Source organism: Oncorhynchus clarkii, chromosome 27, assembly GCF_045791955.1.
Source record: "Oncorhynchus clarkii lewisi isolate Uvic-CL-2024 chromosome 27, UVic_Ocla_1.0, whole genome shotgun sequence".
Classification (NCBI taxonomy): Eukaryota; Metazoa; Chordata; class Actinopteri; order Salmoniformes; family Salmonidae; genus Oncorhynchus; species Oncorhynchus clarkii.
In genome coordinates this window covers 32043567-32098138 of record NC_092173.1, presented here as the reverse complement: position 1 = coordinate 32098138, position 54572 = coordinate 32043567, and the positions used below count along the sequence as shown (strand labels likewise).

Below are 54572 nucleotides of genomic sequence, written 5' to 3'. Positions count from 1 at the left end.
CAAGCACAAGAAAATGGTAGAAGTGATTGGGATTTGGTTGATAGCCTAATTTTGGTGTTTGATTACAACTAACAACAATAATAGTGTTTCCTGGGTGTGTCCGTGTCAGGTGTTTCTCCTTTGGGGTCGGGGAGGGGGCCAGCACTGCTCTCATCTCTGAGTGGGCCAAGCAGGCCAGAGGGCACGCACAGTTTATCACAGGACAGGATGCAGCCCAAAGTAAGATCTCATTAGTGCGTGTGTGTTGTGTGCATGTGCATACGTAAAGAGAGTGCTGTAATGGTTTTATACCTTTCCCACCTCCGTCACTCTCAGCAGTATGGGAGAGTTCTGTAGATTAGGGTGTTTCACCCCTGTGAGAAAACAAAAGCATTTCTGGGGTGGCCAAGCAGGCCAGAGGGCACCCACAGTTTATCACAGGACAGGACAGGATGCAGCCCAAAGTAAGGGAGCTTATCAGTGTGTGTACATGTGTATATTGAGGGCTGTATTAGTTACAAACATTTTCATCACCTTCCTTATTCTCTCTTGTTTTATCTCTTTCCTTTTTTAATGACATTTTTTACCACTCTCCCACCTCCTTAACACTCCTCCCTCAGGCGATGCAGTCTCTCCGGTTTGCCCTGCAGCCAGCTGTGGTGGACATCTCAGTCAAGTGGAATGTCCCAAAGGAGGTGTCTGTCACCCTTCTGTCTCCACCAATCAGAGTGCTCTTCCAGGGTCAAAGGGTTCTTCTGTATGCCCAGCTCACTGGGGAGGTAAGGGCTCTGCCTTCTACTGTTATGTGTGTTAATATTATTTAACATACAATTTGTATTGTATGCTTTGCTTGTAAATTATGTCTTAGTGTTGGAGCGTGCCCTGGCTTTCCATTTTGTTTAAATTGTGCCGTCTCATTTGTTTAATATAAGGAATTTGAAATTACTTTTACTTTGGATACTTAAGTATATTTTAGCCATTACATTTGCTTTTGATACCTGAGTATACCATATACTTTTAGACTTTTTCACAAGTAGTATTTTACTGGGTGACTTTTACTTGAGTAATTTTCTATTAATGAATCTTCACTCAAGTATGACAATTGGGTACTTTTTTCTCCACTGTTGAACACACCTGATTAATAGGATCCATGAGGAGTGTTTCGGTACCTCCTTATGAGGATGAGTAGGCTAGAATACCGCCCACACAGACACTCTAGGATGGTTGTTTTCGGGAACACACTCTGGACGCTTCGGAATCTAACCTCCCCTGGAGTTGCAGGGATACTCCCAATATATCGGCATATTTCACACCGTCAGATCAACCCTACAACCCACTATTCTTAGCTGCTTCAACAGTGCCCAGACCCATTTTCAACTCACTTAATCTCTAAAAGCCTTTTCGTTTTTTCTGCTTTAGTGAAAGAAAACCATAACGTTTTATTAAACCTACTATGGGCAGCAGAATGTCGTAACACCGTACTTCAATCTGACAGGAGATATCCAATGTATTGACTGTCTACAAGCACAATGACCAGACAGCTATGTTTAGTGTTCAGTCCATTGACGAATTGCTATAGCCTATTGAAATATGTGCCTAATAATACGTTTAAAGCATAAGGTAGAAAAAAACTGCACTACAGACGCAAAAACAACGATTGGTTGAATAGGCCCAATGTGTCTTTTCACCAATGGTAAGGAAGATAGCAGGCGTGACTATGAACACTGGCCAATGAGTTGATTGCGCAATGTTTTCTATTGACGTTAATCTTTATAAACCAGGAAGAAGTAGCCTACTCGGATATTAATGCTACACGAACGTTGAAACGGTGTGATTTTATCTCCAGGACCAGTAAAAGGAAATAATTGAAAACTAGCCTATCACATATGTCAAGGTAATACGTTACATGAATGCGTCGTTTGGGGATGATTCGCCAATTTATCTCAAAATATTCAACATATGTTGAAATGGCATGAACCTACTTTGCTTATTAATGTTGGTGGCCAATAAATGTTAGCCAGAAATAGCCATTCATTTCGATTACATCCACATATCATACCATACTTATTTTATGGATGAATTTTATGGAGGTTTAGGTTGCTAGAATTAACGCAATGACAGCGGAGCAACAAGCAAAGTGACCACGCCTCAGTGTCTGTTCTAGAGTGCGCAACGTTACAGAACGTTCAGAAATTAATCATTTTGGGGAGACCAGAGGCAATTGTGATTTTGTGTGTGTTACTCTATTGCCCGGAGCCCACTTGAATTAGGCCAGTAATTTTCTTATGTAAGACACTTCCATCCATAGCTTCTTGAAGTAGGGGTGTTGAGGGTGCTGCAGCACCCCCTGATAAACTGAAAAAATAAACTCAATTTATGCTGTTGAAGTCAGAAGTTCACATACACCTTAGCCAAATACATTTAAACTCAGTTTCACAATTCCTGACATTTAATCCTAGTAAAAATTCCCCGTTTTAGGTCAGTTAGGATCACCACTTTATTTTAAGAATGTGAAATGTCAGAATAATAGTGATTTTATTTAAGCTTTTATTTATTTAATTACATACCCAGTGGGTCAGAAGTTTACATGCACTCAATTAGTATTTGGTAGCATTGCCTTTAAATTGTTTAAATTGGGTCAAATGTTTCAGGTAGCTTTCCATATTAAGTTGCTTGAATTTTGGCCCATTCCTCCTGACAGCTGGTGTAACTGAGTCAGGTTTGTAGGCCTCCTTGCTCACACACACCTTTTCAGTTCTGCACACACATTTTCTATAGGATTGAGGTCAGGGCTTTGTGTTTTCCTTTAGCCATTTTGCCACAACTTTGGAAGTATGCTTGGTTCATTGTCCATTTGGAAGACTCATTTGCGACCAAGCTTTAACTTCCTGACTGATGTCTTGATGTTGCTTAAATATATCCACAATTTTCCCACCTCATGATGCCATCTATTTTGTGAAGTGCACCAGTTACTACTGCATTAAAGCACCCCCACAACATGATGCTGCCACCCCTGTGCTTCACGGTTGGGATGGTGTTTTTCGGCTTGCAAGCCTCCCCTTTTTCCTCCAAACATAACGATGGTGATTATGGCCAAACAGTACAATCTTTGTCCCCATGTGCAGTTGGAAACGGTAGTCTGGCTTTTTTAAGGAAGTTTTGGAGCAGTGGCTTCTTCCTTGCTGAGCGGCCTTTCAGGTTATGTTGATATAGGACTCGTTTTACTGTGGATATTCCTCCAGCATCTTCACAAGGTCCTTTGCTGTTGTTCTGGGATTGATTTGCACCTTTCGCACCTAAGTACGTTCATCTCTAGGAGACAGAATGCGTCTCCTTCCTGAGCGGTATGACGGCTGCGTGGTCCCATGGTGTTTATACTTGCGTACTATTGTTTGTACAGATGAATGTGGTACCTTCAGGCGTTTGGAAATTGCTACCAAGGATGAACCAGACTTCTGGAGGTTTAAAAAAAAAAAATTCTGAGGTCTTGGCTGATTTTCTTTTTTGGATTTTCCCATGATGTCAAGCAAAGAGGCACTGAGTTTGAAGGTAGGCCTTGAAATACATACACAGGTACATCTCCAAGCTTCTAAAGCCATGACATAATTTTCTGGAATTTTCCCGGCTGTTTAAAGGCACAGTCAACTTAGTGTATGTAAACTTCTGACCCACTGGAATTGTGACACAGTGAATTTTATGCAAAATTGCCTGTCTGTAAACAATTGTTGGAAATATTACTTGTGTCATGCACTGTATATCATTAACGTTTATGAATTAGCAAATTATCTAGCCTAGGCAGCCAATGTGCATATCTAGCCTAGTGCATATCGAGCACCCATTATTGGCTTCCTAGGCTACATATCATTCATCATCATCATCGTATATAGCCATTTCTTTACATAACCAATATTTACAGTTACACCCCTGTTTCGGCATGAACATTTTGTTCCTCTCAAAACATCTTGAGTAGTCTGATGGTGCCCAGAATATATTGTTTGCAACTTATTTGGCTTTCCACCTCTGGGAGTACTTGGCCCATCCACAGGGGATACTTGAGAAGACTCATGAGATCATAGGCCTACTGGTAAAATATACATAAGGGGGTAGGTACTTCAGTGGCACTCTGAACAGAGCAAAATGTACTTGGTGTTACATTAACTGAATAAGGTTGGGAAACCATTGCTCTACAGGACAGCAAGGCTATTTAAAGATTTTGTTTGTAGAATTCATACCATCTTCAGGTTAAAATCACTTGTTTTCATAATTCAGCTGCTTGGCTCAGGATAATTTTAATACTGCGCTACAATTGCTCCAACACTAGCAGTCTTGACAACCTCACGTGCCTAGCAAGAGACAACAATAGTCATGTCATTCATGTTATCCAACATATAGACAGACGTTAATGCTCAGGACAGTACAATGACATAGTCGCCCCCCCCCCAAAGAGCAAACATTTGCCCATAAAACATGCAGATAGTGAGACACTTTTCAAGCAGGGATAGGACCAAAATGGGCGTACTGAGTGAGTTTCATCACTCTAGCTTGTATCGGTTTGTAGAAATTCAAGGTGTTTCATTTGCCTCTGGTTACAATTGCCCCTGGTCTCCCCTGAACAGACATGAATCACAGGCTCTAACTTATTTATCTGCTATGGTTAATGTTGCACTATTGCATATTCTACCTCCGGTATGATGGGATAAAGTAGCCTAAATGCAAGTGTGTGTTTGTTCTGAGAAGCTTCTTGCAAAATGTTTATATCATCCTGGTTGATCAAACTAGTGTGAAACGTTTACTTGCATCTGTAACTCCGTTTGTGGTAGCCTAAATCTCTGAAAGATGCCATACCTGACCTCCAGGTGGCAGGTAGGCCTACCTCCTGACATTATTGACTATTTTTTTTAAATTATTATCTATTACAAGAAACACAAGGAAGGGATAACATTAAAGTATTAGAACATGAAGGACAAACACTACAGCATCAAGACACCATCAAACATGTATCAGTCTTTCCGCAACAGAGCAGAGCCAACCTTATGTGTGAGGGTGCATGATAGTGATATAAAATATGTAAGTTTCATGATCACAATCTTGTGAAACCCAAACCCTCCAAGATCCCCCCCACAGTTCCCCAATAGCTGTCCCTCAACCATTCGAGACCCCTCCCACAGTCCCCCCCCCCCCCCCCCTGAAAAAATAAATAGATACAATTAATTCCATTCCCTATCCCCAAGAACCCTCCGACTGCACCAACAACCAAGAGAATGAACTAACGAGAAAAAAGACAGAAGAAACAGAAAACAACAATGCACATTTAAAAAAATACTAATAATAATACATTTAAAACACAGGACATCAAGGACAACTGAAATCATAACAGCAATGCTTACTTTATGTTTGTGTGCATGTCTGGCACTATTACATGTATGTGTGTGTTCTTGTATGTGTTTGTTTGAATGAGAGAGTGTGTATATGCATGTGTACAAACACCTGCACGGCATCAGCCTCAGGCAAACCGGCATTAGTTGTAAAAACACTGCCACTTAGTGTCATTCTACTTTTACTATGTTTTATTTTGACTTTTTTTTCTCTCTCACACAGCAACTTCACTCCCACTTGTCTCCAATTCCACATCCCAACCCTCAGCTTCCCTCGGCCCATCCCATCTATCTCTGCTGGCCACCCACTTCATGTTTCTACACAACACATATCTTTCAACTATGCTATGATGTTTAATGTACAATTTCAATCTATCTAATCGCATAAAATCTACAGATTGCGTGTTGAAGATAAATACTTTTACTAAGAGTATTAGTAATTGACTTACCCGGTCTCTCCAAATCTCCTAACAGTACTATTTATTATTGACTATTGCATTCCATTCTATTTTACCAGTTCAACCAGAGATTACACTGGATGGACATATGTTGACATTATTGCATCAGGCTGCTGTGGTTTCATACTTTGTTGTTAACAATAACTTCATGCTTGGAAATGTACATTTCTGCACAAAGCTTCTGTTTTTTCAGGAATTACTGTATGTTCTGGAAAGACCAATATTGTATTACTGTACAAAGCAATGTTCTTTTTCAGCAACCAGCAGTTCTGGTGCATGATCAACCAGGGCTCGATACAAACTTAAACCAATTTAATGAAGAAGCAACATTAGCACGGGAATGCCCCTGTCGGTGCGTGGGTCAGGGTTCCACGTACAGGGCTGCACAGTTAAGCTAAACACTCCAGGCCAGACGATCATCCCTGTCAGTGCCAGTTAAAAAATTAAATGATGTTTGTAATAATTCTATTTTTAATCAACCTATTTAATTTATTAAATTACAGATGGATTACCGAAGCTGTTTGTTGGTTATGTAGATTATTATTCACACGTGCGCTGCACACACAGCCTGTATATCAGGGATCATCAACTAGATTCACCCACAGGACGATATTTTTCTTGAGTAGATGGATGGGGACCTGAACATAATTACAAATAATTTGTTGACTGATCTGTGGGCCACCATTTAGGGAACCCTGCCATAGATAGTCTCTGCCTGGCAGAAAGAATGTGCAGCTTTGAAACAGTTGGTTGTTGAGTGGTGCTGAAAGTGGTATAAAGTGTTGGTTGAATCCTTGGGACATCCCTGCCCTAACCCTTACCTAATCATTGTAAATTTCAACTTCAATAGCATGTGTTGCAGAAGACATTGCAGAGCTACATTGGAAGTGTGTGTGTAACTGACCACAAGATGGAGTAGAAGATGCTCTTTCCTCATCCAGAACAATTCATAAACTTCCATTGGAATAATACAACCTTAACCAAGGACTGTTTTACTTGAACTGATAGCAGGTGCAAATGGTAATACTGTATGGGTACATTTTTCCAACTCATGTTAGAGCCAACAGGGAAACCTTCTTACAACTTCAATCCAGTTCAATCCAGTTCAATGGCAGTTCAATGGCAGATCCCCTGGCTTAGTTCAACCCAATCCATTTGCACTAAAGCATTCTGCCTCAATGAAGGCACACTTTCTTGGCACAGCTGTCAAAGGCCTTCTTTCCCAACCACAGTCAGGACTGCCTTTTTATACCATTCTGACCATGTGACCTGGACTGGCTGTGTGGAGCTTTCCCTAGCCATTGACTTCTCTCTGTGATGCCATTCCATCCCTTCCCAACCCCATCCAACAGGAACTAACACTGGCATGCAGACCAAAGCGTGAATTACCTGAATGAATTGACTCCTACCTCCGCTCCCCCATTCTTAAGAACTGGAACTACAGTTTTGATGAATTCAAATATGTTCACTACTCAATTTGGGATCTCATGAGTGTTGAAACATTTGGACAGTGCCGTCTTTGTTTTCTTGTTTATTTATATGGGCTCTGAGTGGTGCAGTTGTCTAAGGCACTGCATCTCAGTGCTAGAGGCGTCACTACAGACCCAGGTTAGATTCCAGGCTGTATCACAACCGGCCGTGATTGGGAGTCCCATAGGGCGGCGCACAATTGGCCCAGAGTCGTCCGTGTTAGGGTTTGGCTGGGGTAGGCTGTCATTGTAAATAATAAATAATAATAATAATAATTTGTTCTCTACTGACTTGCCTAGTTAAGTAAAAATAAACGGTGCAATCTCGATTGCGTCAATTCCTTTGTTTGGAGAGCATGTGTCTGGTTTGTCCATAATGTTTAATGTGTGAACGCGCATGCATAGATATACCTGGCCTGTGCGCCAAGAATAGGTATGGCCAAATGTTTGGGATGTTCACGTATGGTAACTCAATGGGGAGGCTGCATTTAAGCCTAGGAGTCTCTACCTGTGCCTTGTATGGTTAGGATAGGTTTTGCTTGAGAAGAGGCCCTTTTTCTTTTGAATGCTCACATTTTAAAGTCAGAAGTTTGTAAATATAATTGAATTGTACATTTATCATGTCATCACCAGCGCTGTGTAAATAAATCCAATATTAATTTCCACCTCTATCTGCCTGATTACTGCAAAATCTTTGTCCTTATGACTGCTACACGGTCCCTATTTTACAGCAGTATGCTGTCTATTTAGTCAGGCAATGCCCATGTTATTCTGACATTTAGAATGTGGTAATGTTTTTGTTTCATTTGTTTTTTCTTCTGTCGGCTATTAAAACGATTAAACATCAAATGTAGGTCTTTGAAAATTACAGTTAAGTGCTTGAAAAGGTCCTTTTAAAATGGTCTTGTCAATGTCTGTATAAACCCTGCATTGGGGCTACTTGCCCAGCCCACAAATGAAAGATCAAATCACCTGCTATTGAAATGATGCACGTGTCATTCGCTTCCCTGACACATCTTTACTCGGGCACAAGGGCATGCTGATTTAACCCCTTGTGTTGTCTTAAGGGTCAAAAATGACCCGCCACTATGTTTAACAGCAGAGAGAACCCCATAAATGATCAACTTGAAATTGGATGACTTTTTCTAGAGTGACCCCAACATTAGAAAAAGTGAAACATCGCCTTGGTTCATATTTCCATGAAAGCTGTACACCACCAGGGTAGAAAGCTGTACACCACCAGGGTAGAAAGCTGTACACCACCAGGGTAGAAAGCTGTACACCACCAGGGTAGAAAGCTGTACACCACCAGGGTGCAAAGATTGTCTTAGGGTCATTTTTGACCCGGCAGTTATAAAATCATTCACACACACACAATGAGAAATTGAGATTATGTGTGTTACTGATTGAACTCAGCCAGAAGCTCTTGAAGAGGAAGATCACCATGGTTGGCACAGTTAGAAAGAACAAGCCTGAGCTTCCCCTGCACTCTTCGCAACAAGGGGGAGAGAGGCCTTCTCATCAAAGTTTGCCTTCACCCCCACCACCACTCTAGTTTCTTACCTCCCGAAGAGGAACAAGAATGTGGTCCTCCTGAGCACTGCACAAAACGGCTGAGATCAGTGATCGTGAGGACATGAAGCCAGCCATCATCCTGGACTACAACCACAACAAATGAGGCGCGGAAAACCTGGACAAGGTAATTGGAATTTACAGCTGCAGGAGGATGACTGGCCCCTGGTCATCTTCCATAACGTCATTGATGTTACAATGCCTTTGTGATATGGAACAAGATCAACCCTACCTGGATGCCTGATAAGCGGAACAAGAGGAGGGTGTTTCCGGAGCAGATGGGAAAGGCACTTGTAAACACCACACATTCAAAGAAGGGAGCGCCTCCCCTGCACAGCAGCCTCTTCAGTGCATGTGAAAGCTGTTCAGGGGGATGAATCTTGTTCTGATCCACCGGAGGCTGCAGCTGGGGAAGGCAAGAAGAGGAGATGCCAATTCTGCCCCCCCCCCCCCCCCCCCCCCCCCCAAAGAAGGACTGTAAAACAAATACTATGTGATGCACATGTGACAAATACATCTGCAATGTCCAGGCACACACACTTGCATACTGTCCTGCATGTGCTAATTAGAGTTGATTGATTTATGTTCTTCAAGTTTTTGTTTTGTATCTATCTTATTGTATTTGTATTTATTGTTGTTGTTTACTAATTATACAGTATATAAGAATATATCACTATGTTGCCAAAATGGTTTGACTGTTATTGTTTTCCTTCAATAAAATGCATTCAAAACTACTTTCTGTATATTTCTGCTACTTTCTTAGGTAATCTCTTGCTAAAAAAGTTATAAGTACCCCTATGCTGTACCTTTTAGCAATAATAATAAACCTCTACTTTAGTAAAGAAAAAACAACTATGACAGGTGTGTTGTAATAAAAACGAGTGGTGTCCACTGATTTAAAGGCAGGCTCATTATGGGACACAGGCCAGGTCATTATCAATTATAAAAAGTGGGACCAAATCATGTGATTGGTGCAACAACTGAATGTTGGTAGCAGTAGACCCCAGAATAAATACCAGTTCACTGAGAGAGCCACAAGATTGAACTTCTCTCAACTTTCTAGAGTTTTCCCTGTTAACACCAACATTTCCCTTTACCGTGTCAATTGTGATCAAATCGACGCAATATTAGCCACTTTAAATGCAACATACCAAAACAAACTATGCAAGAGATTTTGTTGTAGGCAGAAGGCACCAGAGTAGGATTCTATGGTACTCCTTTTGTGCACGACTCAGCCCCTACACTACACAGACCGGTGCAGCATTAACAGAGTTGCAGCAGGCTTATATGCCAATAGACTATTGCCATATATGGATGTGTGCAATTTACTTTTAACTGGTCTGTGTTTACAGCTGTGAACGTGAGTAGCTGTGCTTGATTTAGTAGCTGTGCTTGATCTTGAGAAAGAAAGTTGCATGTGCAAATTTTGTTAATATCCTTTGCTAGTTAGTAATTAGCCCAGTTGTTATAGATCATTTGTAGTCAGAAATAGGGGAGTGATTGCTTCCTACAAGAGCACAGTGTGTACATTTCCAGACATCTTTTTTTTTGTCTTAAAGGGGAAGTGTTGTATATTTAGGCTTGAATACGCTAAGTAGCCAATAGGCAGAGGGAAGCATAATTTGTCTGATTCTCTGTAATAATGGTATGGGAATAATAATGCATTATATTTTGTAAAGTGATTTATTGCATCACATTTTCATTCACCTCCTTGTATGAAGGACAAGTGGATAAACAGGTTAATGTCAAGCCCTGCATGTTTAAAAAAAAAAATGTCTCATGTAATGTATTCATACATTGAACACCACACATTGGCTGTGACTGTAGGCTGAATGAAAGAACAGCTATTTCCATGTTAAAATGTTATGGGATGTGTTTTTCTCCATTGTTTTGATGGTAGGCCACTCTGGTAGACCTTCAGTAGGATCAAATAGCCACAGTAGCCTACTTGGCCACGGTTAAAACTGTAACTGAAAGTGGGTACAGCCTCGGTGTTCACAATTAAACCCGCGCTGGAAGTTACACAATATTTAAAAGATGTCCAGTTTGCTTTCAGCAGACTTGAAATTTACTCCGTGGTAAAAAAATTTTGAGGGAACATTGTTGGAGAGCCCTGCCAACATGGTTAGATAAACCTCTCAATGACTGTCATCCTACTGTCTGGTTGCATTCTGTGGCTGCCTTTATAAAACAATTCATCATAGACAATTGGCATATTACCATTAACTGTTTACTGTTGTACGGCAATTAACTTCATTAATGTAACAGGCCGGTAAAAGGACAATGATATGACACCTGACTTCTCCATACAGGAGCCAAAATGGTGACCTGCTGTGGATTGGTAACTGTCAAGAATGAACCAGGTACGGTTTGAAAGCAGACATGATTGTTTACTTCCAGTGTCTGTTTCTCTTCCTTTTTTATAAAATAAATACTTCAGAACATTTCACCACATTTTTTATATTGTTTTTTCACTAAATTAAAAATGTCCATGAGATGAGCCATAAATTACATTTTACTATTTCCAAGTTGTTCCCAAACGTTGTCATCGTCAGTTTTCTCTCTTCCATCTGTTGCTCCATCCATCCCTCCTTCTCTCAGTGCCTCTGAAGAGTATTGCTGTGGAAGTGAGTGTGCAGGGGCATGTGGCCACTGTGAGCTCCACTCTGCAGTATGAGAACCAGGAGCAGAGCCCTCTGGAGGCCATCTTTGTTTTCCCTCTGCCGGGAGAGGCTGCTGTCTGCAGGTTCAGCGCAAAGATAGGACAGACTGAGGTGGTGGCTGAGGTTCAGGAGAAACAGAAGGTGAGGAGAGATGACAAGTCAATAATGAGACAAATGCAACTATAGACATTTTTATGACATTTTCTTTCTGAGATCTACAAAAGTATAATTTATTGCAGGACTTGGGTTAATTTCATGTTAATACCAATCAATAACATGTTAGTACAAATGTTGTTACTAGTGTAATTAGAGCGTTACTACACAGTTTTAAGAGCAACTTAGTTTCATGGCAACCTAATAATTTATTCCTAAATGGCAAATATCCTCACAATCCACCATGTTATCTGGTGTGTGGTGATCATTCTGGCACAAAATGGTTGCTGGGTACCACACATTGATGGTGGATGAGATGAGTTTCCCCCTTACTATGTAAAGTGCTTGTGGTACCTCAGTTGGTAGAAAGGCTCTATATAAATCCAATCCATGACTTATTATTATCACTTTATGGTTAACCAGTCGTCTATGACCTAGGGGCCTTCAAAAGTTATTCAGATGTTTGTTGACAGCTCTCTGCTCTCAGTATTAGACTTTGACCCTGTAAAACTGGTTCCCAACCTACTGCTTTGTCAAAGCGACTCTCTGTCAAACCCCATTGACCTGACTAGTGTCAGTCACACGGCACCCTCCCCTGGCTGTATGCTACTGTTACTATACTGTGTCAGGTTGATGATGCGTCCTTGTGTTCCTCTGTCCCTCCTCAGGCACAGCAGCAGTATGATGATGCATTGAGTTCGGGCCAGCAGGCCTTCCTATTGGAGGAGAGTGATGAGAGCCCGGACGTGTTCAAGCTGAGTGTGGGCAGTCTGCCTCCAGGGGAGAAGGCCTCTGTCAGCCTGGACTATGTGACAGAGCTGGCTGTACAGGCTGACGACGGCCTGAGGCTCTGCCTGGCCGCCGTGCTCAACCCCCGTTACCAACCCCAGGGTAAGAACATGGGCCCCTGTATAGAGACACAAACCACTAATACATCAGAGCAGTGCAAAACAAAGTAAAAACCTTGTGGGCAGCGGTGTGACTAGGAACCAGTACCTGGTCCCATAGGGCAGTGGTCTTCAGTCCTGCTATTGGAGACCCACAGAGGATGGTGCAGGCTTTCGTTACAGTCCCGTATTAATGAATGAATCATTATTGAATGAATCAAGGTCTTGGTGAGTTGTTGATGAGATGAAAGGAGTGTTAGTGTTGGGCTGGAACAAAAACATTCTAATCTGTGGGTCTCTCTCCCCTCTCTCTTCCTCTCTCCCTCACCCATCTCTCTCTAAGGGTCAGACAGTGGTAGTGGTGGCAGTGCCCAGGTGTCCTCGGTGCCCGCTGGTTCTGTCCCCTACAGTCTGTCCCTCAGTGCCCATGTGTCGTCCCCTCATCCCATCTCTAGAGTAGAGTCCAACTGTCCCCTGGACCCACTCAACTACCTCAACACAGAGAAAACCCAAGCCACGGTACTGTGTGTGTGTGTTGATATGCATGTGTAAGTGTGTTGCTTTACGTACGTACGTATGAATGTGTACACTGTGTGTATGTCTGTGTGCTTGCACTCTCACTAGCACCATAAATCATCAGAATCCTTCATAGTTGTTCAATTCCCTCTCTGACTGCTCTGCCTTCATGTGAATGTTGTTCTAACTGCAGGTCAGTCTGGCTGCAGGTCATCAGTTTGACCGGGATGTTGAGCTGTTGTTGTATTACCAAGACACCCACCAGCCTACTGCTATAGTAGAGGCAGCACAGGCTTCTGCCAAGCCAGGTGAGGGGGGGGGGGGGGGTTGTACTCTGTTGTAGATTGGTGTATATGAGATCAATGAGTAGTCTAGTCTACTACCGTCATCCATGGGCGGCAGGGTAGCCTAGTGGTTAGAGCGTTGGACTAGTAACCGGAAGGTTGCGAGTTCAAACCCCCGAGCTGACAAGGTACAAAATCTGTCGTTCTGCCCCTGAACAGGCAGTTAACCCACTGTTCCCAGGCCGTCATTGAAAATAAGAATTTGTTCTTAACTGACTTGCCTGGTTAAATAAAGGTAAAAAAAAAAAAAAAATGTTTATAGAGAGGGACATGGTGAGACTGAAGGAGAGGCGTCTTATAGAAATGGAGAAAAACTGTTGGACACTTATTTCTTTCTCTCCTTCTTTCTCTCGTTCTCTTTCTCTCGCCCTCACCCCCCCCCCCCAGGCTCTCTGATGGGTGACCCAGTGGTCATGCTGAGCTTGTACCCAGAGTTCCCCAAGGATGTGATGTCATCTATGACCTCACACGGGGAGTTCCTGTTCGTAGTGGATCGCTCTGGCAGCATGGAATGCCCCATGCACCTTGGGTCTGGGTCACAGGACCGTATTAGCAGTGCCAGGGTATACACACACACACACACACAGCAACCCTATTCTAGTGAATGAACAGCTCAATCTGCATAGGTTTCACCACAAGGTAGTTTGGCGTTAAATCCAATACACAGTGGTTACTTTGTACTAGTTCTTTAAGACTGTCTTATAAGGTTTATTGAAGAGTAAAGACACTTGTTGGACTTCTCTCTTGCAGGAAACTCTGCTGCTCTTGCTGAAAAGCCTGCCCATGGGCTGCTACTTCAACATCATCGGTTTTGGGTCCAGTTATGAGTCCTTCTTTCCGTGAGTGTTTTCTCCTTCCAACCCCTGTTTCAATCTTGTTTACATCTAATCATTTGCAGCAGGTAGGGGAAAGATTAAAATGTCCATGGCTTGGGTCTGTAATATGTTGTGGTGATGACCCTTTGACCTTGTGTGTGTATATCTATCTGGACGTCAGTAAGAGTGTGGAGTACAGCCAGAAGACTATGGATGAGGCTCTGCAGAAGGTGAAAGAAATGAGGGCTGACCTGGGAGGTACAGAGATCCTCCAGCCTTTAAAACATATCTACAGCCAGCCCTGCCTCCCTGACCAGCCCAGACAGGTATCTAACACACCTTACATTCCTTACAGTGCCTTAGACCGAGTGGCGCAGCAGTCTAAGGCACTGCATCTCAGTGCTAGAGGCGTCACTACATACCCTGGTTAGATTCCAGGCTGTATCACAACCGGCCGTGATTGGGAGTCCCATAGGGCGGCGCACAATTGGCCCAGCGTTGTCCAGATTAGCTTTTGGCCGGGGTAGGCCGTCATTGTAAATAAGAATGTGTTCTTATCTGACTTGCCTAGTTAAATAACAATAATAATATACACAAACACTCCCACAGAGAAATGTCTGTACTTTCTGTAACAATGCTTCCATTGTAACAGAACCTCATGCGTTGCTTTACTGTGGGTTATACAATGACAGCAGGGATGATGTTTTTCGTCAGCTGTCCAGCCAAAATGATAGTTAAAATGATCTAGATGAAAATAATAAATTGTGTGCAATGTTATCAGGTAACAATAATGTAAATGCCTTTGCTAAAGCCTGCCACCGTATCCTCCAACAGACATTTCTTTGGAAGTTTCTGAATGTCCTTTTATCTACTTTAGTTTATGCATACGTGTATAGATGACGCAATGTATAACGACTGTTACCCAAAATACAGATGATGTATTTTTGATGATGCCAAAGGAACCACTGTACCATGTTTGACTAGGTTTGTTTTTTAGTGTCTCAACTATCTGAGTGGTCAACAAAAATCTGTCACTTATTGTATCATTGTGGAGTGGCATTTGAATATTTTTTTCTAATCATCTCACTCATTGGCCTTCTATATACCTTACACACACACACACACACACACACACACACACACACACACACACACACACACACACACACACACACACACAGTGATTCATACAGGTTCCTCTTGAAACACCTGAAACTCCTCCCACCTTTTCATGTGTAACACGCAGGATATGAACCCTGGTCTCCCACGGGAGCAACCAATGTCTTAGACCATGAGGGAATTCCCTTTTGGGCATGTTTAGTTACAGAGTAACACCCAACCAAACAGTGTATTTTGAGTGTGGTATTACTGGGACACCAAATAGACCTGTGTTTTTGGTTACTAAGGAAACATTCTCAGTATCAGTGCTGCACGTACATTATTTAACGTTGACACATTATCAACATACCCGCTCTGTCCTCCACAGCTCTTCTTGTTCACTGACGGTGAGGTGGAGAACACCAAGGAAGTCCTGGATCTGGTGAAGACGAATGCCGGTTCTCACAGGTGGGCCCACAAGCACTGTTTCCCCTATCATTACCTAGTTGGGGCAGAGATCCCATAGCTAGCTCTGTCACCTCCCACCTGAAAGAATTGGACTAACTGGTTTTAATAGAGTTTGTTACAGAACCCACTGCGCCTGTCTGGAAAGTAAAGGTCTAAACACGGGTCTTTTTGACTCAAAAGATGAATTGTAAAACCCAATCTAAAGTAAACCTACCCAACCTGTCTGTGTTTTCAGTCACCCCACGAGGACAAGAAAATGATACAAGTGATATGGATTTATTTTGGTATTTGATAACAACAATAACAGTGTTTTCTGGGTGTGTCCCTGTCAGGTGTTTCTCCTTTGGGATCGGGGAGGGGGCCAGCACTGCTCTCATTTCTGGGGTGGCCAAGCAGGCCAGAGGGCACGCACAGTTTATCACAGGACAGGACAGGATGCAGCCCAAAGTAAGAGAGCTTATCAGTGTGTGTGCATGTGTAAATTGAGGGCTGTATTGGTTATAAACATTTATCACCTTCCTTATTCTCTCTTGTTTTATCTCTTTCCTTTTTTTAATGACATTTTTTACCACTCTCCCACCTCCTTAACACTCCTCCCTCAGGCGATGCAGTCTCTCCGGTTTGCCCTGCAGCCAGCTGTGGTGGACATCTCAGTCAAGTGGAATGTCCCAAAGGAGGTGTCTGTCACCCCTCTGTCTCCACCAATCAGAGTGCTCTTCCAGGGCCACAGGGCACTTCTGTATGCCCAGCTCACTGGGGAGGTGAGGACTCTGCATTCTACTGTTATGTGTGTTAATATTATTTAACATGCAGTATGTCAATGTTCAAATGACACTGGTAAGGTCATAACATATTTGTAAGACAACTATATTTTGGGTCACGGTCCACGTGTTTCACTCAACCCTGTATTTACTTGTTTTCTTTCTCTCGTTCTGTCGGTCTCTTTCTCGCTCTCTCTCATTCTCTCCCCCGCTCAGAGATTGGGGGACACAGAGGGCTCGGTGACAGTGAAGTACAGCCTGGCCAAGCAGCCTGTTGAGAACCAGCTGAGCTTCAGTCTTAAGCCTGCAGAGGACACTGGGTAAAAACAACACTGCAGGCCTTGGTCAGATGCATTTTAAGAGAATGTGCCACTATTTACAGGCAACACTGCCATGACACTCCATTAATATAAACTGTGCCAGCACTTCTAATGCATTTCAGCTATGCAGTATGGTTTTATATATATATATATATATATATATATATATATATATATATATATATATATATATATATATAGTACTGTAGGTACCCCCATTTTATCATCGACCCTCCAACTCCCCCACTCCACCATCTTAATCTCTCTATCCCTCCTCTCCCCCCACTCCACCATCTTAATCTCTCTATCCCTCCTCTCCCCCACTCCACCATCTTAATCTCTATATCCCTCCTCTCCCCCACTCCACCATCTTAATCTCTTTATCCCTCTCTCCCCCACTCCACCATCTTAATCTCTATATCCCTCCTCTCCCCCACTCCACCATCTTAATCTCTATATCCCTCCTCTCCCCCCACTCCACCATCTTAATCTCTCTATCCCTCCTCTCCCCCCACTCCACCATCTTAATCTCTCTATCCCTCCTCTCCCCCACTCCACCATCTTAATCTCTCTATCCCTCCTCTCCCCCCACTCCACCATCTTAATCTCTCTATCCCTCCTCTCCCCCACTCCACCATCTTAATCTCTCTATCCCTCCTCTCCCCCACTCCACCATCTTAATCTCTATATCCCTCCTCTCCCCCCACTCCACCATCTTAATCTCTCTATCCCTCCTCTCCCCCACTCCACCATCTTAATCTCTATATCCCTCTAACTCTTCTCTCTCTCGCTCTTTCCTCTAATTCTTCTCTCTATCCCTCCTCTCCAGAATGACCGTCCACAGGCTGGGTGCTCGAACCCTAATCCAATCCCTGGAGGTGGAAGAGAGGGAGCAGGATGGTGGGAAGGAGGGAGTGAAAGAGAAGGTGATAGAGCTCAGCGTCCAATCAGGAGTGAGCAGTGCCTTTACTGCCTTCATCGCCGTCCACAAAGGAGATGGAGAGGCCCTGCAAGGACAGCTGCTACGCAGACATGTCCCCACACCAAGTGAGTGAGTGTTTGTGTGACGGGGAGAGGCCCTGCAAGGACAGCTGCTACGCAGACATGTCCCCACACCAAGTGAGTGAGTGTTTGTGTGACGGTGAGAGGCCCTGCAAGGACAGCTGCTACGCAGACATGTCCCCACACCAAGTGAGTGAGTGTTTGTGTGACGGTGAGAGGCCCTGCAAGGACAGCTGCTATGCAGACATGTCCCCACACCAAGTGAGTGAGTGTTTGTGTGACGGTGAGAGGCTGTGCAAGGAAATTATTTTATGCAGATATGTAAACGGCGCTAAATAAATGGTAACCGCGAGCTGAAGTGTCTCAATCTGTGCCCCCTGCACGTGTAAGACAGAATCTTCATAGTTTAGTCATTAATGAGTTTGGTGTGTGTACCTTCATGTTTGTAACCCAGTGACCTGTGTTTTTCCCTTCTTTCTCAGTGTTGGATCTAAGGGGATGTTCACTGACAGGTTTGTGCTACTTTGCCACAGTTACATTGTTACTGTTGCAGATTCATTTTATGTGAACAAACAATACAAGGTACTTATACAAATTGAATTGACTGATTTATTCTTTAAATTAATACCATTGTTGGTGTGGGTGGAAATTTAACCACTTTATAATTTGTATTGTGGATCTTCATGTTTTGTGCAGATTGGGATTTTAGCAGTAGTGTACTTGAGCGCGATATGAAACTATCTGAACTCGATGACCGAGCTGATCAGCTTATGTGCTCTGCGTCAGAGTTTGTGGTCGGCACAAAGAGTAAGTGTAAGATGCATAAAAGAAGCAGTAAGCACCAAGTCTATTTGGTTTAGAAACAAATTTGCATGATTTGAGGATATTACCATATTTCAATTATGCATAAGTATCCGTTTATGAGTTTATAATAAACATACTAATTCTAGACCCTGTTAATACAATCACTGTTCATTTGTATTAAGGTATGTCTGCTAAAAAAAAGGCCGAAGGTTCGCTCGCCTCTAGGGTGAAGGGTACGTTTAAACTACACTTGTTTAGGTTTAAAAAATAAATGCATTTTAATTTGTGTGATTCGCGTTGAATGATTGAGGAAGTTACTAATACTGCTCTTCGTCCTTTACCTCCTGGTTTCTTGTGTCCTGGTGCAAATAGGATTCTTCTCTAAACAACGTATGTAATTTGCAAACTTTTTTATATTCTATTTTGACTGTGTTATTCCCAGCACAAATATTTTACTGCGATAATTAGGGTCAGGGTGACCCAGTTAGGGTCAGGGTGACCCAGTTAGGGTCAGGGTGACCCAGTTAGCCACTTGCGATTATAATGGAGAGGTTGAGGTATTAGATAACAGTATGTGATCATTTGTTGTCCCATCAAACTTTGCCCATTCTGAAGGGAAGTCATTAGTGCCTGGAGATTTGTTTAGTTTTAAAAAAGAAATGCATTTTAATTTGTGTGATTCGCGTTGAATGATTGAGGAAGTTACTAATACTGCTCTTCGTCCTTTACCTCCTGGCTTCTTGTGTCCTGGTGCAAGTTGGATTCTTCTCTAAACAAGGTTTGTAATTTGCAAACTTGTAAATATTTGTTTATTTTGACTGTATTATTCACAGCACAAATATTTTACCGTGATGATTAGGGTCAGGGTGACCCAGTTAGGGTCAGGGTCCCAGTTAGCCACTGGCGATATAATGGAGCGGTTGAGGTATTAGGTTCCAGTAAATCAAATCAAATTTTATTTGTCACATACACATGGTTAGCAGATGTTAATGCGAGTGTAGCGAAATGCTTGTGCTTCTAGTTCCGACCATGCAGTAATATCTAACAAGTCATCTAACAATTTCACAACAACGACCTTATACACAAGTGTAAAGGAATGAATAAGAATATGTACATAAAAATAAATTAATGAGTGATGGCCGAAAGGCATAGGCAAGATGCAGTAGATGGTATAGAGTACAGTATATACATATGAGATGAGTAATGTAGGGTATGAAAACATTATATAAAGTGACATTGTTTAAAGTGGCTAGTGGTACATTTATTACCTCAATTTTTCCATTATTAAAGTGGCTAGAGTTGAGTCAGTATATTGGCAGCAGCCACTCAATGTTAGTGATGGCTGTTTAACAGTCTGATGGCCTTGAGATAGAAGCTGCTTTTCAGTCTCTCGGTCCCAGCTTTGATGCACCTGTACTGACCTCGCCTTCTGGATGACAGCGGGGTGAACAGGAAGTGGCTTGGGTGGTTGTTGTCCTTGATGATCTTTTTGGCCTTCCTGTGACATCGGGTGGTGTAGGTGTCCTGGAGGGCAGTCGTGGGTGAACAGGGAGTACAGGAGAGGGCTGAGAATGCACCCTTGTGTGGACCCAGTGTTGCGGATCAGCGGGGTGGAGATGTTGTTACCTACCCTCACCACCTGGGGGGGTGGCCCGTCAGGAAGTCCAGGACCCAGTTGCACAGGGCGGGGTCGAGACCCAGGGTCCCGAGCTTAATGACGAGTTTGGAGGGTACTATGGTGTTAAATGCTGAGCTGTAGTCGATGAACAGCATTCTCACATAGGTTTTCCTCTTGTCCAGATGGGTTAGTGCAGTGTGCAGTGTGATGGCGATTGCGTCGTTTGTGGACCTATTGGGGCGGTAAGCAAATTGTAGTGGGTCTAGGGTGTCAGGTAGGGTGGAGGTGATATGGTCCTTGACTAGTCACTCAAAGCACTTCATGATGACGGAAGTGAGTGCTACAGGGCGGTAGTCATTTAGCTCAGTTACCTTAGCTTTCTTAGGAACAGGAACAATGGTGGCCCTCTTTAAGCATGTGGGAACAGCATACTGGAATAAGGATTGATTGAATATGTCCGTAAACACACCAGCCAGCTGGTCTGCACATGCTCTAAGGACGCGGCCGGGGATGCCGTCTGGGCCTGCAGTCTTTCAAGGGTTAACACGTTTAAATGTTTTACTCACGTCGGCTGCAGTGAAGGAGAGCCCGCAGGTTTTGGTAGCGGGCCGTGTCAGTGGCACTGTATTGTCCTCAAAGCGAGCAAAGAAGTTGTTTAGTCTGTCTGGGAGCAAGACATCTCAGTCCGCGACGGGGTTGGTTTTTCTTTTGTAGTTCGTGATTGACTGTAGATCCTGCCACATACCTCTCGTGTCTGAGCCTTTGAATTGCGACCCCACTTTGTCTCTATACTGACATTTAGCTTGTTTGATTGCCTTGCGGAGGGAATAGCTACACTGTTTGTATTCAGTGATGTTTCCGGTCACCTTGCCCTGATTCAAAGCAGTGGTTCACACTTTCAGTTTTGCGCGAATGCTTCCATCAATCCACGGTTTCTGGTTGGGGAATGTTTTAATAACATGTAACTGTTTCGATAATTTGTTGTCCCATCAAACTTAGCCCATTCTGAAGGAAAGCCATTAGTGCCTGGAGATTTGTTTGCTTAGTGCCTGGAGATATTGCATTATTCATTTCTGAAGTGGTTATTTCTGAAGTATGTCTATCATGTTGCTCTGTCCCAATTGAGGGGGGATGAAGTAAGTTTTAAAAAATGCTCTTTCTCTGGTTGCTTGTACAGATCTGTATTTCATCCAATTTGCATGTAATCTTCTTTGTTTTAGGGTCTTTTATTTTGAAAATGTTATTTTGTGCTTGTTGTTTTCTGAGTCTCCATCATTCAGCATGCTTGTATTAAGCCTCTATACAGTATTTATTGGTTTGCGATCAAGGAGTTGAGTTAGGCAAACTCCCTTATGATCTGATAAGTCGCTCTGACCGACCCTACAATCCTTAAGCTTGTGCCTTTCTGTACTGTATATAAAAAAGTAGTCTAAATTGGAGTATTCAGTGTGGCGGGCTGAGTAAAAACCATATTCCCTAACTGACATGTGGATGTCACGTCATACATGGAGTCCTAAATCCTGTAATATCCTATTGATCTTTTTAGCAACCAGGTTCATTTTCATATTTTGATTTGTGCTGTCCTATTTTGAGTTTAAAATCTATATTAAAATTCCCTCCACAGATAAGAGTGCCAGAGGTTTCTGTGGCAATTACCGTCATTTCTGAATTTAAAAAAATTATGTATTTTGTACATAAATAAGCCGCACATGTCTATAAGCCGCAGGTGCCTACCGGTACATTGAAACAAATTAACTTTACACAGCCTTTAAACGAAACACGGCTTATAACAAAAATAAATAGGCTTTTAAACAAAACACAGCTTGTTACAGTGAATTTGCGGAAGTTTGAAACTTTTTCCTCGTAGTCGGGAGGGAGCTGCTGACACAGACTCGTCCGTACCCTGATGGACAGGCCTTTACGTCTCATAAATCTTAGACACCACGATGGTCCACCTCTAAAATCCTCAAACTTCATTGCGGTGGTGATTGTTTTGGCTTTCAGTCGGATCTGCACAGTTGAAACACCTCGGCCATCTGCTCTCTGTGTGTTGACCCAGTCTTCAAGCTCATTTTCTAGTTCGGGCCATCTGCTTTTCTTCCCTCTGAAAGCTTTTGTTGTCTTTTTGCACTGAGTCAGTTCCTCACGCTGCTGTTTCCAACGTCTTATCATCAACTCATTAAGGCCAAGCTCCCGTGCAGCAGCTCTATTTCCTTTTCCAACAGCCAGATCGATCGCCTTCAACTTGAAAGCTGCATCATATGCATTTCTCCGTGTCTTTGCCATGATGAGGGTGACAAAATGAGTACCGTAATCAGAATGATGGGAAGTTTGAGCGCGCTCGATTTACGTCACATTATGTGACGGTGCTCAGTTTTTTGGCGGCATGAATCTTGTGAAAGCGGGAAAAATTCATAAATTAGCCGCGTCATTGTATAAACCGCAGGGTTCAAAGTGTGGGAATAAAGTAGCGGCTTATAGTCCGGAAATTACGGTAAATCAAACACCTTCCTGTACAAGACCATGTCACTCTCCAGAGGCACGTATGCATTAAATCATGTAAATTCCTTGTTATCCAGTTTACATTTAACAAATATAAATTTACCCTTTTACGTCTGATATAAACTCAAAGTGAACTGAATTTGGGATCAAGATTCCAATGCCCCTTCTACCCATGTTATAAGAAGAAAAAAAGCTATTCCTATATGCCATTTTCTTGAGTTCTTGTGTTCAGGAGGGGATAAGGAAGTTTCCCGCCAGAATAGTATTTCAACTCTCTCCCGTCTCTTCTTTGCTATTACCTTACTTCTCTCGATGGCACTCCCCAGTCCGTTTGAGACTGATGACCTTAAATTCTCGATGACGCATCGATATAAACCATAAAACCTGTGCACCATAACAGCCTGCTTAATATGAACCTAAAAATGAACTCTAAAACAAGAACAATTAAAAAGGTAAACCAAAGTGGGAAAATAGTTTGTTATTTGGACTCCCGTGTCAGTGGACTGTCTCTTGCCTCTGGAATTTGAAAAGCCCCTCACTCAAATATCAAAATCCGAGACGCACCTGTTGGAACCAAAAATAAAAAGGGCACCCTTTTCGTCACTTAAACACATCGGTTAATTACAAGAGAAAAATACACTGCTCAAAAAAATAAAGGAACACTTAAACAACACAATGTAACTCCAAGTCAATCACACTTCTGTGAAATCAAACTGTCCACTTAGGAAGCAACACTGATTGACAATAAATGTCACATGCTGTTGTGCAAATGGAATAGACAACAGGTGGAAATTATAGGCAATTAGCAAGACACCCCTGATAAAGGAGTGGTTCTGCAGGTGATAACCACAGACCTTCTCAGTTCCTATGCTTCCTGGCTGATGTTTTGGTCACTTTTGAATGCTGTTTGTGCTTTCACTCTAGTGGTAGCATGAGACGGAGTCCACAACCCACACAAGTGGCTCAGGTAGTGCAGCTCATCCAGGATGGAACATCAATGCGAGCTGTGGCAAGAAGGTTTGCTGTCTGTCATCGTAGTGTCCAGAGCATAGAGGCGCTACCAGGAGACAGGCCAGTACATCAGGAGACGTGGAGGAGGCCGTAGGAGGGCAACAACCCAGCAGCAGGACCGCTACCTCCGCCTTTGTGCAAGGAGGAGCAGGAGGAGCACTGCCAGAGCCCTGCAAAATGACCTCCAGCAGATGTGCATGTGAGAGCACAAATGTGCATGTGTCTGCTCAAACGGTCAGAAACAGACTCCATGAGGGTGGTATGAGGGCCCGACGTCCACAGGTGGGGGTTGTGCTTACAGCTCAACACCGTGCAGAACGTTTGGCATTTGCCAGAGAACACCAAGATTGGCAAATTCGCCACTGGCGCCCTGTGCTCTTCACAGATGAAAGCAGATTCACACTGAGCACACGTGACAGACGTGACAGAGTCTGGAGACGCCGTGGAGAACGTTCTGCTGCCTGCAACATCCTCCAGCATGAGCGGTTTGGCGGTGGGTCAGTCATGGTGTGGGGTGGCATTTCTTTGGGGGGCCGCACAGCCCTCCATGTGCTCGCCAGAGGTAGCCTGACTGCCATTAGGTACCGAGATGAGATCCTCAGTCCCCTTGTGAGACCATATGTTGCTGGGTTCCTCCTAATGCAAGACAATGCTAGACCTCATGTGGCTGGAGTGTGTCAGCAGTTCCTGCAAGAGGAAGGCATTGATGCTATGGACTGGCCCGCAAGTTCCCCAGACCTGAATCCAATTGAGCACATCTGGGACATCATGTCTCGCTCCATCCACCAACGCCACGTTGCACCACAGACTGTCCAGGAGTTGGCGGATGCTTTAGTCCAGGTCTGGGAGGAGATCCCTCAGGAGACCATCCGCCACCTCATCAGGAGCATGCCCAGGCGTTGTAGGGAGGTCATACAGGCAGGTGGAGGCCACACACACTACTGAGCCTCATTTTGACTTGTTTTAAGGACATTACATCAAAGTTGGAGGGTGGTTTTCCACTTTAATTTTGAGTGTGACTCCAAATCCAGACCTCCATGGGTTGATAAATTTGATTTCCATTGATAATTTTTGTCTGATTTTGTTGTCAGCACATTCAACTATGTAAAGAAAAAAGTATTTAATAAGAATATTTCATTCATTCAGATCTAGGATGTGTTATTTTAGTGTTCCCTTAATTTTTTTGAGCAGTGTATATAGGTCATACGTGCATATCATGAATCCTCCCCATGATATGCCTTTCTGTCACCCTGTTATCGCTGTGTCATTCATTGTTAGCTAATAGATATGTTATTAAGTTGACCAGACATAATGTGTCCATAAAGGCACGTACTTTTGGCTACTCCCCCTTGCTCAGTAGTGGGGAAAAATAGGGGAGACATTTACCTATTGCAATGTCAACCGTAACAACCCAATATGTCTAACAGCTAGCGGTAACTATTAAGTCTGTTAAATCTAATTCAGTGTTTTACATCTTCTCACTGGAAATGCCTGAGTCTCTGTCGAATGTGAGCGTCCTCTTGCCGAGGTGACTTGCTTGAGTCTTTCCGCCGGTGAAGACTACTTTCTCCTGGTGGTATACTTCACTGAGATGCCCCTCGACTTCAGGTCCTCCGCCGCCTCATCTGCATTGCTCGTATGTAACCGGGCCATTACATTTTTGCCGGGAATGGTGTTTAAAAGTGAATCCCTTTGTCTTTTTTGTGCCTTCTTGATAGGGGTGTAATTCATTACTTCCTTTTCAGTATTTCTCCCGTGTAGTCATGATCAAAGAACACTCATTGGCCTTGGAAGTTAACAGGCTTTTTCCAGGCTGCGCGGGGAAAAACGATGGATTTTGGTGGGATCCAGCTGGGGGTTTTTGAGGCCAGAACTCTGTGTGCTCTCTCGAGTCTCAGGTCTGTGTCATCTTCAAGTATTTATTTGAATAGACCCTCCACGGAGGTGGGCATCGAGTCTTTTTCTGTGCCCTCTGCCACGGAATAAAGTTATTATGTTATTATGAAGTGAAAAACTGTCGTTCTGTCACTTGTGCATGATGGCTTTTCAAAGACTTTACAAGTGCACCCTTGTCTGCAGTGTTCTATGTGTCTGTTTCCCAAATGTGCTGATCTGCATCCCACATTTTTGTAGATATGCTGTGAAGTTGTTTGTTTTCTTTGAGTTTGTGGTTAATGTCCATGTTGAACTCCTTTAGTTATTTTCGTACATCTTCTCGAAGTTCTTCTTGAAAGCCTGTGAGCGCATTGCGCAAATCCTCCTTTATCACCTCATGAAATTGGGATACTTTTGCTGCTGCTAACTTATTTGCGCTAGCATGAGCCATCTCTGTTTAGACTACGATTTTAGCTTCTCCTGTCTTGTTACAAACTATTGTTGTAGCTCCACAACCTTTTCCTACTTATTTTCCATTTTAAAGTAAGTTACTATAATGCTCAGAGTAAATACTTGAATTTAGGGGGGAAAAAACCAACCGATGTGCAGTATGAAAAATCAGGCAGCCATTTCCTAAGTTGCGTCACAGGAAGCCCTCGACCATACACATTTTATAGCTTTATTTCACATTTCATAGCTTTTACAGAAGTGTTGGAATCACATAATTAATATTGATTTATTTTAGAAGTAAACTGTGATTAGATTATTTAGTTAATCAATTATTGATAGACTTGTGTTAATGGGAATATTCAACAAATATACGTTTTTCAGGTGCTTGTGAAGTATTAGAATGTGACGAAGACTGTGATGAAGAAGGTAATTTGGGACAGGTGTTAATGTCTGTTTTAACCTAATTCCAAATACTTGCAAATTGTTACTGTGTTTGATGCTCCCTACGTTATTTTTTATTGTGACACAGCAAAAGGATTTAACTGCAACCGTTAGGATTAGAGTTTGGGTTGAGGTATTAATGTACATTAAGGAAGCATTTCGATTTCAATTATGTTGTCCAATCCCAATAGACTTTGACTCTCCAGCCCCAACCTCTAAGCCTATGAGGGACCCTCTCCTCCAGCTGATCTCCCTTCAGAAGGCCTCTGGTTCCTGGGTCCTAGAGGCAGCATTGGCTGAGGTGCTGGTGAAGACAGAGGAGGAGGTGTCCAAGCCAAAGCCTGCACAGGTAGGTCCACAGAAATAAACTGATATGGCGTTTCCACATGCAGCAGGATGAACCGAAAATAGATGAGCATGCTGCAAGATGATGCACTTTCACAGAGTGTCTGCGCGTGTGCTCTATAGAAAGGCCATCAGATCTGGACAAAGGCATGATGACCATTGAACTGAATCTCATGTCTCAGCGTCCTTATCTTCTGCCTCTTTCCTCTCTCTTTCTCATCTTTCTCTTTCTCTATCCCTTACTCTCCCTGTCTCTCATCTGTCTGTCTGTCTCTCCCTATCTAAGGTGGACCAGGAGGTGTGGGCCACAGTTTTAGCCCTGGTATGGCTCTATGGTTTCAAGATGGAGGCTCAGGAGGATTGGCAGTTTCTGGCTATGAAGGCAGTATCATGGATTCAGGCTCAGAAAGGTAAGCTATAGCTTACACTCATAGTCCTGGCAACTCTTGTCCTTCATCTGCCCTGATTTGGAAAGAAATTGTTCAGGTGAAAGCAATTTCCTAGTAGAGATCCACCATATTACTTAAATGGCAAATATATTTGTATTTTGAAAATAATCATTCACAAGACAATGTTGGTGGTATTTTGTCTTCGAACAAGTGTTGAAGATACATTTTGCCCATCCTTGCCACCATGATGCCACAGTATAATGATGCCTGTCCTGGTGATGTTGTGTGTTTCAGTGGCCAGTGTGTCTGAGTGTGTCCAGGCTGGAAACACCCTTCTGGGTTGCCAAGTGCAGAAAGACACCCTGGGACTCTGACATGTTCACCCTCCCAGTCCTCAATCTGTCCCCCATACGCCTGCTACTCTACCTGGGGTGAGATTTTCACACAACCCTGCCTGCTCCTAGTCCCCTACTCCAAGCAAACTGGTGGAGCTAGCAACTGTATCCGCCTAAACAAGCCTAATTATCAACCTCTTACCTATATCAGCCTATTGTCATTTACTGTTGGGACACTTATGTATCTCAATGTATTGGTTGTTATTAACATATCAACATTCATCTACGTGTGACGTATACAGCTAAACTTGTTTAGACTTTGCTTTGGTTATCAATTCCATATAGACTACTGGAAACAATGTGTATGCAGTACTTGTCATCACTAACCAAAATTATTGCCTTATGCTTGCTCCAAATGCTTGGAAAAAATGGCTTCCCACTGGGCACAGTTGTCAATTCAACGTCTATTCCACCTTGGTTCAATGTCATTTTATTGAAATAACGTGGAAAAAACATTATATGTATATTGTATGTATCCATTATCCATGTATATGGGGCCAAATGCATGCAGGAAGGAGTTGTGGATAATATGCAAAGCTAGATGAGTGCCTATCCCAGTGCCTTTACTGTGTGATCATGTAACACTGTGTCTCTGTATTCATGTAATTCCTCATATATGACTGCACTTGATTAAAATCTATCACAATCTACATCTTAATTGGTCATTGTATCTATTTTCTTAATGACTTCACTCTGTTCCTTCTGCATGGAACCTAGAATAGGAGTAGCCGAACCCTCCTGGAGAGTCACTGGGAGTGCAGGCTTTTGTTCCAGCCCTGCTTGAACACACCTGATTAATATAGTCCATGAGGAGTGTTAGGTATGATGAGTAGGCTAGAAGACCCCATTAACGTATTTTTAAGCCTAATATGGGCAGCGGAATGTGGCGACACCATACTTCACTCTGAGTAGATAACCAATGAATTGACTAGCCATAAACACGATAACCATACAGATATGTTCAGTGTTCAGTCCATTGACGAATTGCTATAGCCAATAGAAATAAATGTCTAATAATACGTTTAAAGCATTATAAGGTCGTAAAAACCCGCGCTACAGACACAAAAACAACGATTGGTTAAATGGCGCATTGTGTCTTTTCACCAATGGTAAGGAAGATAGCAGGCGTGACTATGAACACTGGCCAATGAGTTGATTGCGCAATGTTTTCTATTGACGTTAATCTTTATAAACCAGGAAGAAGTAGCCTACTCGGATATTAATGCTACACGAACGTTGAAACGGTGTGATTTTATCTCCAGGACCAGTAAAAGGAAACCATTGAAAACTAGCCTATCACATATGTCAAGGTAATACGTTACATGAATGCGTCGTTTATAGGATGATTCGCCTATTTATGAGAAAGCATTCGGGTTCTCAAAATATTGTACATTTTATCAGACATTTCGAAATGACGTATTACCTACTTTGCTTATGATTGTCGGTGGCAAGAAATAGCCATTCAATTCGATATCATCCACATATCACACTCTCCTTATTTTTTGGATGTTTGTTTTAGGTTACTTGAATAGACGCAATGACTGTGCAGAGCAACAAGCAAAGACCACGCCTCAGGGTCTGTTCAGGAGTGCAGAACGTTCAGAAATCGGTCATGTTGAGGAGACCGGGGGCAATTGTGTGTTTTTAAAAATGTATTCTAATCCGCAGAGACCACTTGAACTAATCCTGTAATTTTTGTATATTAAACACTGGGTGTACTTGGTTTATCCTCAGAGTGTACTTGAAGACTCATGAGACCATATGCTAACTGGTAAAATGCACTTCTGGGGGTTCTTCCGTGGTACTCTGGACAGAATAAAATGTTCTTGTTGGTACATTAACCGAAAGAGGTTGGGAAACCACTGCTCTACTTGACATCAAGGCTATTTTACATGTATTATTTGTATAATTCATACCATCTTAATTAAAGTTAAAATCACTTGTACTCATAATTTGGCTGCTTGGCTCAGGATCATTGTATTACTGTGCTACAATTGCCCCCAACCCTAACAGTCATGACGGAACCTGATGTGCCTAGCAAGAGACAGTAATAGTCACATGCCATTCATGTCAATGTTTATCCAACATATAGTTTGAATTGTTGGATGTTAATGCTCAGGACCGTACAATAAGAATGCAAATGAAATACCTGACCTCCAAGTGGCAGGTCGGCCTACCTCCTGACATTATTGACTATTGCATTCCATCCTATTTCACTAGTTCACCAGAGATTACACTGGCTGGACAGATATTGACGTTATTGCATCAGGCTGCTGTGATTTCATTATTTGTTGTTCACAATAACTTCAGGCTTGGAAATGTCCATTTTTACACACAGCATCTGTTGTATGAGGAATTACTGTCTGTTCTGGAAAGACCAGTATTGTGTTACTGTACAAAGCAATGTTTTATCAGCAACCAGCAGTGCTGGCGCATGATCAACCAGGGCTCGATACTGCGACCAGAACAGTTGTATTTGTGACCATTTGACTTGGCAGTGCGACACACATTTTGAATTGGTCACAATTCTGCAAATGAGAAATGTACCTGGTCACGGTAGTTTTTAGTTCACAATTTGCTTTTCAAATGTTTATTAAAATTAAATGATTTAATTAAACAGCAACGTGCAATTGACCCAAATTTAACCAACCTTCTGAAGAAGCAACAACAGCAGGGGAATTCCCCTGTCCGTGCGTGCATCAGGGCTCCACATACAGGGCTGCACAGTTAGCATAAACACTCCAGTGCAACATTGACTGTCAGTGCCAGTAAAGAAGGTTCTTGTGATAATGCTGTTTTAATCTAGGCTATATAATTTATTATTAATCACAAGTGCGTTGCACACATATAAATCAGAGATCATCAACTATATTCAGCCACGGCCAATATTTTTCTTGAGTGGATGGTCGTGGACCATAACATAATTACAAATAATTTGTAGACTGCATATTGACCGCAAGAATCCCAAATATATTTGACTAAAACAATCATTTGAAACCTTGCATACATTTGTGTACAATCACTTGGGTTTCTCTATTATGCGTGGAAATACTTGGGATGTCCAAAATAAAAATCACTTGGAGCTCATTTCCTGGTGTTTTTACAGTTTTATATCCAACAATTAAAAATATATTTAAAAATGAACATTTAAGTTAGGGAACCCTGCAATAGTCTCTCTGGAATAGAGAATGCACAGCTTTCAAACGGTTGGTTGTTGAGTGGCGTTGAAAGTGTTATAAAGTGTTGGTTGAATATTTGCAATGCCAAATTCAGTCAACGGAATAAGCCTACCTTAAATTATATTTTGGCCTTGAAAAGCAATTGAAGTTATGGTAGCATATTTAGAAGTTCTACTGCTCCAATATAATTATTCTGTGATTTTATTTCAGATCAGTTTATATGATAGATATTGCCGCTTTCATTTTGTTTCCCACTGTGTCAATTGAAGGGTGTTGCGCTAGTCTGTTGTGCTTGTTGAGGTAAAACCACGTGCGGTTATTATGAGCAAGGCATCAGATGTTTGTTTCAACTTGGTTTTCCATACAAGTGCCTTGACTGTCTCCATGTCACCCCTGTTGATGAGGATGGAGTCTTGTCCAGCCTGGTTCCTCCTGAAGTCCACAATCAACTGCTTTATTTTGCCAATGTTGAAGGAGAGGTTGTTTACATGGTGCCACGCCATCAGAGTGCCTACCTCCTCCCAGTAGTCTGTCACGTAGTTAATGGTAATCAGGCCTACTATTGTCGTGTCGTCAGCGAACTTGATAATGGAATTGGAACTATGTTAGGCACGCAGTCGTGGGTACACAGGGAATATAGGAGGGGACTGAGGACGCACCCTTGTGGGGCCCCCGTGTTGAAAATCAATGTCAAGGAGGTAATGTTGCCTTTATTCACCGCCTGGGGGGGGACAACCCATTAGGAAGTCCAGGACCCAGTTCAGACCCAGGGCTGTCAGCTTTGTAATGAGCTTATAGGGCACTATGGTATTGAAGGCTGAGCTGTAGTCGATGAACAGCATCCTCACATATGTATCCCTTTTGTCAAGGTGGGTAAGGGCAGTGTGTATTGCAATGTCGATTGTGTCAATTTCTTTATTTTCTTTGTTTGGAGAGCATGTGTCTGGTTTCTCCGTCATGTTAAATGTGTGAACTTGCGTGCTTGAGCATGTATAGATACACCTGGCCTGCGCTCCAAAATATGGCCGGCCACACCTATTCTTTAGAAGTGCCTGATTTGGGATGTTCATGTCTGTTCACGTTTGATAACTCAATGGGGAGGCTGCATTTGAGCCTAGGAGAACCCACATGTGCTTTGTATGGTAAGGATAGTTTTTTTTTCCTGATAAGAGGCCATTTTCTTTTTGAATGCTCACATTTTGAAGTCAGAAGTTTGTAAATATAAATTAATTGTACATTTATCACCATCACCAGCGCTGTGAAAATAAATCCAATATTCATTTGCACCTCTATCTGCCTGACTACTGCAAAATCTTTGTCCTTATGACTGCTACAAGGTCCCTATTTTACAGCAGTATGCTGTCTATTTAGTCAGGCAATGCCCACATTATTCTGACATATTTAGAATGTAAAAAATAATCATCTGAATGTCAATTCATAATGCCATTGGGTAGGCCTGTTAAAACATGTTATCCTTACGGTGGTAATATATATATATATATATATATAAAAATATATATAATTCTATTGGCTATTAAAACAAGTTACATTTTTAAATGTAGGTCCTTGTAAATTACAATTCAGTGCTTGAAAAAGTCCTTTTAAAATTGTATTGTTAATGTCTGTGTAAACCCTTCGTTGTGGCTACTTGCTCAGTCCACAAATGAAAGATCAAATCACCTGCTATTGAAATTATGCACTCGTCATTCGCTTCCCTGTCACAATTTTACTCGGGCACAAGGGCATGCTGATTTAAAAGATGGCTTGTCATTATTAGGCAGGTTCTATATGGAATTCAGGCTCATTATGGAACACAGGCCAGGTCATTGTCAATTATAAAAAGTGAGACCAAATCATGTGCTTTGTGAAACAACTGAAAAAGTTGGTGTAGAGAAATGTTCCCTCTAAAGTGCGCAGAAGGTATAAAGTACCTGTCAAAAGTTTGGACACACCTGCTCATTCAAGGGTTTGTCTTTATTTGTACTATTTTCTACATTGTAGAATAAAAGTGAAGACATCACAACTATGAAATAATCATGTTGCAACCAAAAGTGTTAAACAAATCAAACTATATTTTATATTTGAGACTCTTCAAAGTAGCCACCCTTTGCCTTGATGACAGCTTTGCACACGCTTGGCATTCTCTCAACCAGCACCTGGAATGCATTTCAATTAACAGGTGTGGGATTTCTTTCCTTCTTAATGCGTTTGAGCCAATCAGTTGTGTTGTGACAAGGTAGGGGTGGTATACAGAATATGGTCCTATTTGGCAAGAACAGCTCAAATAAGCAAAAAGAAACGACAGTCCATCATTACTTTAAGACATGAAGGTCAGTCTATCTGGAACATTTCAAAAACTTTGAAAGTATCTTCAAGCGCTATGATGACACTGGCTCTCATGAGGACCGCCACAGGAAAGGAAGACCCAGAGTTACATCTGCTCCAGAGGATACGTTCATTAGTGTTACCAGCCTCAGAAATTGCAGCCCAAATAAATGCTTCACAGAGTACAAGTAACAGACACATCTCAACATCAACTGTTCAGAGGAGACTGCACGAATCAGGCCTTCATGGTCGAATTACTGCAAAGAAACCACTTCTTGAGGACACCAATAAGAAGAGACTTACTTGGGCCAAGAAACAAGATCAATGGACATTCGACCGGTGGAAATCTGTCTTTTGGTCTGACGAGTCCAAATTGTATATTTTTGGTTCCAACCGCCATGTCTTTGTGAGACGCAGAGTAGGTGAACAGATTATCTCTGCATGTGTGGTTCCCACCGTGAATCATGGAGGAGGAAGTGTGATGGTGTGTGGGTGCTTTGCTGGTGACACTGTCTGTGATTCATTTAGAGTTCAAGGCACACTTAACCAGCATGGCCACCACAGCATTCTGCAGTGATATGCCATCCCATCTGGTTTGCGCTTAGTGGGAGTATCATTTTGTTTTTCAACAGGACATTGACCAAACACACCTCCAGGCTGTGTAAGGGCTATTTGATCAAGAAGGAGAGTGATGAAGTGCTGCATCAGATGACCTGGCCTCCTCAATCACCTGACCTCAACCCAATTGAGATGGTTTCGCATGAGTTGGACCGCAGAGTGAAGGAAAAGCAGCCAACAAGTGCTCAGTATATGTGGGAACTCCTTCAAGACTGTTGAAAAAGCATTCCAGGTGAAGCTGGTTGAGGGAATGTCAAGAGTGTGGAAAGCTGTCATCAAGTCAACGGGTGGCTACTTTAACTATCTCAAATATAAAATGTATTTTAATTTGTTGAACACTTTTGTTACATGATTTCATATGTGCTATTTCATAGTTTTGATGTCTTCACTATTATTCTACAATGTAGAACATAGTAAAAATAAAGGAAAACCCTTGAATGAGTAGGTGTGTCCAAACTTTTCACTGGTACTGTATATCATCCCATGTATAGAACCACAAGATTAAACTTCACTCAACTTTCTAGAGTTTTCCCTGTTAGTCCTTTTGTGACTAGGGGGCAGTATTTTCATTTTTGGAAAAATAACGTTCCCGTAGTAAACGGGATATTTTGTCAGGACAAGATGCTAGCATATGCATATAATTGACAGCTTAGGATAGAAAACCAATATTGTCTGTGAGTATAACAGAACTGATGTTGCAGGCGAAAGCCTGAGAAAAATCCAATCCGGAAGTGCCTCATGTTTTGAAAGCGCTGCGTTCCAATGCGTCCCTATTGAGCAGTGAATGGGCTATCAACCAGATTACTTTTTCTCCGTATTCCCAAAGGTGTCTACAGCATTGTGATGTAGTTTTACACATTTATGTTGGAGAATACCCGTAAGCGGCTACATTGCGCAAGTGGTCACCTGATGCTCCCAGAGTGATTCTCGCGAAAAATACAGAGGTAGCCATTATTCCAATCGGTCCTACTGAAAAACCAATTGTCCCGGTGGATATATTATCGAATAGATATTTGAAAAACACCTTGAGGATTTATTATGAACCACGTTTGCCATGTTTCTGTCGATATTATGGAGCTAATTTGGAATATTTTTCGGCGTTTTCGTGACTGCAATTTCCGGGTGATTTCTCAGCCAAACGTGAAGAACAAACAGAGCTATTTCGCCTACAAAAATTATAAACGATTTAATTTGATTGCTTTTCTGATTTCCATGACCAAGTTACCTGCTGCTAGCTGGACAAAATGCTATGCTAGGCCATCGATAAACTTACACAAATGCTTGTCTAGCTTTGGCTGTAAAAGCATATTTTGAAAATCTGAGATGACAGGGTGATTAACAAAAGGCTAAGCTGTGTCTCAATATATTTCACTTGTGATTTTCATGAATAGGAATATTTTCTAGGAATATTTATGTCCGTTGCGTTATGCTAATTAGTGTCAGTCGATGAGTACGCTCATGCGGGATGGGGAGTCACTTTTAACACTGTCAACCTTTCCCTTTACTGTGTCAATTGTGATTGAATCAACACAATATTACCCACTATCAATTCAACATAACGAAACAAAAAAAACTACGCAAGAGATTGTCATATGAAGAATTCAATAGAGTAGGATTCTATTGCGCACAACTGAGCCCATACTTTACACCAAACGGTGCAGCATAACTAATCAGAGCTGCAGTTGGCCTATATGCAAATAGACCATTGCCATATTTGGATCTGTGCCATTTACTTTGAACTGGACTGTGTTTACAGCTGTGGTCTTGAGTAGATGCGCTTGTTTGGAGATCAAAGCGAGAGCAGCATGTAGCCACGTGTGCACATTTAGTTCATATCCTTTTCTAGTTAGTGAGTTATTAGCCCAGTTATAGATCATTTTTAGTCAGCAATAGGGAGTGATTTCTTCCTGCCAGAGCACAAACCATGTACATGAGACAGGCTTGAATACGCTAAGTAGCCAATAGGCACAGGTTAGCATAATTTGTCTGATTCTCTGTAATAATGGTTTGGGAATAATAATGCATTATATTTTGAAAAGTGGTTTCTTGCATCGAAATAACACAACATATTTTGTCACCTCCTTGTCTGAAGGACAAGTGGATAAACAGGTTAATGTCAAGCTCTGCATGTTTTAAGTCTCATGGAATGAAGCCTACATTGAACACCACTCATTGGCTGCTACTGTAGGCCGAATGATAAAACAGCTATGTCCATGTTAAAATGTTATGAGATAAATTTTTGCATTGTTTTTGATGGTAGGCCACTCTGGTATACCTACATAATGATCAAATAGCCACAGTAGCCTACTTGGCCACACATGGCAATTAACTTCATTAAAGTAACAGGCCGGTAAAAGGACAATGATATGACACCTGACTTCTCCATACAGGAGCCAAAATGGTGACCTGCTGTGGATTGGTAACTGTCAAGAATGAACCAGGTACGGTTTGAAAGCAGACATGATTGTTTACTTCCAGTGTCTGTTTCTCTTCCTTTTTTATGAAATAAATACTTCAGAACATTTCACCACATTTACAGTTGAAGTCGGAAGTTTACATACACTTAGTTTGGAGTTATTAAAACTTGTTTTTCAACCACGCCACAAATGTCTTGTTTACAAACTATAGTTTTGGAAAGTCAGTTAGGACATCTACTTTGTGCATGACACAATCACAGAAGTGCACAAACAAACAAACAAAGTAAATATGGTTACAAGAAATGATATGGGAATGTGCCCTAGTGGGCTAAAACGGCATCGCGGCTTGTTAGACAAAAGGGGAGTGGGGGTCAGATGAGAAGTCACTAAAGAGTTGATAATTATAACAATTGAAATGCGAATCCTTTGCACATGAACTCTCACTCATTCGGGAACAATTGCAATCAATATATTTATTTACGCTCAGTGTGTCGTCTTGATCGCTGTTGAAAAGTTTGATTATTTTGTAGAATTGTCCGTCTCTCTCACTCTGCCATGGTTAGAATGGATAGTTCAGAGTGACATTCATTCATGTCGTAATGGATAGATGTTTCAGCGGATGTCGTTCTTCGCGTTCAATGATACCGAATTCCTAGCTGCAGACTAGTAATTCATATCAAAGATTTGTTCTTATTCTGTCGGTATCGATAGTCTAAGAGTTTAAACACGTGGTATGGTTAAAAGATTCAGCCATCTACTCAAACCTTGGCCCTCTCGTTATCGAGGTAAGCTGGTCTGCAACCTTTGTCCTCTCGTGATTGAGAGAAACATGGTATGTTGAGAAATTCTCAAGGTGGGGTTTTATTCAGAATTGCAGAAAAGGGCCTGTACCAGGATGCCTTACCTTAACTGCGCACATGGGCGGTCCTCTGATTTAGTTCAACTCAACGGGGAATTGGAGTTTCCTTCATTAAAAAGTCCAAAATCACATTACACAATTTTACAAACAGTATCATCCTCACTCATTCATCTTATACAACAATTAGATGTAAACCTCATATCTGAGGTTATTATATAAACAGTGTTATGGTAATGTGGCCGCACCGTCTACCATGAGCTTTACCAAATTGTACCAACCGGACCAGTTCGTAGCTGGATTCTTCACCGATCTTTTATACCTTCTCCGGAACATAAATGTTGTTCAGACCTTAAGTTCTGTGAGGTGGAAGAAATTCCTTTGTTCTCTATGAAAATTCACTCTGTCTCCTCATGGCCACAGTATAGAGACAATCTCCTCCAGGAATTCACGACCTCTCTGACCACAGCAGCCTAGTTGTAGGAGACAGAGATTGGGATGGTGCTCGCTGTACCCAAAGAGGGCAACGTCATGACACTTGCAAGCCGAAGAACACCATCCCAACCGTGAAGCACGGGGGTGGCAGCATCATGTTGTGGGGATGCTTTGCTGCAGGAGGGACTGGTGCACTTCACAAAATAGATGGCGTCATGAGGCAGGACAATTATGTGGATATATTGAAGCAACATCTCAAGACATCAGTCAGGAAGTTAAAGCTTGGCCGCAAATGGGTCTTCCAAATGGACAAAGACCCCAAGCATACTTCCAAAGTTGTGGCAAAATGGCTTAAGGACAACAAAGGCAAGGTATTGGAGTGGCCATCACAAAACCCTGACCTCAATCCTATAGAAACTTTGTAAGCAGAACTGAAAAAGCGTGTGTGAGCAAGGAGGCCTACAAACCTGACTCAGTTACACCAGCTCTGTCAGGAGGAATGAGACAAAATTCACCCAACTTATTGTGGGAAGCTTGTGGAAGGCTACCCAAAACGTTTCACCCAAGTTAAACAATTTAAAGGCAATGCTACCTAGTACTAATTGAGTGTATGTGTAAACTTCTGACCAACTGGGAATGTGATGAAAGAAATTACAGCTGAAATAAATAATTCTCTACTATTATTCTGACATTTCAGATTCTTAAAATGAATTGCTGATCCTAACTGACCTAAGACAGGGATTTATTACTAGGTTTAAATGTCAGGAATTTTGAAACTGAGTTTAAATGTATTTGGCTAAGGTGTATGTAAACTTCTGACTTCAACTGTATATTATTTTTCACAAAATTAAAAATCTGTTGCTCCATCCATCCCTACCTCTCTCAGTGCCTCTGAAGAGTATTGCTGTGGAAGTGAGTGTCCAGGGGCATGTGGCCACTGTGAGCTCCACTCTGCAGTATGAGAACCAGGAGCAGAGCCCTCTGGAGGCCATCTTTGTTTTCCCTCTGCCGGGAGAGGCTGCTGTCTGCAGGTTCAGCGCCAAGATAGGACAGACTGAGGTGGTGGCTGAGGTTCAGGAGAAACAGAAGGTGAGGAGAGATGACAAGTCAATAATGAGACAAATGCAACTATAGACATTTTTATGACATTTTCTGAGATCCACAAAAGTATAATTTATTGCAGGATTTGGGTTAATTTCACATTTAATACCAATCAATAACATGTTAGTACAAGTGTTGTTACTAGTGTAATTAGAGCGTTACTACACAGTTTTAAGAGAAACTTGGTATAAAATGTTACCCGGCCAGCTAACCTGGCCCCATTTCCATCATGGCAACCTAATAAGCCCTTCATTCCTAATTGGCAAATATCACTCTATTATCTGGTGTGTGGTGATCATTCTGGCACAAAATGGTTGCTGGGTACCACACATTGATGGTGGATGAGATGAGTTTCCCCCTTACTATGTAAAGTGCTTGTGGTACCTCAGTTGGTAGAAAGGCTCTATATAAATCCAATCCATGACTTATTATTATCACTTTATGGTTAACCAGCCGTCTATGACCTAGGGGCCTTCAAAAGTTATTCAGATGTTTGTTGACAGCTCTGCTCTTAGTATTAGACTTTGACCCTGTAAAACTGGTTCCCAACCTACTGCTTTGTCAAAGCGACTCTCTGTCAAACCCCATTGACCCGACTAGTGTCAGTCACACGGCACCCTCCCCTGAATGTATGCTACTGTACTATACTGTGTCAGGTTGATGATGCGTCCTTGTGTTCCTCTGTCCCTCCTCAGGCACAGCAGCAGTATGATGATGCATTGAGTTCGGGCCAGCAGGCCTTCCTATTGGAGGAGAGTGATGAGAGCCCGGACGTGTTCAAGCTGAGTGTGGGCAGTCTGCCTCCAGGGGAGAAGGCCTCTGTCAGCCTGGACTATGTGACAGAGCTGGCTGTACAGGCTGACGACGGCCTGAGGCTCTGCCTGCCCGCCGTGCTCAACCCCCGCTACCAACCCCAGGGTAAGAACATGGGCCCCTGTATAGAGACACAAACCACTAATACATCAGAGCAGTGCAAAACAAAGTAAAAACCTTGTGGGCAGCGGTGTGACTAGGAACCAGTACCTGGTCCCATAGGGCAGTGGTCTTCAGTCCTGCTATTGGAGACCCACAGAGGATGGTGCAGGCTTTCGTTACAGTCCCGTATTAATGAATGAATCATTATTGAATGAATCAAGGTCTTGGTGAGTTGTTGATGAGATGAAAGGAGTGTTAGTGTTGGGCTGGAACAAAAACATTCTAATCTGTGGGTCTCTCTCCCCTCTCTCTTCCTCTCTCCCTCACCCATCTCTCTCTAAGGGTCAGACAGTGGTAGTGGTGGCAGTGCCCAGGTGTCCTCAGTGCCCGCTGGTTCTGTCCCCTACAGTCTGTCCCTCAGTGCCCATGTGTCGTCCCCTCATCCCATCTCTAGAGTAGAGTCCAACTGTCCCCTGGACCCACTCAACTACCTCAACACAGAGAAAACCCAAGCCACGGTACTGTGTGTGTGTGTTGATATGCATGTGTAAGTGTGTTGCTTTACGTACGTACGTATGAATGTGTACACTGTGTGTATGTCTGTGTGCTTGCACTCTCACTAGCACCATAAATCATCAGAATCCTTCATAGTTGTTCAATTCCCTCTCTGACTGCTCTGCCTTCATGTGAATGTTGTTCTAACTGCAGGTCAGTCTGGCTGCAGGTCATCAGTTTGACCGGGATGTTGAGCTGTTGTTGTATTACCAAGACACCCACCAGCCTACTGCTATAGTAGAGGCAGCACAGGCTTCTGCCAAGCCAGGTGAGGGGGGGGGGGGGGGGTTGTACTCTGTTGTAGATTGGTGTATATGAGATCAATGAGTAGTCTAGTCTACTACCGTCATCCATGTTTATAGAGAGGGACGTGGTGAGACTGAAGGAGAGGCGTCTTATAGAAATGGAGAAAAACTGTTGGACACTTATTTCTTTCTCTCCTTCTTTCTCTCGTTCTCTTTCTCTCGCCCTCACCCCCCCCCAGGCTCTCTGATGGGTGACCCAGTGGTCATGCTGAGCTTGTACCCAGAGTTCCCCAAGGATGTGATGTCATCTATGACCTCACACGGGGAGTTCCTGTTCGTAGTGGATCGCTCTGGCAGCATGGAATGCTCCATGCACCTTGGGTCTGGGTCACAGGACCGTATTAGCAGTGCCAGGGTATACACACACACACACACACACACACACACACACACACACACACACACACACACACACACACACACACACACACACACACACACACACACACAGCAACCCTATTCTAGTGAATGAACAGCTCAATCTGCACAGGATTCACCACTAGGTAGTTTGGAGTTAAATCCAGTACACTGTGGTTACTCTGTACTAGTTCTTTAAGACTGTCCTATAAAGTTTATTGAAGAGTAAAGACACTTGTTGGACTTCTCTCTTGCAGGAAACTCTGCTGCTCTTGCTGAAAAGCCTGCCCATGGGCTGCTACTTCAACATCATCGGTTTTGGGTCCAGTTATGAGTCCTTCTTTCTGTGAGTGTTTTCTCCTTCCAACCCCTGTTTCAATCTTGTTTACATCTAATCATTTGCAGCAGGTAGGGGAAAGATTAAAATGTCCATGGCTTGGGTCTGTAATATGTTGTGGTGATGACCCTTTGACCTTGTGTGTGTATATCTATCTGGACGTCAGTAAGAGTGTGGAGTACAGCCAGAAGACTATGGATGAGGCTCTGCAGAAGGTGAAAGAAATGAGGGCTGACCTGGGAGGTACAGAGATCCTCCAGCCTTTAAAACATATCTACAGCCAGCCCTGCCTCCCTGACCAGCCCAGACAGGTATCTAACACACCTTACATTCCTTACAGTGCCTTAGACCGAGTGGCGCAGCAGTCTAAGGCACTGCATCTCAGTGCTAGAGGCGTCACTACATACCCTGGTTAGATTCCAGGCTGTATCACAACCGGCCGTGATTGGGAGTCCCATAGGGCGGCGCACAATTGGCCCAGCGTTGTCCAGATTAGCGTTTGGCCGGGGTAGGCCGTCATTGTAAATAAGAATTTGTTCTTATCTGACTTGCCTAGTTAAATAACAATAATAATATACACAAACACTCCCACAGAGAAATGTCTGTACTTTCTGTAACAATGCTTCCATTGTAACAGAACCTCATGCGTTGCTTTACTGTGGGTTATACAATGACAGCAGGGATGATGTTTTTCGTCAGCTGTCCAGCCAAAATGATAGTTAAAATGATCTAGATGAAAATAATAAATTGTGTGCAATGTTATCAGGTAACAATAATGGAAATGCCTTTGCTAAAGCCTGCCACTGTATCCTCCAACAGACATTTCTTTGGAAGTTTCTGAATGTCCTTTTATCTACTTTAGTTTATGCATACGTGTATAGATGACGCAATGTATAACGACTGTTACCCAAAATACAGATGATGTATTTTTGATGATGCCAAAGGAACCACTGTACCATGTTTGACTAGGTTTGTTTTTTAGTGTCTCAACTATCTGAGTGGTCAACAAAAATCTGTCAGTTATTGTATCATTGTGGAGTGGCATTTGAATATTTTTTTCTAATCATCTCACTCATTGGCCTTCTATATACCTTACACACACACACACACACACACAGTGATTCATACAGGTTCCTCTTGAAACACCTGAAACTCCTCCCACCTTTCCATGTGTAACACGCAGGATATGAACCCTGGTCTCCAACGGGAGCAACCAATGTCTTAGACCATGAGGGAATTCCCTTTTAGGTTTTGGGCATGTTTAGTTAGAGTAACACCCTAGCAAACATTGTATTTTGAGTGTGGTATTTACAGTAACACGCCTGGCTTACTGGGAGACCAAATAGACCTGTGTTTTTGGTTACTAAGGAAACATTCTCAGTATTAGTGCTGCACGTACATTATTTAACGTTGACACATCAACATACCCGCTGTTACAAATCCCTTTGGCTCTAGTCTAGGGGGGATGGCAACGAGACCCGTAACATAACTCATGCAAATTATAACAGTGAAAAAGTAACAGTGAGAACGGACAACCACAGACAACTTAAATCTACCGTCAAACAGTCATGGTTTATTTGGTAAACACACGGTAAAGGGGGGGGGGGGGGGGGTCAGAAAAAGGGACTGAGCTGGACCCAAGGAAAGAAACAAATATCCAAAAACACCCCTAAGCTAGACTAGCCTACTTCAATACAGCTAACTATCCAAAAATACAGTGGGTGGTCCACCCAGTTCTAACTAGTGTTCTTAGACAAAGTATTCCTATGGGTAGTGTATGCCCATGGGCGACTTGTCTAAGTACCCCCTTTTCCCACCATCAAACAAACAGTCAAACACCATAACAAAAACAATCAAAAGCTACGTTAAAATCAGGGGACCACTCAAATGATCTAGCCGGACTGAGCAAATCGGTCAATAGAGCAACTACAGCAGAGACATTTTTACAGAAACTACGGTAGTAGCCAACCATCCCTAAAAAGCGGCGTAGCTCTCGTCTGGTGGTAGGTGTGGGAAATGCAGTTATAGTTATGATGTACCATCAGATTTATGAACCAGAATGCAAGGAGAACTCCAAGGGCTTGAACTTGGCATAGCCACGTCATTCTCCAACAAATATCTCACTTCATCCCTCATGATCTTCCTCTTAATAGCGTTGATACGATATGGGTGTTGCTTGATAGGGGCAGCATTTCCAACATTAATGTCATGTTCCAACACGTTGGTGCGAGTAGGAACGTCATTAAAGAGACATGGAAAACTGTGTAGTAGCCTCACAATATCGTCGGCCTGTCCGTCCGTTAAATGAACCAGACCTGACTGGAGAGACAGCAGCATTTCTGAGTTGGGCAATTTAATGCACTGCTGCTGAGTATTGCACAACTCTAATCCATCTCCATCAACATCATTAATATGACAGCCCACTATCATAGCAGTAGAAGCAGAGGAGACAGCAGTACCTTCCGCTGTTTTTGAACTATCTACCTGGGTGATGGGTCGGGTGTGGTATGCTTTTTTTTTACCTTTATTTTACTAGGCAAGTCAATAGAACAAATTTTATTTTCAATGAGGGCCTAGGAACAGTGGGTTAACTGCCTGTTCAGGGGCAGAACGACAGATTTGTACCTTGTCAGCTCAGGGATTCGAACTTGCAACCTTTCGGTTACTAGTCCAACGCTCTAACCACTAGGCTACCCTGCCTGCTTTCAACATGTTAATGTGGCACACTCGATACTTGCGTTTCGATCAGGAGTTTGAAATACATAATCAGTTTCACTTAATTTCTTTTCAATGAAATACGGACCAGAGAAACGAGCTGATAGTGAAGATCCTGGAACAGGCAAAAACACCAGTACTTGGTCACCTGGCTGTAGTGGATGAGAAACAGCCTGGTTATCATAATGTATTTTCATACTCCTCTGTGAGGGAGAAAGAGAACAACAGCATTTGGAGCTCAAAATGCGCCAGATGGAACTGAAGGCAGAGACCGCGAGGCTAGCCTCCATTCCTGCTGTGCCTGTTAGTGAGGCGTCCTCACCAGCTGTCTTCCAACACTTTTGATATTAGTAGGCAGATTGCCTTAGTACCTTTGTTCAGAGAGTCGGAGGTTGACTCCTATTTTTGTGTATTTGAGCGTATAGCCGTAGCATTGAAATGGCCTGAAGAGGTATGGTGCCTATTACTTCAATGTAAATGAACTGGTAAAGCCCAAGAGGTTTTGTCAGTGCTATCTCCGTAACACCCGCTCTGTCCTCCACAGCTCTTCTTGTTCACTGACGGTGAGGTGGGGAACACCAAGGAAGTCCTGGATCTGGTGAAGACGAATGCCGGTTCTCACAGGTGGGCCCACAAGCACTGTTTCCCCTATCATTACCTAGTTGGGGCAGAGATCCCATAGCTAGCTCTGTCACCTCCCACCTGAAAGAATTGGAGTAACTGGTTTTAATAGAGTTTGTTACAGAACCCATTGCACCTGTCTGGAAAGTAAAGGTCTAAACACTGGTCTTTTTGACTCAAAAGATGAATTGTAAAACCAAATCTAAAGTAAACCTACCCAACCTGTCTGTGTTTTCAGTCACCCCACGAGGACAAGAAAATGATACAAGTGATATGGATTTATTTTGGTATTTGATAACAACAATAATAGTGATTCCTGGGTGTGTCCCTGTCAGGTGTTTCTCCTTTGGGATCGGGGAGGGGGCCAGCACTGCTCTCATTTCTGGAGTGGCCAAGCAGGCCAGAGGGCACGCACAGTTTATCACAGGACAGGACAGGATGCAGCCCAAAGTAAGAGAGCTTATCAGTGTGTGTGCATGTGTAAATTGAGGGCTGTATTGGTTATAAACATTTATCACCTTCCTTATTCTCTCTTGTTTTATCTCTTTCCTTTTTTTTAATGACATTTTTTACCACTCTCCCACCTCCTTAACACTCATCCCTCAGGCGATGCAGTCTCTCCGGTTTGCCCTGCAGCCAGCTGTGGTGGACATCTCAGTCAAGTGGAATGTCCCAAAGGAGGTGTCTGTCACCCCTCTGTCTCCACCAATCAGAGTGCTCTTCCAGGGCCAAAGGGCACTTCTGTATGCCCAGCTCACTGGGGAGGTGAGGACTCTGCCTTCTACTGTTATGAATGTTAATATTGTTTAACATACAATTTGTCAATGTTCAAATGACACTGGTAAGGTCATAACTTATTTGTAAGACAATTATATTTTGGGTCACGGTCCACGTGTTTCACTCAACCCTGTATTTCCTTGTTTTCTTTCTCTCGTTCTGTCTGTCTCTTTCTCGCTCTCTCTCATTCTCTCCCCCGCTCAGAGCTCGGGGGACACAGAGGGCTCGGTGACAGTGAAGTACAGTCTGGCCAAGCAGCCTGTTGAGAACCAGCTGAGCTTCAGTCTTAAGCCTACAGAGGACACTGGGTAAAAACAACACTGCAGGCCTTGGTCAGATGCATTTTAAGGGAATGTGCCACTATTTACAGGCAACACTGCCATGACACTCCATTACTAGAAACTGTTCCAGCACTTCAAATGCATTTCAGCTATGTAGTATGGTTTGAGATATATATATATATATATATATATATATATATATATATATATATATATATATATATATATATACATATATACACAGTGCCTTGCGAAAGTATTCGGCCCCCTTGAACTTTGCGACCTTTTGCCACATTTCAGGCTTCAAACATAAAGATATAAAACTGTTTTTTTTTGTGAAGAATCAACAACAAGTGGGACACAATCATGAAGTGGGACGACATTTATTGGATATTTCAAACTTTTTTAACAAATCAAAAACTGAAAAATTGGGCGTGCAAAATTATTCAGCCCCCTTAAGTTAATACTTTGTAGCGCCACCTTTTGCTGCGATTACAGCTGTAAGTCGCTTGGGGTATGTCTCTATCAGTTTTTCACATCGAGAGACTGAAATTTTTTCCCATTCCTCCTTGCAAAACAGCTCGAGCTCAGTGAGGTTGGATGGAGAGCATTTGTGAACAGCAGTTTTCAGTTCTTTCCACAGATTCTCGATTGGATTCAGGTCTGGACTTTGACTTGGCCATTCTAACACCTGGATATGTTTATTATTGAACCATTCCATTGTAGATTTTGCTTTATGTTTTGGATCATTGTCTTGTTGGAAGACAAATCTCCGTCCCAGTCTCAGGTCTTTTGCAGACTCCATCAGGTTTTCTTCCAGAATGGTCCTGTATTTGGCTCCATCCATCTTCCCATCAATTTTAACCATCTTCCCTGTCCCTGCTGAAGAAAAGCAGGCCCAAACCATGATGCTGCCACCACCATGTTTGACAGTGGGGATGGTGTGTTCAGGGTGATGAGCTGTGTTGCTTTTACGCCAAACATAACGTTTTGCATTGTTGCCAAAAAGTTCATCTGGTTTCATCTGACCAGAGCACCTTCTTCCACATGTTTGGTGTGTCTCCCAGGTGGCTTGTGGCAAACTTTAAACAACCCTTTTTATGGATATCTTTAAGAAATGGCTTTCTTCTTGCCACTCTTCCATAAAGGCCAGATTTGTGCAATATACGACTGATTGTTGTCCTATGGACAGAGTCTCCCACCTCAGCTGTAGATCTCTGCAGTTCATCCAGAGTGATCATGGGCCTCTTGGCTGCATCTCTGATCAGTCTTCTCCTTGTATGAGCTGAAAGTTTAGAGGGACGGCCAGGTCTTGGTAGATTTGCAGTGGTCTGATACTCCTTCCATTTCAATATTATCGCTTGCACAGTGCTCCTTGGGATGTTTAAAGCTTGGGAAATCTTTTTGTATCCAAATCCGGCTTTAAACTTCTTCACAACAGTATCTCGGACCTGCCTGGTGTGTTCCTTGTTCTTCATGATGCTCTCTGCGCTTTTAACGGACCTCTGAGACTATCACAGTGCAGGTGCATTTATACGGAGACTTGATTACACACAGGTGGATTGTATTTATCATCATTAGTCATTTAGGTCAACATTGGATCATTCAGAGATCCTCACTGAACTTCTGGAGAGAGTTTGCTGCACTGAAAGTAAAGGGGCTGAATAATTTTGCACGCCCAATTTTTCAGTTTTTGATATGTTAAAAAAGTTTGAAATATCCAATAAATGTCGTTCCACTTCATGATTGTGTCCCACTTGTTGTTGATTCTTCACAAAAAAATACAGTTTTATATCTTTGTTTGAAGCCTGAAATGTGGCAAAAGGTCGCAAAGTTCAAGGGGGCCGAATACTTTCGCAAGGCACTGTGTATATATATAGTACTGTAGGTACCCCCATCTTATCATCGACCCTCCAACTTCCCCACTCCACCGTCTTGATCTCTATATCCCTCCTCTCCCCCACTCCACCATCTTAATCTCTCTATCCCTCCTCTCCCCCACTCCACCATCTTAATCTCTCTATCCCTCCTCTCCCCCACTCCACCATCTTAATCTCTCTATCCCTCCTCTCCCCCACTCCACCATCTTAATCTCTCTATCCCTCCTCTCCCCCACTCCACCATCTTAATCTCTATATCCCTCTAACTCTTCTCTCTCTTGCTCTTTCCTCTAATTCTTCTCTCTATCCCTCCTCTCCAGAATGACCGTCCACAGGCTGGGTGCTCGAACCCTAATCCAATCCCTGGAGGTGGAAGAGAGGGAGCAGGATGGTGGGAAGGAGGGAGTGAAAGAGAAGGTGATAGAGCTCAGCGTCCAATCAGGAGTGAGCAGTGCCTTTACTGCCTTCATCGCTATCCACAAAGGAGATGGAGAGGCCCTGCAAGGACAGCTGCTACGCAGACATGTCCCCACACCAAGTGAGTGAGTGTTTGTGTGACGGGGAGAGGCCCTGCAAGGACAGCTGCTACGCAGACATGTCCCCACACCAAGTAAGTGAGTGTTTGTGTGACGGGGAGAGGCCCTGCAAGGACAGCTGCTACGCAGACATGTCCCCACACCAAGTGAGTGAGTGTTTGTGTGACGGTGAGAGGCCCTGCAAGGACAGCTGCTACGCAGACATGTCCCCACACCAAGTGAGTGAGTGTTTGTGTGACGGGGAGAGGCCCTGCAAGGACAGCTGCTACGCAGACATGTCCCCACACCAAGTGAGTGAGTGTTTGTGTGACGGGGAGAGGCTGTGCAAGGAAATTATTTTATGCAGATATGTAAACGACGCTAAATAAATGGTAACCGCGAGCTGAAATGTCTCAATCTGTGCCCCCTGCACGTGTAAGACAGAAACCTCATAGTTTAGTCATTAATGAGTTTGGTGCGTGTACCTTCATGTTTGTAACCCAGTGACCTGTGTTTTTCCCTTCTTTCTCAGTGTTGTATCACAGCTCCATGCCCATGATGCAGTCGTGTGCTATGGCTCAGCGCAGCCCCATGGTGATGGCGTGTAGTCTGCAGATGAATATGAGTGCCCCAGGCAAGTTAAAGTTGAGCAAAAAGAGTAAACGTAAAGGTCAGCACCGAGTTTATTTATTTAAAAAACAAGTTACATGTCTCCATTTCAATATGCTTACGTATCACTATTATGAGTTAATACTAAACCCTGTTAATATGATCCCTGTTCATTTGTATTTAGATTGTGATCTTATGGGTTCATGTTTAAAGTCTGCATGTTTTGATGAAACTACATGTTTTATTCATTTCAGGGTTCATTTAAATAATTCAGTTTTACAAAATGTGTTTTGACACATTTCATAACTTTTACAGAAATGTTGGAATCAACATGGTTCATGTTGAATTATACTGAACAAAAATATAAAATGCAACATGCAACAATTTTAATAGATTTTACGGAGTTACAGTTCATATGAGGAAACCAGTCAATTTACATGAATCCATTAGGTCCTAATATATTGATTTTACATGACTGGGAATATAGATATGCATCTGTTGGTCACAGATACCTTTAAAAAAATGGGCCTTAGGATATCATCACGGTATTTTTGTGCATTCAAATTGCCATCGATAAAATGCATTTGTGTTCGTTGTCCGAACTGTAACGTATGCCTGCCCGTACCATAACCCCACCGCCACCATGGGGCACTCTGTTCACAACGTTGACATCAGCAAACCACTCACCCACACAACGCCATACACATGGTCTGCAGGTTGAGGCCGTTTTGACGTACTGCCAAATTTTCTTAAAAGGCGTTGGAGGTGGCTTATGGTAGAGAAGTTAACATTCAATTATCTGGCAACAGCTCTGGTGGACATTCCTGCAGTCAGCATGACAATTGCATGCTCCCTCAACTTGAGACATCTGTGGTGTTGTATGAAAAAACTGCACATTTATTGTCCCCAACACAATATCATGCTGTTTAATCAGCTTCTTGATATGCCACACCTGTCAAGTGGATGGATTATCTTGGCAAAGGAGAAATGCCAATTTGTGCACAACATTTTATTTGAGCTTACCGAAAATTTCCGTCATCTTTTATTTCAGCTCATGAAACCAACACTTTACATGTTACGTTTATATTTTTGTTCAGTGTATTTTGGGTAGAAGTACTGTAATGTTGAATTGTGTTCTTTTAATAGATAGACTTTTGTTTGTGGGAATGTACGACACAACATAAACAATTTACATTGGGTTTCAGCTTTGGATGCTTTACAAGAATTCGGCTATGACGACAACTGTTCTGAAGGTAATTTTTTTAATTAAATTTTTATTTCACCTTTATTTAACCAGGTAGGCTAGTTGAGAACAAGTTCTCATTTGCAACTGCGACCTGGCCAAGATAAAGCGTAGCAATTCGACACATACAACAACACAGAGTTACACATGGAATAAACAAAACATACAGTCAATAATACAGTAGAACAAAAGAAAACAAAACGTCTATATACAGTGAGTGCAAATGAGGTAAGTTAAGGAAATAAATAGGCCATGGTGGCGAAGTAATTACAATATAGCAATTAAACACTGGAATGGTAGATCGGCAGAAGATGAATGTGCAGGTAGAGATACTGGGGTGCAAAGGAGCAAAATAAATAACAGTATGTGGATGAGGTAGGTAGATAGCCCATCTGTAAACAGCCAATCTATGTACAGGTTCAGTGATCTGTAAGCTGCTCTGACAGCTGGTGCTTAAAGCTAGTGAGGGAGATGTGAGTCTCAAGCTTCAGAGATTTTTGCAATTCGTTCCAGTCATGGGCAGCAGAGAACTGGAATGAAAGGCAGCCAAAGGAGGAATTGGCTTTGGGGGTGACCAGTGAGATATATCTGCTGGAGCGCGTGCTACGAGTGGGTGCTGCTATGGTGACCAGTGAGCTGAGATAAGGCAGGGCTTTACCTAGCAGAGACTTGTAGACTGCATCCAGTTTGTTGAGTAGAGTGTTGGAGGCTATTTTATAGATGACATCACCGAAGTCGAGGATCGGTAGGATGGTCAGTTTTACGAGGGTTAAGGTTTATGTCTGTGTTAACCTAATTCCAAATACCTGTTATTCAAGGAATTGTAACACTGTTTGATGCTCCTCAGTGTTCTATTTATTGTGATTGTATTACACACAGCACAAGGATTTTACCGCAACTGTTAGGATTCCGGTTAGGGTGACCCAGTTAGCCACTGATGCTATAATGGAACAGTTAAGGTATTAGGTATGTAATCATTTAGATCATCTGTAACCGTTCTAACCATTATGTTGTCCAATCCCATTAGACTTTGACTCTCCAGCCCCAACCTCTAAGCCTGTGAGGGACCCTCTCCTCCAGCTGATCTCCCTTCAGAAGGCCTCTGGTTCCTGGGTCCTAGAGGCAGCATTGGCTGAGGTGCTGGTGAAGACAGAGGAGGAGGTGTCCAAGCCAAAGCCTGCACAGGTGGGTCCACAGAAATAAACTGAGATGCCAGGGTTTTTCTTTGTTTTTTACTATTTTCTACATTTTAGAATAATAGACAAGACATAAACACTATGAAATAACATATATGGAATCATGTAGTAATCATATGTGTTAAACAAATCAAAATATATTTTAAATTCTTCTAAGTAGCCACCCAGCTTTTCTTGCCATAATATGGACTTGGTCTTTTACCAAATAGGGCTGTATTCTGTATACCACCCCTACCATGTCACAACACAACTGATTTGGCTCAAACTCAATAAGAAGGAAAGAAAATCAACAATTTAAATAGGCTCACCTGTTCATTGAAATGCATTCCAGGTGACAACCTCATGAAGCTGGTTGAGAGAATGCCAAGAGTGTGCAAAGCTGTCATCAAGGCAAAGGGTGGCTACTTTGAAGAATCTCAAAAACAAATCAAAATATATGTTTAACTTTTTAGGTTACTACATGATTCCATGTGTTATTCCATAGTTTTGATGTCTTCACTATTATTCTATTTTATGTGGAACATAGTAATGAAGAGGTGTGTCCAAACTTTTGACTGATACTGTGTATTGTGAGTATGCTGCAAGATGATGCACTCACAGAGTATCTGCACGTGCGCTCTATAGAAGGACCATCAGCTCTGGACAAAGGCTTGATGAACATTGAATTGAATGTCCCCATGATACCCATGTCTCAGTGTCCTTATTTTCTGTTTTTCTCTCAATCTGTCTGTCTCTCTCTCTCACTCTCTTCCTCACTCAGGTGGACCAGGAGGTGTGGGCCACGGTTCTAGCCCTGGTATGGCTCTATGGTTTCAAGATGGAGGCTCAGGAGGAGTGGCAGTTTCTGGCCATGAAGGCAGTATCATGGATCCAGGCTCAGAAAGGTAGCTATAGCTTACACTATAGTCCTGGCAACTCTTGTCCTTCTGCCCTGATTGGAAAGAAAATGTTTAGGTGAAAGCAATTTCCTAGTAGGAATCTACCATACTGTATTACTTAAATTACAAATATATTTACATTTTGAATATAATCATTCACAATACAATGTTGGTGGTATTTTGTCTTCAAACAAGTGTTGAAGATACATTTTGCCCATCCTTGCCAACATGATGCCACAGTATAATGATGCCTGTCCTGGTGATGTTGTGTGTTTCAGTGGCCAGTGTGTCTGAGTGTGTCCAGGCTGGAAACACCCTTCTGGGTTGCCAAGTGCAGAAAGACACCCTGGGGCTCTGACATGTTCACCCTCCCAGTCCTCAATCTGTCCCCCTTACGCCTGCTACTCTACCTGGGGTGAGATTTTCACACAAACCTGCCTGCTCCTAGTCCCCTACTCCAAGCAAACTGGTGGAGCTAGCAACTGTATCTGCCTAAACAAGCCTAATTATCAACGTCTTGCCTATATCGCCGATTGTCATTTACTGGACACTTATGTATCTCAATGTATTGGTTGTTATTAACATATCAACATTCATCTACGTGTGACGTATACAGCTAAACTTGTTTAGACTTTGCTTTGGTTATCAATTCCATATAGACTACTGGAAACAATGTGTATGCAGTACTTGTCATCACTAACCAAAATGCTTGGTAAAAGGCCTTATTATTGTATGTATGCATTATCCACGTATATGAGGCCAAATGCATGCAGGGAGAAGTTGTGGATAATATGAAAAGCCAGATGAGTGCCTATCTGGGTGCCTTTACTGTGTGATCATGTAACACTGTCTCTGTATTCATGTAATTCCTCATATACATTACCGTTCAAAAATTTGGGGTCACTTAAATATTTTCTTATTTTTTTAAAGAAAAGCACATTTTTGTCCATTTAAATAACATAAAATTGATCAGAAATACACTGGAATAACACATGGAATCATCTAGTTACCATAAAAGTGTTAAACAAATCACAATGTGAGATTCTTCAAAGTAGCCACCCTTTGCCTTGATGACAACTTTGCAAACTCTTGGCATTCTCTCAACCAGCTTCACCTGGAATGCTTTTCCAACAGTCTTGAAGGACTTCTCACATATGCTGAGCACTTATCCTCTGCAGCAGAAGTAACTCTGGGTCTTCCATTCCTGTGGTGGTCCTCATGAGAGCCAGTTTCATCATAGCGCTTGATGTTTTTTTTGCGACTGCACCCCCCACCTTGTCACAACACAGCTGATTGGCTCAAATGCATTAAGAAGGAAATAAAGTCCACAAATGAACTTTTAACAAGGCACACCTGTTCATTGAAAATTATTCCAGGTGACTACCTCATGAATCTGGTTGAGAGAATGCCAAGAGTGTGCAAAGCTGTCATCAAGGCAAAGGGTGGCGACTTTGAAGAATCTCAAATATATTTAGATTTGTTTAACACTTTTTTTTGGTTGCTACATGATTCCATATGTGTTATTTCATAGTTTTGATGTCTTCACTATTATTCTACATTGTTGAAGATAGTCAACATAAAGAAAAACCATGAATGAGTAGGTGTTCTAAAACTTTTGACAGGTATCGTATGACTTCACTTGATAAAAATGGATCATAATCTACATCTTTATTGGTCATTGTATCTATCTTCTTAATGACTCCACTCTGTTCCTTCTGCATTGAACCTACATCAGGAGTTACCAACCCCTCCTGGGGAGCCACTGGGTGACCAGCTTTTGAACATACCTGATTAATAGGGTCCATGAGGAGTGTTACAGTAGGTCCCCCTGATGAGGAAGAGTAGGCTAGAAGACGATAACTTTTAACAAACACGATATAGGCATAAGTATTTGTGTATTTTCAAATTAGCAGATTCGGCTGTTTCAGCCACACCTGTTGCTGGCAGTTGTATAAAATCGAGCAGACAGACATGCAATCTCCATAGGAAAACATTAGCAATAGAATGGCCTTACTGAAGAGCTCAGTGACATTCAGTGTGGCACCGTCATAGGATAGAGCTGCCCCAGTCAACCGTAAGTGCTGTTATTGTGAAGTGGAAATGTCTTGGAGCAGCAACAGCTCTGCCAGTAGGCCACACAAGCTCACAGAACGGAACAGGACCGCTGATGCGCTTAGCGTGTAAAAATGGTCTGTCTTCTACTGGAACAGTCGCTACTGAAATCCAAACTGCCTCAATGTCAGCACAAGAACTGTTCGTCGGGAGCTTCATGAAATGGGTTTCCATGGCCAAGCAGCCGCACACAAGCCTAAGAGCACCATGCGCAATGCCAAGCGTTGGCTGAAGTAGTGTAAAGCTCGCCACCATTGGACTCTGGTGCAGTGGAAATGCGTTCTCTGGAGTGATGAATCACACTTCATCTGGCAGTCCAACCGACAAATCTGGGTTTAGCGGATGCCGGGAGAACACTACCTGCCCGAATGTATAGTGCTAACTGCAAAGTTGGATGGAGGAGGAATAATGGTCTAGGGCTGTTTTTCATGGTTCGGGCTAGACCACTTAGTTACAGTGAAGGAAAATCTTAACGCTACAGCATAAAATGACATTCTAGACCAGCTATTCCCAAACTGGGGTATGCGCAATGCTGTCGGGGGTACGCCAAATAAAAATGTGATTCACAATTTTAAAAATTAATGTTTATCTTTACATTTTCACACAGTACATTTATATTTTCCTATGGGACTACA

General features: G+C 42.5%; 2 protein-coding genes across 8 annotated transcripts; both read left to right on the top strand.

Moving 5' to 3' along the window:
• Positions 1–1717: 1717 nt before the first annotated feature.
• Positions 1718–28368, top strand: LOC139386140 (von Willebrand factor A domain-containing protein 5A-like). Of its 6 annotated transcripts, XM_071131584.1 has the most exons (23): positions 1739–1873; positions 11166–11216; positions 11455–11657; positions 12338–12560; positions 12900–13075; positions 13266–13380; positions 13804–13979; positions 14167–14255; positions 14413–14557; positions 15718–15797; positions 16130–16244; positions 16400–16558; positions 16775–16878; positions 17708–17925; positions 18363–18392; positions 18577–18687; positions 18867–18917; positions 19057–19074; positions 19442–19462; positions 26522–26566; positions 26773–26930; positions 27213–27336; positions 27610–28362. In XM_071131584.1, the coding sequence occupies exons 2-23, from the start codon at positions 11174–11176 to the stop codon at positions 27687–27689; spliced, it is 2484 nt and encodes an 827-aa protein (XP_070987685.1). In that variant the 5' UTR covers positions 1739–1873; positions 11166–11173; the 3' UTR covers positions 27690–28362. The 6 variants fall into 6 exon arrangements, 5 of the variants coding, with proteins under 5 accessions (XP_070987689.1, XP_070987685.1, XP_070987686.1 ...); XM_071131585.1 differs by lacking the exon at positions 19442–19462; XM_071131587.1 differs by lacking the exon at positions 26522–26566.
• Positions 28369–28834: 466 nt separating this feature from the next.
• Positions 28835–53490, top strand: LOC139386139 (von Willebrand factor A domain-containing protein 5A-like). 2 transcript variants are annotated; one of them, XM_071131582.1, is made up of 19 exons: positions 28835–29020; positions 36223–36273; positions 38427–38629; positions 39337–39559; positions 39899–40074; positions 40265–40379; positions 40596–40771; positions 41031–41119; positions 41277–41421; positions 44370–44449; positions 44782–44896; positions 45053–45211; positions 45428–45531; positions 47705–47922; positions 48432–48569; positions 49714–49761; positions 50779–50936; positions 51708–51831; positions 52104–53490. In XM_071131582.1, the coding sequence occupies exons 2-19, from the start codon at positions 36231–36233 to the stop codon at positions 52181–52183; spliced, it is 2394 nt and encodes a 797-aa protein (XP_070987683.1). In that variant the 5' UTR covers positions 28835–29020; positions 36223–36230; the 3' UTR covers positions 52184–53490. The 2 variants fall into 2 exon arrangements, with proteins under 2 accessions (XP_070987683.1, XP_070987684.1); XM_071131583.1 differs by having other exon boundaries at positions 28850–29020; positions 48432–48533.
• The last annotated feature ends 1082 nt before the right edge of the window (positions 53491–54572 follow it).

Excerpts from the sequence above, each read along its gene's own strand:
- LOC139386140 (XM_071131584.1), top strand. The coding sequence starts at position 11,174 with ATGGTGACCTGCTGTGGATTGGTAACTGTCAAGAATGAACCAG. Across the intron at positions 15,798-16,129 it reads ACGAATGCCGGTTCTCACAG|GTGTTTCTCCTTTGGGATCG; the intron begins GTGGGCCCACAA and ends TGTCCCTGTCAG. Across the intron at positions 16,559-16,774 it reads ATGCCCAGCTCACTGGGGAG|AGATTGGGGGACACAGAGGG; the intron begins GTGAGGACTCTG and ends TCCCCCGCTCAG.
- LOC139386139 (XM_071131582.1), top strand. The coding sequence starts at position 36,231 with ATGGTGACCTGCTGTGGATTGGTAACTGTCAAGAATGAACCAG. Across the intron at positions 39,560-39,898 it reads CCCCCGCTACCAACCCCAGG|GGTCAGACAGTGGTAGTGGT; the intron begins GTAAGAACATGG and ends TCTCTCTCTAAG. Across the intron at positions 40,772-41,030 it reads ACCGTATTAGCAGTGCCAGG|GAAACTCTGCTGCTCTTGCT; the intron begins GTATACACACAC and ends TCTCTCTTGCAG.